General features: G+C 37.5%; 6 protein-coding genes across 9 annotated transcripts; 5 read left to right on the top strand and 1 right to left on the bottom strand.

Annotated features, from left to right (window-relative positions):
• The first annotated feature begins 15,773 nt into the window (after positions 1-15,773).
• Positions 15,774-17,018, top strand: LOC112794693 (protein MAIN-LIKE 1-like). The gene is made up of 3 exons (XM_025836674.1): positions 15,774-16,477; positions 16,622-16,682; positions 16,776-17,018. The coding sequence occupies exons 1-3, from the start codon at positions 15,774-15,776 to the stop codon at positions 17,016-17,018; spliced, it is 1,008 nt and encodes a 335-aa protein (XP_025692459.1).
• A 1,425-nt stretch (positions 17,019-18,443) lies between these two features.
• On the bottom strand, positions 18,444-19,214 carry LOC114927554 (uncharacterized). The gene has a single exon (XM_029297574.1). It carries the CDS (start codon positions 19,212-19,214, stop codon positions 18,444-18,446), a length of 771 nt encoding a protein of 256 aa, XP_029153407.1.
• Positions 19,215-27,598: 8,384 nt separating this feature from the next.
• LOC112796398 (phospholipase D zeta 1) lies at positions 27,599-39,717 on the top strand. 2 transcript variants are annotated; one of them, XM_025838830.3, is made up of 20 exons: positions 27,599-28,572; positions 29,295-29,396; positions 29,526-29,641; positions 29,746-29,887; positions 30,892-31,062; positions 32,026-32,199; positions 32,864-33,106; positions 33,240-33,356; positions 33,786-33,925; positions 34,053-34,202; positions 34,803-34,959; positions 35,047-35,565; positions 36,009-36,119; positions 37,082-37,228; positions 37,310-37,507; positions 37,592-37,693; positions 38,352-38,483; positions 38,689-38,754; positions 38,993-39,054; positions 39,145-39,717. In XM_025838830.3, exons 1-20 carry the CDS (start codon positions 28,318-28,320, stop codon positions 39,392-39,394), a joined length of 3,354 nt encoding a protein of 1,117 aa, XP_025694615.1. In that variant the 5' UTR covers positions 27,599-28,317; the 3' UTR covers positions 39,395-39,717. The 2 variants fall into 2 exon arrangements, with proteins under 2 accessions (XP_025694615.1, XP_025694616.1); XM_025838831.3 differs by having other exon boundaries at positions 28,550-28,572; positions 29,551-29,641.
• A 1,996-nt stretch (positions 39,718-41,713) lies between these two features.
• Positions 41,714-44,772, top strand: LOC112796396 (probable protein phosphatase 2C 34). Of its 3 annotated transcripts, none has more exons than XM_072235178.1 (6): positions 41,714-41,839; positions 42,312-42,580; positions 43,059-43,370; positions 43,798-43,915; positions 43,995-44,218; positions 44,448-44,772. In XM_072235178.1, exons 1-6 carry the CDS (start codon positions 41,830-41,832, stop codon positions 44,652-44,654), a joined length of 1,140 nt encoding a protein of 379 aa, XP_072091279.1. In that variant the 5' UTR covers positions 41,714-41,829; the 3' UTR covers positions 44,655-44,772. The 3 variants fall into 3 exon arrangements, with proteins under 3 accessions (XP_072091279.1, XP_029153935.1, XP_072091280.1); XM_029298102.2 differs by having other exon boundaries at positions 41,736-41,929; XM_072235179.1 differs by lacking the exon at positions 41,714-41,839 and adding an exon at positions 41,859-42,061.
• Positions 44,773-44,936: 164 nt separating this feature from the next.
• LOC112796397 (uncharacterized) lies at positions 44,937-47,579 on the top strand. The gene is made up of 8 exons (XM_025838829.3): positions 44,937-45,431; positions 45,500-45,630; positions 45,831-45,908; positions 46,030-46,074; positions 46,182-46,226; positions 46,312-46,363; positions 46,552-46,648; positions 47,189-47,579. The coding sequence occupies exons 1-8, from the start codon at positions 45,125-45,127 to the stop codon at positions 47,352-47,354; spliced, it is 921 nt and encodes a 306-aa protein (XP_025694614.1). The 5' UTR covers positions 44,937-45,124; the 3' UTR covers positions 47,355-47,579.
• An 11,169-nt stretch (positions 47,580-58,748) lies between these two features.
• Positions 58,749-59,813, top strand: LOC140184058 (uncharacterized). Its single transcript, XM_072234341.1, has one exon. It carries the CDS (start codon positions 58,749-58,751, stop codon positions 59,811-59,813), a length of 1,065 nt encoding a protein of 354 aa, XP_072090442.1.
• Positions 59,814-71,657: the final 11,844 nt, after the last annotated feature.

The following is a 71,657-nucleotide window of genomic DNA, read 5'->3' as shown; positions in this document are numbered from 1 at the left end:
TTCAGCCTGATCTGGTGGAACTAAAGGAAATAAAAGAAATTCTGAAAATTCCTCAGGAAGAAGATAAGCCTCCTAAACCCGAGCTCAAGCAACTACCACCATCCCTGAAATATGCATTTCTGGGAGAAGGTAACACTTTTCCAGTGATCATAAGCTCTGTTTTAAATCCACAGGAAGAGGAAGCACTAATTCAAGTGCTAAGGACACACAAGGCAGCTCTTGGGTGGTCCATAAGTGATCTTAAGGGCATTAGCCCAGCAAGATGCATGCACAAGATCCTATTGGAGGATGATGCTAAGCCAGTGGTCCAACCACAAAGGCGGCTAAATCCAGCCATGAAGGAGGTGGTGCAGAAAGAGGTTACTAAGTTACTAGAGGCTGGGATTATTTATCCTATTTCTGATAGCCCCTAGGTGAGCCATGTCCACGTTGTCCCCAAGAAGGGAGGCATGACAGTGGTTCATAATGAAAAGAATGAACTAGTTCCTACAAGAACAGTTACAGGGTGGCGTATGTGTATTGACTACAGAAGGCTCAATACAGCCACCAGAAAGAATCATTTTCCTTTACCATTCATAGACCAGATGCTAGAGAGACTAGCAGGTCATGAATATTATTGCTTTTTAGATGGCTATTCAGGTTACAACTAAATTGTAGTAGATCCTCAAGACCAAGAGAAAACAGTATTTACATGTCCTTCTGGAGTATTTGCCTACAGAAGGATGCCTTTTGGTCTGTGCAATGCACCTACAACCTTTCAGAGGTGCATGCTCTTTATCTTCTCAGATATGGTAGAGAAATTTCTGGAAGTCTTCATGGATGACTTTTCAGTATTTGGAGATTCATTCAGCTCCTGCCTTAACCATCTAGCACTTGTTCTGAAAAGATGCCAAGAGACCAACCTAGTTTTAAACTGGGAAAAATGTCACTTTATGGTGACTGAAGGGATTGTCCTTGGGCATAAAATTTCAAACAAGGGAATAGAGGTGGATCAAGCTAAAGTTGAAGTAATTAAAAAATTACCACCACCTGCCAATGTTAAGGCAATCAGAAGCTTTCTGGGGCATGCAGGATTCTACAGAAGGTTTATAAAGGATTTTTCAAAAATTGCCAAACCTCTGAGAAGCTGCTGACACACCATTTATCTTTGATAAGGAGTGTCTGCAGGCGTTTGAGACTCTGAAAGCTAAGTTGGTCACAGCACCAGTCATCTCTGCACCAGACTGGACATTACCATTCGAACTAATGTGTGATGCCAGTGACCATACCATAGGTGCAGTGTTGGGACAGAGGCATAACAAGCTTTTGCACATCATTTATTATGCTAGCCGTGTTTTAAATGATGCACAGAAGAATTACACAACCACAAAAAAAGAGTTACTTGCAGCGGTTTATGCCATTGACAAGTTTAGATCCTATCTAGTATGATCAAAAGTGATTATGTACACTGACCATGCTGCTCTTAAATATCTACTCACAAAGCAGGATTCAAAACCCAGGCTCATAAGATGGGTGTTGCTTCTGCAAGAGTTTGATATAGAAATAAGAGACAGAAAAGGGACAGAGAATCAAGTAGCTGATCACCTGTCCCGGATAGAACCAGTAGCAGGAGCGCCCCACCCTCCTACTGAGATCTCTGAAACCTTTCCGGATGAGCAACTATTCGCCATTCAGGAAGTACCTTGGTTTGCAGATAGGAAAGGGAAGAAGCATGAAAGGCTTCTCTCAATACAGAGCCAAATAAAACCCCCACATTCAAACTCTAAGTTTGGTGTTGGGAGGCCACAACCAAACTCTAAGTTTGGTGTTAAGAGGCCATCATCATGCTCTGAGTATCCGTGAGGCTTCAAGAGAGCCTACTGTCAAGCTACTGACATTAAAAAAGCGCTTCTTGGGAGGCAACCCAATGTTATATTTATCTATTTTCCATTGTTATTTTATGTTTTCTGTAGGTTGATGATCATGTGTAGTCACAAAATCAATTGAAAAAGCAAAAACAGAATGAAAAATAGAAAGAAAAACAACACACCCTGGAGGAAAAACCTGCTGGCGTTTAAACGCCAGTAAGGGTAGCAAATGGGCGTTTAACGCCCAGTCTGGCACCATTCTGGGAGTTTAACGCCAGAAAGTGGCACCAGACTGGCGTTTAATGCCAGGAATGGGCAAGAAGCTGGCGTTAAACGCCAGAAATGGGCAGCAGCCTGGCGTTTAACGCCAGGATTGGTAGAAAAGGGCGTTTTGCACGCCACTTGGTGCAGGGATGAGCTATCCTTGACACCTCAGGATCTGTGGACCCCACAGGATCCCCACTTACCCCACCACTCTCTCTCTTTTTCACCCACTCACTAATCACCTCAATACCTCTCCACCCCTATATAAATCCATATTCCCCCCTTCATCTCCTCTATTTCCTCTTCTTCTACTCCCTTCTTTCTTCTTTTGCTCGAGGATGAGCAAACTTTCTAAGTTTGGTGTGGTAAAAGCGTTGCTTTTTGTTTTTCCATAACCATTTATGGTATCTAAGGCCGAAGAAACCTCTAGGAAGAGGAAAGGGAAGGTAGTTGCTTCCAACTCCGAGTCATGAGAGATGGAGAGATTCATCTCAAAAGCCCATCACTAAGAAAGAGGATGGAGCAAACAAAAGAGCCCACTCATGGACCTCAACAAAAGCAACCATTATCCTCCATGAAATCAGAGAGGAGCAACAAGGGTAAGGAAGAGACATTGAGGAGCTCAAGCACTCCATAGGATCTTCAAGAAGGAGAACTAGCCGTCATCACTAAGGTGGACCCGCTCCTTAATTTCCTTGTTCTTATTATTCTATTTTTCAATTTCTATGCTTGATGTTCTATCTATGTTTATGTCTTCACTACATGATCATTAGTATCTTAGTGTCTATGCCTTAAAGCTATGAATGTCCTATGAATCCATCACCTTTCTTAAATGAAAAATGCTTTAATCACAAAAGAACAAGAAGTACAGGATTTTGAATTCATCTCTGAAACTAGTTGAATTAGTTTGATGTGGTGACAATACTTTTTGTTTTCTGAATGAATGCTTGAACAGTGCATATGTCTTTTGAATTTGTTGATTAAAGAATGTTAAACTTGTTGGCTCTTGAAAGAATGATGGTAAAGGAGAAATGTTATTGAGGATCTGAAAAATCATCAGATTGATTCTTGAAGTAAGAAAAAGCAGTATATGCGAAAAAGGAAATTAAAAAAAAAGAGAGAGAAAGAGCGCAAGCAGAAAAAGCCAATAGCCCTTTAAACAAAAAGGCAAGGGTAAAAATAAAAAGTGATCCAAGGAAAAAAGAGTGTGCTTAAGAACCCTGGACACCTCTAATTGGGGACTCTAGCAAAGCTGAGTCACAATCTGAAAAGGTTTACCCAGTTATGTGTCTGTGGCATGTATGTATCTAGTGGTAATATTGGAAGACAGAATGCTTTGGGCCACAGCCAAGACTCATAAAGTAACTGTGTTTAAGAATCATCATACTTAACTAGGAGAATCAATAACACTATCTGAATTCTGAGTTCCTATAGATGCCAATCATTCTAAACTTCAAAGGATAAAGTGAGATGCCAAAACTGTTCAGAGGCAAAAAGCTACTAGTCCCGCTCATCTAATTGGAGCTAAGTTTCATTGAAATTTTGGAGTCTATAGTATATTCTCTTCTTTTTATCCTATTTAATTTTCAGTTGCTTGGGGACAAGCAACAATTTAAGTTTGGTGTTGGGATGAGCGGATAATTTATACGCTTTTTGGCACTGTTTTTAGTATGTTTTTAGTACATTTTAGTTAGTTTTTAGTATGTTTTTATTAGTTTTTATTTAAAATTTACTTTTCTGGGCTTTACTATGAGTTTGTGTGTTTTTCTGTGATTTCAGATAATTTTTGGCTAAAATTGAGGGACCTGAGCAAAAATCTGATTCAGAGGCTGAAAAAGGACTGCAGATGCTGTTGGATTCTGACCTCTCTGCACTCGAAGTGGATTTTCGGGATCTACAAAGGTCCAATTAGCGCGCTCTCAACTGCGTTGGAAAGTAGACATCCTGGGCTTCCAGCAATGTATAATAGTCCATACTTTACCCGAGATTTGATGGCCCAAACTGGCGTTGCAAATTAGCTTCAGAATTCCCGGCGTTTAACGCCGGAACTGGCACAAAAATTGGAGTTAAACGCCCAAACTGGCACAAAAGCTGGCGTTTAACTCCAGAAAAAGTCTCTACACATGAAAGCTTCAATGCTTAGCCCAAGCACACACCAAGTGGACCCCGGAAGTGGATTTTTACGTCATTTACTCATTTCTGTATATCCTAGGTTACTAGTTCACTATAAATAGGATATTTTGACATTGTATCTTTACCTCATGACACATTACACGTTTCTTATTGTATCTTCTACGGCATGAGTCTCTAAACCCCATGGTTGGGGGTGAGGAGCTCTGCTGTGTCTTGATGGATTAATGCAATTACCACTGTTTTTCATTCAATCACGCTTGCTTCTATTCTAAGATATCACTTGTTCCTCAACTTGATGAATGTGATGATCCGTGACACTCATCATCATTCTCACCTATGAACGTGTGCCTGACAACCACCTCCGTTCTACTTTAGATTGAGTGAATATCTCTTGGATTCCTTAATCAGAATCTTTGTGGTATAAGCTAGAATTGATGGCGGCATTCAAGAGAATCCGGAAGGTCTAAACCTTGTCTGTGGTATTCTGAGTAGGATTCAAGGATTGAATGACTGTGATGAGCTTCAAACTCCTGAGGGCTGGGCGTTAGTGACAGACGCAAAAGAATCACTGGATTCTATTCCAACATGATTGAGAACCGACAGATGATTAGCCGTGCTGTGACAGAGCGCGTTGAACATTTTCACTGAGAGGATGGGAGGTAGCCATTGACAACGGTGAAACCCTACATACAGCTTGCCATGGAAGGAGCCTTGCGTGCATGAAGAAGAAGACAGTGGGAAAGCAGAGATTCAGAAGATAGAGCATCTCCAAAACCTCAACCTGTTCTCCATCACTGCAAAATAAGTATTTATTTCATGTTCTTTTACTTTTCACAATTAAACCTGAGAATTATTGATATCCTGACTAAGAGTTACAAGATAACCATAACTTGCTTCAAGCCAACAATTTTCGTGGGATCGACCCTTACTCACGTAAGGTATTACTTGGACGACCCAGTGCACTTGATGGTTAGTTGTGCGGAATTGCAAAAGTGTGATTTCAATTTCGTGCACCACTATGCCCCGACCAAATGGACTACATCTTAAGCGAAGTCCATGAGGGGTGTTGTGGTCACCATATCGGAGGAAGGTCATTGGCAAGGAAGATTATCCGAGCAAGATATTACTAGCCCACAATGATGTCAAACTCCTAAGAGTTCGTTAAGAAATGCAAAAAATGCCAAGAAAACACTAACTTCCAACAAAACTCCACCTGAAGAACTCAACCTGATGATGGCGCCCCGACCTTTCACCCAGTGGGGAGTCGACCGCTTGGGACCATTCCCACCTGGGTCAGGACAAGTAAAATACTTGATAGTAGCCATAGATTACTACACCAAATGGGAAGAAGCAGAATCACTAGCCAGCATATCTTCAGCAAATTGCCAGAAATTTATGTGGAGGCAAGTAGTCACAAGATTTGGAATCCCAGAATCCGTCATATCGGATAATGGGACACAATTCACCGATAAGAAATTCAAGGAATTCCTTTCAAGATTATGAATAAAGCAAAAGTTCTCCTCGGTCGAACACTGATGCACCACTATTTCGTGGTACATCTTGTGCTCTTAATTGAGTGGATTTTATCCAATATTCTCACACTTATTCATAGAAATCGCATGTTTTACATTTTCTTCCTGATTTTGTGCTATGATTGGAAACATGTTTCTTTAGTCTTAATTTAGCTAATTTTAATCCTTTCTTATTACCATTCGATGCCTTGATATGTGTGTTAAGTGTTTTCAGAGATTACATGGCAAGAATGGCTTAGAAGATGGAAAGGAAGCATGCAAAAGTGGAAGGAATACAAGAAACTGAAGGAACTGCAAAGCTGTCAGCCCTGACCTCTTCACACTCAATCGACCATAACTTGAGCTACAGATGTCCAAATGAGACGGTTTTAGTTGCGTTGGAAAGATAACATCTGGGGCTTTGCAACGATATATACTTTTCCATAGCTTCCTTGTTGTTAGGCGATGCGCATGCGTGAAGCACGCGTACGTGTGGATTGTTCCGCAGACAAGTGACGCGTATGCGTGGGTGACGCGTACGCGTAACAGAGCCACGTGCTGGACGTATCAAAAATCACTGGGGGCGATTTTTTGGGTTGTTTTTGATCCCATTTTGGCCCAGAAAACATAGATTAGAGGCTGCAGAGTGGGGGAATCATTCAGATTAACAACTCATTATTCACAATTTTAGGTTTTAGTTGTAGTTTCTAGAGAGAGAGACTCTCTCCTCTCTCTAGGTTTTAGGATTTAGGATTTCTCTTAGTTTTAGGTTTATTTCTTCCCAATTCCAGGTTCAATGTTCCTTTAATTTAGTGTTCTTCTACTTTTATTCTATTACTTCAGTTTATTTTCTTCTTTTATTTAATTATTAATGCAAAGAGTATTTTTCTATTTAATTTCTTTATTTGCTTGATTATCTCAATTTAGTTCCTTTTATCATATAAATGGCACCCAAGTAAATGGAGTAGGCTTTTACTTGACTTTGGAGTTAGATTAATATTTGGAGACCCTTGAGTTGGAAGACTCAAGAGTTAAATAATAATTGAAAATTGTTGGCCAACTCTCTAGTTGTTAACGCTAATCCTTCCCAAGGGAGAGGATTAGGACTTGTGAATAGAAGTAGGCTCTCAACTTGACTTTCCTTCATTTGTTGAGGGACAACTAAGTAGAAACAACAACCTATTATTATTAATCTTGGAAAATCCAACAAGGATAGAACTTCCGAACAATCTTCTCCTAGTCAAGGCTTTTTAATTTAATTACATAAAATCTGTTGTTAATTTTTATTGCTTTAATTTATAATCATTTATGTGCTCATTGCCCAAACTCCAAATTTCCCAGAAAACTCATAACCAATAACAAGAACACTTTCCTGCAATTCCTTGAGAGACGACCTGAGGTTTGAATACTTCGGTTATTATTTTTAAGGTTTGTTACTTGTGACAACTAATTTTTTGTATGAAAGGATTCTTGTTGATTTAGAAGCTATACTTGCAACGAGAGTTTGTGAAATTCTAGACCACACAAGAGTCTGTTCATCAAACACCCTCAAAGCAATGGGCAGGTGGAAGCAGCAAACAAAGTCATCTTAAAGGGGCTAAAGAAACGACTTGAAGACAAGAAGGGTTCATGGGCAGACGAGCTGGCCTCAGTCTTATGGTCCTACAGAACCTCCCCCCAATCATCTACCGGCGAGATATCCTTCCGACTCACACACAGGGTCGACGCAGTCATCCCAGTCGAGATAGGGGAACCGAGCCCAAGATTACTCCTTGGGGTAGGAAACGAGGCAGTCGAGAAAGACTTGATTGACGAAACAAGACAAATGGCACACTTGACAGAAACAGCAATCAAACAAAGGATAACCCTAAGATACAACGGTAAAGTGCTGAAGAGAAGCCTCGGGGAAGGCGATCTGGTCTTACGACGTAACGACATAGGACCACCAACCCCAGGAGAAGGCAAGTTGGCTGTAAATTGGGAAGCACCTTACAGGGTAAAAGAAGTCATCGGCAAAGGCGCTTACAAGCTAGAAGAATTGGATGGAAGCGAGGTGCCGAGGACATGAAACATGGCAAACCTAAAAAGGTTCTACTCGTATGGGGAAGCGACCTGACGGCCTGACAACACGGCCACATCCAATTTAGTTCCTTTAATTCTATTCCTTTATTTATGTATCAAATTGCCCCTTTTGTTTTAAAGTTTCACACATGCATATATATAATAAACTTTGTTCTTTGCAAGATTTACGACAAAATGACATAATGGCACAAATGACGAACGGTCGACCTAATGGAAACTCAGGACTGATCACCCTGAGAACCAAAGGGACCTAAAAGCTTAAAATAATCAGCAAGTAACAAAAAGTGGTAAATACAATAAAAGCGGTAGACCAAAAAGGCCACGACGGCCTAAATAAACGAAAGCAATAAAATAAGCAAAGCCACAACGGCCCGAGCAAGCGAACAATCACTAATGAAAACAACTTGATTGAAATGAAAGCTAAAGTGTTCATTACAGACGAAGGCACCTAAACAGGCCCAAAAACTAAAGGCAAAAATTACAAAGTAAAAGGCAGGAAAAACAAAAGACAAAGAGAGACGTCCACTTCAGGGCTTTAGGATATCATTAATCTTTACACCCTCAATAGTCTTGAGAGCTCCAACTTGGGAAAGATCGAGATCGGGAGCCAGCACAGCCACTTGGAGCTTGATCCCTTCTTCGATCAGCTTCACGGCCTCCTGGGCCCCCTTTGCAAGTTCCTTATTCTTCTTCTTCAAGGCAACCATCTCCTGACGAGTGGCCTCTGCCAAGCTTTCCACCAACTTCAGCTTTTCCTTCAACTCCTCAACCTTCTTTTTAGCTGCAGCAGTCTCACCACGAGAAGCGTTTAAGTCCTTCATCAAGGCGACGTCCAACTCCACCAACCTATTGGCCTCTTCGGCATATTTCTTAGCCTTCTTCTCCAGCTCAGATAACTTTGTCTTTAAAAACTCCTCCCGAGACCTTGAGTCTGTCAGGTCTTTTTAGGAGTTCCGAAGCTTCACTTCCATAGCATGATAATTTCCCAAGACAGGCTCCACCTTCTTGGCAATAGTTGTTGCTCGAAGAAGGCTGTGATAGATCCACCTCTCCTGCCTAGAAAGATCGGCATCACGGAAAAACTCGTCGATGCCAGGGAGTAACTGGGATTCAATAAAACCCCCAGCATCGAAGTTTTTCTCCATAACCGAAAGCGTCTTCCTGGAATCACGTTTCTTTTTCTTAGGGTTACTGACGACCTTCAAGTCATCACCAAACCCCAGATCCTCCTCATCAAAGGAAACTTCTGCCTCCACACTCGGGTTCCCCGAGATGTTCTCAGGAGGGACCTCAACCCTCTCCGGCTGACCTTGGTCGGCCTCATCAACCCGACTGCTACCTTCCCCGACATCCCCCTGGTCCTGACTCGCCGAAGAAGTCGTCGAGGAATCGTCACCACCTTCGTCATCCCCTTGGATGAGGCTCATCAAGTCAGCCAGGGTTTTCTTCCCACCAACCACGGAAACTACGAGCAAAAAGACAAAGGTATAAGTAAAAGAAGAGCAAAGTGCTAAAAATACAAAAAATGAAAGACTCACCAACATACGATCGACCGGCCTCCCGGTCTCCCATAACCATACGAGGGTTAATATTTCTCTCACCAAAAATTACCAACAAGATGTCAGCGATGTTACGATCTTCCGAACTCAACCAATCGTAAGAAATTTTTATCAAATAATCGGATCCCGCCCCGAAACTCCAGAAAGTCGGGATCCACCTCTCCCCCTTGGCAGTAAGCCAGAAGGGTTGATGACCTTCAATAGGCCTAACCTTGAAAAAAGTAGACTTGAAGCCATGGTAGGAATCCTCAAAAAGGCCAAAAATCCTACGACCTTGTTGGGCCCTAAAGGACATATATCCCTTTTTCGCCTTCCCCTGGCGAGAAGGGTTCGTGAAAAGAGAGAGGTAGAGGAAAATATTTATAGAAGTCGAAAGCTCCAGATATTTACAAACCATCTCGAAGCATCAGATGACAGCCCAGCTGTTTGGGTGCAATTGTGATGGAGAAACATCACAACGATTCAACAAACCCATAACGAAAGGGGAGAAGGGCAAACGAACTCCTAAAATCGTGAACATGGGTTCATAAACCCACAACCAGTCGGCAACTCGTGGAGCTGCCAAGTTCTTCTGACAGACACGCTCCTGAGCTGTAGTAACATAAGCTTGGTAAAATGCCTCCTCGGGACCACCCCCACATAAGAGCCCTGCCTGGCACAAATCCTGAAGGCCCTCCTTAGTGACATTGGAAGGGGTGTCCCTCACGTTGGAAGAAACCCAAGCATAATGATCAACGAAGTTGGCTAGCGGTCGCTGAGCCTGATTTGGAAAAATGAGGCGCTCAGCCATACCTACAGCGGGGGCACCACTCAGTCAGAACGGGGGGTCGGGAACCCTTAAAGCAATAAAAACAAAACAAAAAACTCCTTAAATCACCCCCTACGCTAACCCAACACCATCCCAGAACCTAAAACAAAACCCCATGAAAACCCAGCGGCACCCCCTCTAAAAGAAAAAGCAATAAAAACAAGCAGGAAACCCAGGCATGCATAAAATGCACAAAGAAGAACAACACAAACCAGAAAAAGGAAGAAAAAAAGGAAAACGTAACAACGTACCAGGGAAACGCAGAGTCTGGGAAAGATGAAGGAGAAATCCAAAAGAGCAAAGCAGTAGCGAGAGCAGGAATGAAAATGGAAGTAGTAGCAGTTCGAGAAAATTGGGGAATAAGAAAAGGAAAGTGAAGAAATGAGGAGTTTGCAAAAAATAAAAAGGAACGAAGAATGTAACCGTTGAAGAAGCGCCAAAAGACAAGGGCAAATCTGTCATTTCTTGCAAATTTTAAATCATGAAAAGATTGGGCATTTAAAGCCCCGTGCAGAAGCCAAGGAGGCGGCGTCAAAGACGAGGTAACCACGTGTGAGAAACACGAAACGCCATCAACTAACTCCCGAGAAGAGGAACACATCCCGCCTCGGCGAGTAAGACAAACGTGCCTAGCCACGAGTTCCAAACCACAAGGCCAGCGCGTTGGGGCACTGTTACGGACCATCACAAGTCCAGCCCATCTAGCCGACGGGTCGGGACACCATCCCTGACCCAGGCCCCAAACTATTCCCCACAAGGGAAATCCAACGGGTCGGTTACTGGTACCCGACTCGGGTGACGTTCGACTTTCGCCATCGACACAACCCAGCGCACCATGTCTAGCAAACCGATCGGGTCGGCCTCCTCAGGGCAATGCCCAAAGCACCGACCCGATGTTCGAAACGACTTGATTCTTCCACGTGCACAGGGGCAGCTCACAAGCACCCCAGCCAACAGGCTAGGTCATCTTTGGGCCCGCTCAGCACAGTATATAAGAGGAGAGGTCAACATTCCTCCCAAGGTATACATCATCTTACCTAATTGGGTTTGTTGCCAACTCGTACGGATACTGACTTGATCGTCGGAGTGTCCTTGCAGGGGGCCACCCGCCGTCACACCTCTTCCGGCGTCTCCAACTCACACCTTGGTCTTTCCTCCACGTCGGCTCAGGGTCTCACCCACTCACCTTCTCATCACCACCCGACCTGTCGAGTACCCGAGATCGTCAGGTACCAAATAGTCTCTAAATTTGTCATTAAATAGAAATTAGCAACTAATTTAACAACCAACAAAATAAAAAGTTAGGCTTAAGAGAACTTTTGGAAAAACTTGATTGCTAAATCAATTGTTAATGTTACGATCAGCAACCGATTAACAACTAACATAAAACTAGACTTAAAATTTTCATCAATAAATCGGTCGCTACCTAGCATTAGTGACTAATTTGAGACCAAGAAAAAAAATAAGGTTATGAAATAGCAGTCGCTATTTTTGCTATTAGTAGGGGTGGCAATTAACATATTAAAGCGAGCTACCCGCCTCGTTCCATCTCCTACCATGTCTAAGTCTACTCCAAAATAGCTTGTCCTACTAAATAGTCTTGACCAGTAGTATTTTTAGATTGTCTCGCATAAGAACAGACTGACAAATTGATAGACCAATCCACCTATTCTTTTTTTAAAAAAATACAAAACATAGAAGTTCAGCAATTTTTTTTAAATTCAAAACTAACAAAAGGAAAAAGAATTCAACAAAAACTAAATCAGTAGTAGATAATAAATCAACAAAAAATTAATAACAAATCACTAAATCAACAATAAATTCAACAAAACAGATAAGAAATCAAAACCAATATTTTAAAGAAAAGTTTTTACAGCAAATCTCTAAATCAGATCATTTGAATAATTTCTTATAGTGAATCTAACAGTAAATTAGATAATTTTTGCAATAAATCAATCACTATTTCAACAATTTGTTCTTGTAGTGAAACTAATTTTCTTTCCTAAAATGATATTCATTACATGCTCTCTAGCCACTAAATTATATCTTTTACTTATTTTGTCATATAAATATTCTCCACATACAGTTGTTTATACAAATAAGTCCACACAAATCTCTTTAATCTAATTCACTTCACGCGACATTATCTAACAAACTTTTCAATCAAGTGAGAATATATAACTGTCTTTTTTGAACGGATTTCATTTTATTTTTCGAATTTTCTCAACGTTTTCGATCTACGTTCTCTTCCATCACTACATTCACTGTGTTTTTCTTCTTTCGTTCTCTGCATTCTCTTTCTTCGCTTTTGAATTTTCTTCGTTCTTTACTTTTTTGAAATCAAGCTCTGAAAATTAATTTTGAACAGTTATCTCGTTGTTGAAGATAATGAATGATTCAAGTTCAGATTGTCAATTAAACTAAAGCGAAGTGAATTATTGTTTTGAATCCAATCAAATGGTTGAGGTATGCTTCGATTCTAGTTAATATTTTCGATTGTAGTTTATGATTCTGTAGGTGAATAATGCTATTTTTATTTGTGAAAATTACTGTTCATCATTGATGGTTTGAATTGAATGTAATGTAGAAGTTCCGATGAATCTGTTCTATTCTTGTTTCGGTGTATATCGTAATTCTTTTGGTGTATTGTGAAAATTTTTTGGTGTATTTATAAGTTCAGACTTTTCAATTGAACGAGAATGAATTATATTATTGTTTGAATCGAATCAAGTAGTAAGGTGTGGTTTTAATCTAGTTAATCTAGTTAATGTAGTTTGAATCTTTTCTTTTTTGTTTTACCTTCTCCAGTTTCTTCTTGTTTTACTCTCTTAATAAGAATAAAAACAAAAAAATCAAACAAAGAAGAAGAAGAAACACAAAATGCTACAAAATTACTTGGAAGAAGATAAACTTACATTCATTCAACTAAAAGAAAAAAAGAAATAAGAAAAAAAGAAGAAGAAAAAAATGATAGCTGCTTCATCCTCCTCATCTTCTGCTGCTGCTTCTTCCTCTTCAACTGATAAGTTCTGCATAATTCAAAACTCTTCTTCTTCCTCCTCCTCATCATCTTCTGCTACTACTTCTTCATTTTCTTTTTCATCATCATCATCTCATTTTTTTCTTATTCATCTTTTTCTTTCTATTTTACTTTTTCAAGTTTCTTCTTGTTTTACTCTCTTAACAAGAATATAAACAAAAAAAAATCAAACAAAGAAGAAGAAGAAACACATAATGTTGCCAAATTACTTAGAAGAGGACTACATTCATTCAACTAAAAGAAAGAAATAAATAAAGAAAAAAAGAAGAAAAATATAGTAAAAAAATATTTTTGTGTATTTGTAGTAAATTTCGGTGTAAAATTAAGATATTTATGTATATTGTTAAGAATTTTTGGTGTATTTGTACTGATAAGAAAAAGAACAACATCAATAAAAAGAACGACGAAGAGGATGAAATATGCGAAGAAAAATAAGAAAGAACGCGAAAAAAATTAAAGGCGGAGAAACGCAAAGAAAAAAGAGAAGAAGAAGGAGGAGGGGGAAGAGGAACGCGAGATACAAACATTGAAGGAGGAACACGTGATTTGATGCGCGTGTTATGTAAGTGAATTTTTTTAAGTTAGGGTTACCTTGTATGAATTTGTTTGTTAAAAAGACTTGTATGTATTACAAGACTATTTGTTATATATATATATATATATATATATGCTTACATAATTTTACTATTTTAATTTAATGTAGGAAGAATGAACAAAAGTACACCTGAAATTTCACACGGTGGACACGATTACACTTCAATCATTTAATGAATCACGCGTGCACACCATTTATACACTCCGACGGACACAGTATTTTTCATGTTTATTTTGTTTAGGAAGAAGGGACAAAAATATACCTAAAAGTTCAGACGCTGGACACAATTACACTTCAATTATTTAATGCCGCCACACGCCGATGATCGGAAGGGTAAATGTGTCTGACAGAGTATATAAATGGTGTGCATACGTGACTCATTAAATGATTAAAATGTAATCGTATCCGAACTTTCTGGTGTACTTTTCTCCCTTATTCCTTTAATCAATTATATCAATATATAAAATATTCCAATAACAAGCACATCAATGCCTATTGGAATGATAGTGTCACATAATTAAAATTGTCTAAGAAAATAAATACCTTAAAAATCAGGGTAAAAAACCCAAATGAGCCAAGCACAGGTCAATATAACCCAAATCAGCCAAATCAAACTTCCATACCTGAATCCACCAGGACCAATTTTAATATAATTCGAATCAATAAGATTCAAATTAATATAACATGTAATTCGAATTGAATCAATTCGAACTACTCTCAGAAACAAGTATAAGCTAATTCGAATAAATTCAAATCGAATTAAGCATGCAATCCAGCCTAGTAATTCGAAACAAATAATTTCGAATTATAAAAGTGTAATTCGAGTGATATTAATTCGAATTAGATGGAGAAGAACACAAGAGAGAGGTTCGAATCTAGTTGATTCGAATTAGGTGAAATTCGTTTTGCATAGTAATTCGAATCAAGTTTATTCGAATTACAAGGGATTCGAATATATAAGGAGTTCGAACCAAGTTCATTCGAATCACTTTGTCATTCTCCAACCCCACCAAATCCCAGAGAAAATGACCAACATTCGGGCCGAGTAAGACCAGAGCAGCATTTTTAGTTGATGGGGGACGATCCAGGGAGGCTTTATCGTTTGGATGGAGTTGCTCATATCGTCGGTGTGATCAACGACGAGGTTAGTGGTTTATGATGTTGCTCTGTTGATTGTGTTTTTTGTTAATGGTTGATGAAAGCGGTTTATGATAATGGTATTTGTTAATGGTTTTTTATAATGGTTTATGTTACTGTTAGTGGTTTAGGATAGTGGTTTAGGATAGTGGTGTAGGCTAGTGGTTTTTGTTAATGGTTTTTTATAGCGGTTTATTTTAGTGTTAGCGGTTTAAGCAAGTGGTTTAGGCCAGTGGTTTTTGTTAGGGGATTTTGAAATGGTTTTTTGTAAGCGGTTTTTGTGAATGGTTTTGGATAGTGGTTTTAGTGATGGTTAGCGGTTAAGGGTTTAGGTTTAGGATGGTGGTTTAGGCTAGTGGACCATGTTAATGGTTTTTTATAGCGGTTTATTTTAGTGTTAGCGGTTTTAGCAAGTAATTTTAGTGAATGGGTTTGGATAGTGGTTTTAGTCAATGGTTTTGGATAGTGGTTTTAGTGAAATTGTTTTTTGTAAGCAGTTTTTGAGAATGGTTTTGGATAGTGGTTTTAGTCATGGGTTTAGGTTTACGGTAGTTGTTTATGTTAGAGGTTTTAAGTGATTGTTGTTTTTGATAATGGTTTTTGGACGTGGTTTGAGTTAGCGGTTTGTGTATAAAATGTTGGTCGCTTGTTTCATATATGTTATGTTGAACGATTTATTTACTGCATCCTTATGAAATATATTGTAAATGTTACTGGTTTGTGCATCTGTTCTAATTATGCGGTTTATTTACTGGCCTGCCTCATCGTTGCATATCCAGCGTTAGGCGGCAGCAGGGATGCGTCTTGATAAGAGGTACGTTCCGTACTTACAGATGGCCGGATTGTACCATCTTGCGAGACTGAACGACAGATGGTTCCGACTAGACGAGCCCCTAGTCAGCGCATTCGTCGAGAGGTGGCGGCCTGAGACGCACACCTTCCACATGCCGTTCGGGGAGTGCACCATCACGCTTCAGGACGTTGCATACCAGCTGGGGTTGCCAGTGGACGGACATTACGTCAGTGGTTGCCTGACGGACTTCCACCTGTACATTGAGGGTGGGAGGCCAGCTTGGCAGTGGTTCCATGAGTTGCTCGGTGTTTTACCTCCCGAGAACCAGGTTCAGAAATTCGCAGTCAACTGCACCTGGTTCCAGGAGACATTTGGAGAGTGTCCCGACGGGGCTGATGAGGAGACAGTTAGGCGCTTTGTCCGTGCTTATATCATGATGTTATTGGACACGCAGCTGTTTGCCGACAAGTCCGGCAATCGTATACACATCAGATGGCTATCCTATGTTGCTCGGCTTGAGGAGATGGGTGGCTACAGTTGGGGGTCGGCGGCACTAGCATGGTTGTACCGGTGCATGTGCCGAGTCGCCAACAGACATGTCGTGAAGTTAGCTGGGCCTTTACAGTTACTGCAATCTTGGATCTTCTGGAGGTTTCCTTCATTTAGGCCTACTGGGTATGATGAGATTAGCTGGCCCCTTTCCTCGAGGTACCGTTATTGTTTTCTGCTATGTATTATTATTGTATTTATTTTTGATTATGGAAGCAATTTCATGCATTGTAGAGTGAGTGATGAATGAAGTAGAATGTTTAACCTCTTTTGCAAATGGTCTGGTTACAATCCTGGGATTAGCAACAAGGGACCTCGGGTACAGATGGCTCGCCTGAAAATCGACTTATTACAGCCTCAGGATGTAAGTACGCTGAAACCTTACTTAGCTCCAGTCGTTGTTTCAGTTTATATTGTCTAACAGAAGTGTTAAATTGTTATTGATTGCTTTTTTCAGTTCATATGGATGCCGTATAGCGCACTGGATGTCATCCAGGTTGTCCATCCGGAGGTCTTGGAGCCGCGTCATACGATGTTATGGCGGTGTGTGACGTCGTTGATTTATTTTGTGGTGGTCGAGTGGCATCAGGTTGATAGAGTTTTACCGCAGTTTGGTGGCGTTCAGCCCCCTCCCCCCCCCCCCCCCGCGTCCCGCCCTGAACATCGACTTCTTGATGTCGAAGGACGGGAGAGGAGGTGACCGTTGGTTCCCGGCGCACTTAGCTGACTGGCATGTTCACTGGCAGGAGCGTGCGGACCATATTTTACAGTTCGACATCGTGTCCGACCCCGGTCCTTCTCGTGATTTCTTGACATGGTGGCATTAGCACGGAAAGAGGTTCCTGTCGCCGGAGATGTTATTGGGGGATCCGAGAGGTATTCCTATTCCGGATGAGGTGACGCAGAGGGGTGCAGGCCGAGTTCCAGATATGGCCCGAGTCGAAGATGTTCCTGACAGACGTCGTACTGAGAGGAGAGTACGAGTCGGGACACGTCGTAGCCAGCGTGAGTGGAATTGGGTTGATCACGCTATGGATGACGTCGAAGATGCAGTTAGAGGTGGCGGGAGACGACGTGGTCGTGGAGGCAGGAGGAGGGGTGCTGCTGCTAGAGAGGGTTCCCATCAGGCTGGGGGGGATGTACCTGGAGGAGGTGCTGCAGTGGGGGTTGATAGGCCCCATCAGGGGGGGCATGATGGTGAGTGGTACGGATCTGGCATGGGAGATCCGACGAGTCACACTGAGGCTGCGCTTGGGGGTGGACCACTTGGAGATTATTTCGTCGGTGTTCCCGGTGACGATCAGACCCTTCAGGAGAGTACTCCATGGGTGAGTCCAGGCTCCATGTTTCCAGACTTCCTTGCTAGTGATGGCATTGTCGCCAAGTTTGGTGGACCGCATTTCCTTGAGGATATCCAGACCATTATGCAGGAGGATGAGGCTGCACAAGGACGGGTTCACACGACAGCGACACAGGCACCTCTAGATGTAGATTTGAACGAGCCTGCCATGGTACCTCATGCGCATACTTTTGCCATGGGTGGGACGCCAGCATCGGCCTATACTCTGGGGTCACATTCAGTTGCCGGCCCGTCATCATCCAGACCCGTGCATGTTCCGCCCAGGACCCCGACAGACGCAGTTCCGGATGACAGCAACGACTCGATTGAGGATGAGGAGCCACTTATACGTAGGGGTTACAGGACACGGGTGCCACGCCGATGTGGCACGGGGTCGCACCTATTTAGATGATTTATGGATTGTGGTGTATGTCGTGTTATTATGTTTATGTTATGTACCTTCTTTGTTGGTTATCAGTGTTATGTAATGTACTTTGATGTTATGTCATGTACTTTGATGTTATGTTATGTTATGTACTTTGATGTTATGTTATGTACTTTGGTGTTATGTTACATATTATCAGTCATCCCACCAGATAGTGTAGTTTGTTATAGTCACTAAATTACAAAATTAGAAAGACATTCAACATACATATGTGGTACGAATTACAAGTTTCAACACTTATAGAATACAACTTAATTCAACGTAGAACAATCGTCTCTAATTGAAATAAAATACATCTGCTGATATAGTAAGAAATAAAAACAGACAAACCATATCTCCTATTAATTCCCAGCATTCCCGCTGGGTCCTGCGGCTTGTGGACAACTACGATGGGTGTGTCCTGGCTGCCTGCAGAGGCCACATCTCTTTGGCCGGTTCGGATCTGCATCATCCATGTTGGTGCGAATGCGTGTGGACCTTGGACGACCCTCCCTCGCACGCCTCATGTTCGGATCCGGTATAACGGTAGGCCTGGCATATGGTGGCCAGAAACCCTCCGGAATGGGAGGTGTAAATCCCATCTGATAGACACCAAAAACGAAACTAAGGCGATAGACCTGGTGGACGTAAGGCTGCCATGTAAGACGTGAATATGCACAGTAGGCCAGGGCGTGAGGACACGGGAAATGAAGTGCTTGGAAGTATCCACAATCACAAGTCTTGGACCCTAATGAGACCCTGTACGTACCAAGTGAGAATGAACCTGTCGGAGTCGTCTCAGCCACAGTGTACTCCGAGTTATCCCTGTCATAAACAGTCACCATGAAGCACCTGGCTGTCTTCAGGTTGGCCTCGATACACTTTACTAGGTATTGACTGAATTGTTGTCCAGTACCCATCTGAGCCTCGGCCTCCCTACCCTTATGGACGAATAGCTCAGCCAGCCTTCCGTATGTGGCCTTAACCAGCGAGCAAACAGGGAGGTTCCTTACCCCCTTCAGGATTGAATTGACACACTCTGATATATTGGTCGTCATGTGCCCGAATCTCCGGCCCTCATCACAGTACTGTGTCCACAATGAGTAATCAATTCGGTTCGCCCAGTCACACATTGCCGGATTCTCAGAGCGCAGGATGTTGAATCAGTAGTCAAACTCCACCTCGGTCTTCACATATGCAGCGTTGACAAGAAGCCTCCGGGCATCTTTACCCTTGAAGATGAGGGCGAAATTCGCTGCAACGTGTCGAATGCAGAATGCCCGGTATGCAGACGGAGGTAGCCATCCCCCATCAGGTGCTTCAAGTGCTGCCTTGATGCCGTTATGCCTATCTGAAATAACTAACAGACTTGGTTGAGGTGTCACGTGCTGACGGAGGTGGGAGAGAAAGAAGGACCATGACTCAGCATTCTCACCCTCAACTAGTGCGAATGCCACAGGAAGTATGTTGGAATTCCCATCCTGTGCAATCGCCACGAGCAACGTTCCCCCATACTTGCCATATAGATGGGTACCGTCAATACTCACCAACGGCTTGCAATGACGAAATGCTTCGATACAAGGGGGAAAGTCCAGAACATCCTATGAAAATAAGCCTGAGACTCATCCACCTGTCCACCAACTCGAACCGGGCAGGTCTTGAGGACTGCTACAGTGCCAGGCATAGTCAACTGAACTCCTAAGACCCACCAAGGGAGCTCGTTGTACGACTCATCCCAGTCTCCGTAGATGATTGCTACTGCCTTCTGCTTGGCCATCCACACCCTCCGGTATGTAGGCCTGAAGCCAAAGTGTGCCGCCGTTGCATTTAGAAGCACCTTGATGTTGACGGATGCGTCAGCCCTAACCATTGGCATGATGAATGTCGCTATCACGTGGTAGTCCAAGCTCCTATGGTCGCTGGAGATGGAGGTGGCGAGACAGGTATGTGGCCCGTTGTACCGCTTCACTTCCCAGATGCCCTTGCGCTGTCGGAGGCTCAGCCTAATCAACCATGTGCACCCATTCCCAAACTCAGAACACTTTTTCACGTACCGGCGATAGTCAGACTCAACCACCTTGTACTGTACCCCTCGGCGGATGCTATACGTCTTGACACTCAACAGCGCCTCATCTTTATCCTGGAATTGTTGACCAACCTGGAACTCTGTTATACCGGCAGACCCGTCGGTATCTCTAGCGCCAAATCCAGCTAGCTGCCCAAGATGTCCGTCCTGCCTCATGGCATCCAGATCCAAAGATGAAAAATGGGGTGGGTACTGATTTGTGCCAGAACTAGAACCACCAGTAGGCCTTATCGGATCACTCGCTCCAACATCATCGCCACTTTCATCAGCGATAATATCTGGCTCGACTTCATCATCATCTGGATCATCACACGATCCCTCGCCAACACCAGCTGGAGGAGGACACTGTACTTCAGTCGGATGATGTTCATCATATCCAACCTCGTCTCCAACATTGCCGGCGAGATCAACAGCAAACGATGGGGAGGCGGCATGCTGGACCGCTGCCTCATACACTGGAACGGAGGAAGAAGCAACCGCAGGTCTCGAGCTCGAACCGGCCGCCGTTGCTATAGTGTTGGCGTTCCGGTTCGACCCACCAGAGCTAGATACCACGTTGACGAACTTAGCCAACAGCTCCGGTGTCCTCACCTCCGGAAACTGCCTACGAGAAAGAAACATGACCTGCAAGTCCTCATCACTCCCGATCGTGAAACAATCATACTTCACCGTATCGTGGAGCACCGTGATTGGAATGCGATAGAAAAATTTCTTAACTCTCTTCACTCCTTCCAGACCAAGTTTGCCAAGCACAGAGCTCATGAGACCATCGTAACTGGTCGCGGGGCTCATGATAATACATAGAGGATCCTTATCCGTGAACTTCACCCCAGACCGAGTTTTTCTCTTAATCGATCCTCTGTGGTGTACTAGCACTAGAAAACTATCCTCACTAGCCATCTCACCTCTTTGTTCACAGCAACATGAGTTCACAACATATATATAGAAAAAAGATCCTTACTAATTCGAATCAATTAGATTTGAATTACCAGGTGGGAGTAATTCGAGTCTATATGATTCGAAATATGTACTTCTTCACCTAAGCCTACTAATTCGAATTAATATGCTTCGATTTATGGTTTGGTAGTTCGAATCATCTTGATTCGAATTACTCGTGATTTTTCATCTTAATTCGTGACAAATCAATTCGAATTACATGTGAGTGTGCATGCATGATTCGGGACAAGTTAATTCGAACTACGTCCTTACATTGTCATATAGTAATTCGAATTCTATCAATTCGAATTATGTGTTAGGCTAATTCGAATCTTATTGATTCGAATTATATAAATATTTGATCTGGTGGATTGTCGTAGCAAAGTTTCATTTGGCGGATTTGCGTAAAATTGAGTTAGCTTTGGCTCATTTGCGTTTTTTGCCCTAAAAATCATACATGATACACATTATGTTGGATTTTTTATTTTAATAAAATTAAATAAATATAATAATTACTAAAATAAATAATTTAAAAATTTATTACCGAAATAAATACTTTTTTTAGTGTAAATGAGATACGTGTATTTATAAACTTAAAAATATATTTTTGAAAATAATAAAAAATATTAATAATACCAATTATTCAAATTTTTAGCATGCAATTAGTATTTAAAAAGATTGATAAAAGAGATTAAAATAGGTATATTTGATCAATTAGTACTTAAAAAGAGTACACAAAAATTTTAGATTAAATTAAAGATCCAATTGGATTGATTTAAATTTGAAAAATAAAAAATTCATACGTGTTCAAGTTCTATGATGAGAATAAATATGGTAGTTGTACCCACTCCTAAAAATTGAAAGATGAGAAGCATGAAGTTAATGCATGATAAACAAAATAGAGAAAAAATGAGAAGAGAATTGAAACAATTATCTCTTACTTTTTCTTTTCTTTATTTCTTTTTTTATTTTCTTTCACTGTTTTATTTATCTCCCTAACACACAATTAAAATGGTTATCTCTCCATTCTTTCTCTATTTTATTTATAAATATGTTAACATGCTTAGTTTAGATGTACAGTCTGTTACCTAGATTATTTCTTTATCAATAATAGGTTTACCATTGTAATTATTTTTTAGTGTGAGTACATAAAAAAAAGTTGTTACCTAGATTATTTCTTTATCAATAATAGGTTTACCATTGTAATTATTTTTTTATGTACTCACACTAAAAAATAATTACAATGGTAAACCTATTATTGATAAAGAAATAATCTAGGTAACACAGTCATTTTTTCTATTATTTAAAATGAGCTGTTTATCTTTTTTATTATTTAAAATCGTCCATCTTTTCTATTATTTGAAACCTTCCATCTTTAAGAGTTTGGTCTAAATTAAATTATTAATAATTTTTATTATTTTCAAAAATTTTATTTAATTATTTATAAATACATATATCTCGTATATGTTATCTCGTTTACACCGTGAACGGGATACATTTAAAATTATCTCGTTTACAGTGTAAACGAGATAAGAGAAGAGTATTTATTTTGATAAAAAAAATTTAAATTATTTATTTTAATAATTATTATAATTAGTTTGTTTATTAAAATAAAAAATTTCATTATATTTGTATGTTTTTTTTATATAAAAGTTTAAAATTTTAAAATAAGTATGTAGTTTTATGATAACATAATTAATCTCATATATAAAATACGTTATTGCTTAGCTTAATTAATTCATGAAGATTAAAACCGTTGTATATATTATATATAATACTTGGAATTATTATACAAGGAATACGTCAACGACGTAAAGAAAATAATGTACCAACCAAAAAATAATTTATATTTAAATTTATAGATATTTTATATAAAAAACATATAATTTATATTTTTATTTATTAGAATTTTATTTATATAAATTAATATAATTTATTTTTATATTTTTTAAAATTTATACATATAAATTAATAAAATTTATTTATTAAATATAATTTAATATTTATACTAATTAAATAATAATAAAAGATATTAAAAATTACTAAACCCAAACATTTCTCATATATGTTATCCGTTCTCCCATTATCGAAATTTTCAATTAATACAACTCGTTTTGTCACTAATCCTAATAAGAATACATTGAGAATTCATCACAAAAAGACAAGGTGAAGTAATAATAACAAAATAAATATACACAGAAATCTAGAATTATCAGTATATTTGTAATTAAATCTAAGGAAGCATTTTCAACTGTACTTTTTTTTTTCTTTTTCATTCGCTCAACCGCTCTTAATTGAATTTATGATATTTTGCATCTTTTCCTATTTATTTTATTTTTAATATTTATTTTATTTTTTAGTATATTTTATATTATTAATTAATTTTAATTTTTAATTTATTTTTTTAAATTTATTATTCATATTATTTATCATCGTCATTATTTCTTTATACTTTTTAATGAGCAATGCTAGAGGGCCAGCAACATTTGTAATTGGTAGCCATCAACTAACCATCAATGATAATTTGATGGTGTGAGATTAGTGTAAAATTTCATTCAATGACTCACTTTTCTTTGCTGATTACATGCTGACCAAAATACAATAAAATTGCTGCCCCTAAACTTTTTCTTCTTTTAATATATATCTACGGGTGAAACGATAATATTTCATTCATTCACAATTACTATGACTTATGTACGTCGTCCAAAAAACTTAAAAGCGAAGGGATTGAGGTTCATGGAACTTGGCTGATATTCGGTTAATCTAGATTCTAGTCTAGTCAGACTTAGTTGGAATTTAGGGGACTCGTGGAAAACGATATGTCTACTTGCCAACTAGGCATATCATACTAATGGCGATAATAATGCATATATATTAATTATATGGTTATTGATATTATCTCTTATTTTTTTATATATTTTAAATAGTAAAAAAATTAATACATATTTCAATTTTTTTATAAAAAAAATGCTTATTTAGAATTCAATTAGGGAATCCATTTTTTTAATTAATATTAACTAATTTTTTAAATTTTAAATTTTAAACTCTAAATTTTAAATCTTAAATTTTATAGCCTAAATTCTAACTCTAAATTTTAAATTCTCTAAAAATAAAAGTTAAAAAATTTTTTACGATAAAAAAATTAGCCAATGTTGATTAATTAAAACTTGGTTTCCATATTTCTCATTTACTAATTAAAGTATTTAGAAAGAAAAATTACTAATTAATTATTTGTCATATTTTTTTATATATATTCATTAAAAAAAGAACAAATCAACAAGTATGGAATATTTAATCTAGTATAGCAAGACAGCACTGATTTTTTTTTTTTTTTTTTTTGGGAAGGGGGGAGGGATAACAAAAGAATAGGGTAAAGATCAGAATTGTTCACTCCTTTATCGGAATGATAGATATTAGCTGGGAAACCATGCATAATGCTACATTATCCTAACTATTTTTTTCTTAGCTTCTTTCATGCTTATTGTATTGTTGACCTTGATCCCATGCATAATTGTTTCTTCTTGAAACGTTCATCGGCTCATCTTAGATGAGAAGGAAGAGTGAGTCTCAATAATATTTATTTTCAAGAGTATAGATGCATGTTTTATTATATCTAGTTCATTATATACTCATCTCTTTATCCATACATTACCATTATATAAAGTGTAAATAAACAAATAATATCGAAATAGAAATTTTATGATACCGAGTCACACAGACTTTTCATTTCTCAATATACCTCAAAATATATGTTTATTATAAAGTATAAACACATTAGGGCATACGCTCATAAATACTTGTATCAAATAACAAAATAAATATTAAATAATCAATATATACAATACTTAACTTCTATTTATTTTTATAAATCATATATTTTAATTTTTCTTTATAATAACGGTTTATTTTTCTACGTACGTAGAACATATATATTTAGCAGCAAAATATATATAAGATGTACATACATGTAGCAACACCCATAGAGCTTTGACAAAGAAAAGAAAAAGGAAAATAAAAAAATATAGCTAGTTTTTTTTATCTGTCCAATTATAGATGCAACAGAATTAACTACTCTAGTGGATATTAACTCTTAGAATCCCCTCAAACTCAGATAATGAAACATATCCATGGTAGAATGCCTCACATAATCTCACTTCAAATCTGTAATCATCAAGGTTGCGAGAACCGGACCGGTCAATGAACCGGTGAAGTTACTGGTTCAATGATTTAATGGTTCGACCGGAGTTTAACCGATGTTCAACCGGTTTAATTAAATATTAAATAAAATTATTAAAAAACCTAAAAATAATTTTAAATATATTAATTTAATAAAAAATCGTTAAAAAACCGTTAAAAAATCGGCCGGTTTGACCGGTTTACCGGTTAACCGGCCAGTTCGACCGGTTTTTTACCGGTTTTTTACTGGCCGGTTTTTGAGCTTATCCAGACCGGTTAATTGACCGGTTCCCGGTTTTTCCGGTTGAACCGGCCGGTCCGGTCCGGTTTTCAGAACCATGGTAATCATTTTTTTTTTCTTGGACTGAAAATCCATAACCTTCTTATTTGTCAAGGTCGTAACTTGAAGTTTTTATGGGCGTATTGGTTTCCCAAGGTATCAGGTTATGTATTGGTTTCCCTAATTATCATGTTTTGTAGCCAAATCAGCCAGCAAAATACATTGCATGTAGGTTTTTGGACTATAAAACAATTACCCTATTTTCCCAAACATTGGGGGAAGTTGTTTTGTGTGGATCAGGAAGAAATTGGTTTGGCCCAATAGTGGTGGGATTAGGATTGTTGCGTGATTAATTATTTCAGACCAGAAATGATGTACTCAATTCTTCATGATCATTGTTGGGCTTTAGCCCCTTATTAAGCAGAGTCTTCAATAAAATCACTGTTGGGCTTTAGTCCCTTATTGAGGAGAGTCTTCAATAAAACAAAATTGCAAATAATTCTTAAATTATTGTTCGAATTCCCTTTTGTACCTACATAAATTCAGTAATTAATAACAAATTTTTAAATAGAATTTCGATTTACAATAAATTAATTTTTAATTTATTGAATTAAAAAATACCGTGGGAATAAAAAGCAAAATTACAAAAAGATTGTATCCCACCAATGACCAAGAAAAGAAAACGAATTGTATCCCATTATCCCACCTGAGTTATTCATAGGAACTCGAAGTTAAGTTCCAAAGTGTTGTGGCCGAGACATGTGTAAAAATGGCAAATGTATTGGGCTATTTGCCTCTTAAATTGCCACACCCAGTTTTATACCCAGCTATAGCTAGGTTGAAGTTGGAAAGAGTCATTTAGGGTGTGCGTGAGTGAGTGAAAATGTGTATGATAAAAAAAAAATAATAAAGTAGTCTTTAAAATTGTTGTATTTATTTAAATAGTTTCTTAAATTTTAATTGTATCAATTATATCTTTAAAATTAACAAAAGTATATTCTATTAATCTCTAACAACGTAATGAGTCATTTGATAAAAAAATTAAAAAAATTTAAAGAATTAACATGATACACTTTTGCTAATCTTAATTGGTATAATTGGGATAACAACTAATTTATGAAAGCACTTAGGAAGTTAAACCCATAGAAATGTGTATAGTCTAAGACCAAAATAAAAAAAAAAAGTTAGGATTATAAAAAATTTTTTAAAATATTTTTCGTGGTTGAGGCAAATCCATTTAATTGTAATACTAATAATACACATATACACTATATACACTACTATTCACGTAAAATGTAACTAGTATAGAGATCTCAATATCATAAGATGTGTGATGTGTGATGTGTCATGTATTAATCACATCACAATAAAGGAGAATTCAGGTTACTCAGTTTTTTATTTTGTTTTACGATGAAATTAAAATAAAAGTGCATGTGAAAAATCAGCCGAAAGCCTATGCTGTTGTTTCGTTTATGTTACTTCAATTATTGGTTATTGGATTAAAATAGATGATCCCAGGCAGTGGTTGCTGACTTGTATTGTAATGGCAAATAATGGCATGTGACGAGTGGCTTATTTATTAGTTTGTTAAAAGAAAAGTCGTTGCTTCTGTGTATAATGTTCCGCCATTCAGTCCATCGAATGCACAAAGCAAACAAAATCACGCAACCTAGAATTAAATTTTATGATTTAGGTTATAAGAAATTCTTATACGCTCTTAAAAGACACCAACTCTTTCTTATTTTTTCACTTCTATTGAACGTATTCTCATTTTATTATGAAAATGAATTAACTGATGATTCATCAACTCGTTAGAAGCTTGTGAATTTGTGATCTAGGTAACTTCATTTTTTTTCTAATTAAAAGATTAAATCACCCATCAGCTTACAAGTTAATACACATACTTTATCAAAATTAGTTTTGGGGGTCAAATCCATTTTAGCCGTTGTCAAAGAGAATGTAAGACAATCTACCAACTACCACAGAGTGTACGCAACGAACCCTTCAAATTTGTGAAACGCTAAAACAATTCAACTTCTAGAATTAAGACTACCAAATTGGCTGCTAGATACGAAATCAAAATCCTTTTTCATTTTCAGGATTTTTTAAAAAATTTTGTAAAAAATATGGAAATAGAAAACATAATTTTATTATTTATGCAGTTTTTTTTTACAAAATTTAAAAAACAGAAAATAATAAAAATAAAAATACAAATTAAATACAAATTTTTTATATTAAAATTAAAAAAAATATTTTTAAAAAAATTAACAATAGCACCATTTCATTTTATTTTTATCTAAAACAAATGAGCTGCTATCATCTTAAAATTATTTTCACCAATTTATAATGTATTTGGCATCTACAAACTGCTAATATTGTAGATTATGATCTCATCTGATTAGCATAGTTAGCGGGTAAATGATCTGGAGTGAAACAATGCTTCAAAAATATAATTTAACTTATAATTAAATTAATAAATTTAATTATTAGTATGGCAAGAAGAATTCTGAAAAGCGTAGTAGAGCCAGTGAAGAAATGAAGTTTTGTGCACTTTTTTGTGACGCTGTTCACAGTTTCAGCCTGCCATAAACTCCCATTCTCACGAAAGCCGAGGCTTCCACTCTTTCTCTCTTTCGATTAGCTTCGGATCCGAAGCAACCAACGACGCCGTTTCGGCTTCTCTTCTTCGTCTTCTTCACAATTCCTATTCCGATCCCTCATCGCTTCTCTCTAATTCGCCGCCGATTATATTTTTCCGATGGCGACTGAGCAGTTAATGTCCGACGGCGGCGCCCACCGTTACTTCCCTATGAAACCGGAGCAGCCGCCGTCTCCTCCGGCGGCGGCGGAAGAGATGTCGTCTGTTCCGTCTTTCCGACATGGAGGCGCCGGCGAGGCTACTCGGATTTTCGACGAACTTCCCAAGGCCACCATCGTCTCCGTCTCTCGCCCTGACGCCAGCGACATAAGCCCTATGCAGCTCTCTTACACCATTCGGTTTCAGTACAAACAGGTACATAGCAATCTCTCTCTCTTCGTGATTCTGCTTATGTTGTTAAATTGCACGCTGAAAATTCGGTTATAGCAAGAGCTGAAGATGATTGTGTGAACTGAAAGCAAGGGACAGGATACGGAATTAATTCGAGTATTTCAATCTAATTGCATTTCTATGCTGGTTATCATATGTGCTTATGAATTAGGAAACTGAACAGAGGTTTTAAATTTAGCAATGGTTTGACTCTTTTGACTTCAGAGTTGACAATGCTTTGCTGCAATTTGTATATTTTGCATTGTTTTGGAATTCATTTGTTTTCTCCAAATAACTGTTACTGTTAGTTATATCTCTGGCCTTTCAGTTTTTGTTTTAGCTGAAAATAGTTTTACACCTTTGGTTTGATGATTGTGTTTTAAAGTTTGTTCGCAGTTGCCAGTACTGCCTTGTCTTTCAGTATAATGTTTGGGGGCCATAGTGTGGGAACCATAGGGAGCCATAACTTGTTTCTTTTTTTTATTAGCTATTTTTAATGCATTTGTTTCTTTATTTTGTATTCCTTAATTATTGCTGAAATAAATGGATAAATAAGGAAATAAGGTAACTTTTGTGTTATTATTTCCCTAGCATTACTCTTTCTTTCATTGTAAAAAGAATCGTGGTGTTTCTGCGTATTATTATTTATTTTATTCGATCTTCCTTCCTAAAGGAGTATACTTATTTAGATCTCATTTTTGTTCCAGTTCAAGTGGGAGCTAGTGAAGAAAGCTTCTCAAGTATTTTATTTGCATTTTGCGTTAAAGAAGCGTGCCTTTTTTGAGGAAATTCATGAGAAGCAAGAACAGGTATTGGATCAGCAATGTTTTCTTAAGATGGATTTTTTTTATTGCTTATAAATAAATGCATTTGCAGAATTTTTTTTTTATGTATGCTATTTGTTTTGATGTAATGTTCACTGAAAAATTATATTAAAGGTTAAAGAATGGCTTCAAAATCTAGGAATAGGAGAGCACACTACTATGGTGCATGATGACGATGAAGCTGATGATGAAACATTTGCTTCACATGCTGATGAATATGCAAAAAACAGGTGAACCCCCACCCCACTGGCATGCAACTTTTGTTGGCGCACTTTTACAATATCAATATGCTAATTTGTCGTCGTAATTTCCTGTAATATGAAATTTGGTCCAGAGATGTTCCATCTAGTGCTGCTCTACCAATTATACGACCAGCCTTAGGTAGGCAGCAGTCTGTGTCAGACAGGGCAAAGAGTGCAATGCAAGGATATCTGAATCACTTTTTGGGAAATATCAGTATTGTTAACTCTCCAGAGGTATGCTTTGCGCATGAGCCTTTAACCACTGATGTTAATCATGTCATAATCTTGTTACACTGTTATCGATTCATTGTTGAGGTTTTAGTGTATATGGCATCTATGGTCGGATGAAAGATATAAATAAATTCCTACAATTGGATTTATTAAAGGAGGGACTATGTGTTGATTTGTTAATTTAAGTATTTAACATATGAAATGAAGTCAGTTAACATCATCCTTGGGTTGATTGTGTCAGTCATAACAACTTACAATGGGGCCTTTATGGTGAAACAAATATAAGTAGAATAATAGATATAGGAGCTATGCAAATTGTTTAAAAAGATAAAATCCAGGAGTTACAAGTGTAAGTATAGTACTGGATACGGGGCCTATATCCTTAAAACATAATAGTCAATATTTAGTCATGCTCTTCTTGCATGCTCCTGTTTCAGTGCTCTGAAATTGGTTGACATCTAACATTCCTAAAGTAGGAAAAAAAAATAAAATAAAAAGGAAAATTAGAACTCTGTTTCTTTGCTACTCTACCACTGTGGAGTCTGTTGATTTTGGATAGTGCACTAGTTTCATTAACAGGTAGCCAGATGCATGATGATGATACTGTTTTTGGTTGACGATCAGATGCACTTGGCCTAAATTGTGGAACCTGTTCCCATGACCTTAGCTTTTCAGCAAAAAATTTGCAGTTTTTTATTGATAAACAGAGATCATATATTTGGCAATTAGGGTTGCTTATGGTGGTTTCCTAATCCCTAGAGTCCATGATTGTGGGAACCTAGTGCATTTGGGTTTTCCATTTCCTCTGCAGGAGTATTGATTATGACGTAGGAACTTATAGGACATATTTTAGTTTCATTTGAATTTTGAAGTCCATGACTATTTTCTTTCTTTCTTTCTTTTTTTAAATAATTATTGGTGCATTCCTCTGCTTTTGATGTCTTGTTGTATTTGCGTGCTAGTTTATGATCACTTGAAAATTGTTAAGAAGCAACTTTGTGTCATAGGTCTGCAAGTTTTTAGAGGTATCGAAGCTATCTTTTTTGCCTGAATATGGACCTAAGCTGAAAGAAGATTATGTAATGGTGAAACATCTGCCCAAAATTCCAAAGGATGATGATTCCAGAAAGTGTTGTACATCTAGCTGTTTTAGTTGTTGTAATGACAACTGGCAAAAGGTGACATTTCTTATTTTGAATTAGGTCAACGTGATTTACTTGTCTTGGTTTCTCTTGATAATATGTAAAATCTAAATGTTTTGCGTGCAACATTTCATCACTTCAAAGGAAGTCAGATTTGAATATACACATAACATATATAACCTATATAGCAGGAGAAGTCAATAATACAGTAGCTGTGATAACTTGCTATGTATATCAAGAATATAAATCTTTAGGTATATTCTGTCCCATTTAAAACTGAATGAGAACTTCTAACTTAACATTATACTTTTTCCCCCAATATATTAGAAGTTTCTCATAAATAAGGGGTGAGCCTCGGCCCAATAACAGAGTCAATACTTTGAGACCTGATGGTCATTGTGTTTCAAATCCTAGAATCTACTTTTTGTTGTAGAGGTAAGGTTGTGTCTATCTACCTTCCTCAGACCTTGGAGCCTCATGCATTGCGCTAACGTTTTCTTTATTATTATTATTATTATTATTATTATTATTATTATTATTATTATTATTATTTTCAGTTTCATTTTGAATTTGGGGCCAATTGGAGATGCAACATTGGTTATTTTGGAAAGTAAAAGCTTAGTTCGATAGGGGAAGTCCACTTTCTTAAGGAGTATAGATTATAGATGGTCGAATCATATTTCCTTATTGTTTGGTTTCTGAGAGAAAAATGTTTTGAGCAGGGAACCCTACCCATTTCTTAGCCAAGACATACCTCAACCCTCAGATGGGGCTGGCAGTATTCCTTACTATATGCTCCCAGCCTCCCATGTCAATCCCGGATCTCGCATCCGAACATCCTCAATGTTGGGATCCTGGGATATGGGATGGCTGGGCTATTCATTGCTTACTCATCTTTGGTTCAAAGCATTATTATTATTATTATTATTATTATTATTATTATTATTATTATTATTAATAATTTGACTTTTGCAATTATCAATTTCTTGTTTTCTACAGGTATGGGCTGTATTGAAACCTGGATTCTTGGCATTGCTGGCAGATCCTTTTGATAAGCAGCCCTTAGACATTATTGTCTTTGATGTGCTGCCTCCATCGGATGGGAATGGGGATGGTCGTCTGTCACTGGCTAGTGAAATAAAGGAACGAAATCCTTTACGCCATTCATTCAAGGTGAGAAGTTCTCCTTTATATCTCTTTTTCCATCAAATTTGTCATCCTCAGATGACAATATTTGCTCATATGACATGGATCTGGCCATAGAAAATGCTACAAATTTTTCAGTGTTTAGATGCGAAAGAGTTATCCAAGGACCAAATTTGTGGAGTAATCTAGCAGGCCATTTATCCAATAAAATTTCATGGATCAAATAGAGTCTATCCTAATATTTTTACTAGTTATTAACTGACTTTCTATGTTGCACCAATATGGATGAGTATTGGATATAGTATGATACAATATGCAAATATGACAATTTTATAGATAAAATTTGGATATGGTTATATATATAATCACAGTTTACATCACAAATAATTATGTATAAAAAATAAAAAATGATAATATAATTAGAGAAAAATAATTGATATGAACAAATTTATCTTCAATATTTCAAAGAATATAACTTCTAACATTTGATATTCAAAAAAGGAAAACTTTAGAGATATATAAAAAATATGAATGCAAAAGAATAGTACAAGTATTGATATGAGATATAGTATTGATACTGATATGTTAACAATTTTGATGTATCTGCACATCAAAGCTGACTTGTTCATGTTATCAGATATCTGGTTGTACAGAGTTACATAGTTTTTGAACACTCGGCTTAATATTGTAGGTGACTTGCGGGATCCGGAGCATTAGAATTAGAGGGAAAAGTAGCAGTAAAGTTAAAGATTGGGTAGCAGCAATTAATGATGCTGGACTTAGGCCTCCTGAAGGCTGGTGTTATCCTCACCGCTATGGGTCATTTGCTCCTCCAAGAGGCTTAATTGAAGATGGTAGTCAAGCCCAATGGTTCGTGGATGGGCAAGCAGCATTTGATGCAATTGCTTCTTCAATTGAGGATGCAAGATCAGAGGTTTGAAAAATGATTCATCATCAGCATTTCATGATATATCTTTTCTCTTTTTCTTTTTCCTATTTTTTTTTTTATCAACATGGAAAAATGATTATCCTCAAATTTCTGTTCAATGATTGAAAAATTCCCAAAGATATTCATCTGTGGATGGTGGGTATGCCCAGAACTGTATCTCAGGCGACCTTTTGACATTCATGCTTCATCAAGACTTGATAATTTGTTGGAAGCAAAGGCTAAGCAAGGGGTTCAGGTAACCTTTAACGGGAACTATTTTCAGTTTCCACAATGCCTTGGCAGATTTACTTAAGAAACCATAGTTCTTAATAACCTTTTTTTATTGAGTTCTTCAAATTGTAAGAGATATTTGGACACATTGCAAGGATTTTTGCATGTTGTTGGGTCTTAGATTTCATTGGCATTCATTTTGATGAAGTGTGTCGATTGGCATGAATGCTTTTATTTGTTACTTGTTAACACAGATTTTAGATTTATATTCTTCTTTACAAAGAGTTAGCTCTTGCTTTTGAAAATCAACAATGTCTATCAATTAATTGTATTAGTTAGTTTATTGTGATTATTCTCAATTGTATTGCATGACACCTAAGATTAAACGTTTTTTAATTGCTTAGGTTTCATAGTAGTGTGAGGATTGCTTGAATGCTTTTATTTGTTAATGCAGATCTACATTCTTCTGTACAAAGAGGTGGCTCTTGCTTTGAAAATCAACAGTGTCTATAGCAAGAGAAAGCTTCTTAGCATTCATGAGAACGTGAGGGTACTACGCTATCCTGATCACTTTTCTTCTGGTGTTTATCTATGGTATGCATCTTCCCAAATACGGCTTTCTTCCTTGTGTTTTATGATTTTTGTTTTCTTCCAAGCAAGTATCAAACCATAAAGCATACTAAGGATTTTATGTTTCCTATGTTCCCATGATTATATTCAGGTCTCACCATGAAAAACTGGTCATTGTCGATAACCATATTTGCTTCATTGGAGGATTGGATTTGTGCTTTGGCCGTTATGACTCATCTGAGCATAAAGTGGGGGATTGCCCTCCTCTAATCTGGCCTGGAAAGGACTTTTATAACCCTAGGTGAGTTTTGTCAATAGAAAATAAAAATTACAAAGGAGCTCTGTAAAAGTCTATTTGACCATGCTATGTAATTGTTAGAAGCTTCATGTTAGTTAAAGCAGAATTACAGAAAATAATTCTGATTTTTGAAGATTGAAATGGTTTCCTGGAGACTGAAGGTTATATTTTTATATTACATTAGAAATTAGAGTAACAATCTGCTGTTAAAGAAGAACTTGGTGACTGATGCTTCTCTTAAGGAGCAAAAGCAGATACCAAAATTGATTTTTTATGACTATAATTATTATGGATTATGGAACTATTATGAAATATAGAACTTAAGATTTTGGATTATTAGTTATGATGCTCAATACATGGTTTCTCTTGATTTTCTCGTCTGGGATGCGACGAGATCCGGGATTGACTACTATGATTCAAACTCATTTGGTTGCTTTATATACGTCACTCCTCTCTATTATAATAGCATAAGAATACAACATAACTAAATTAGTATGTTTCACCATTGATGTGTTAATATATTATTATAACTTTTTATTCATATTTTATGGGCTATCATTTTTTTGTGGGATTGAATTCACAGATTTATTTCAATTTTTCCAGGGAATCTGAACCTAATTCATGGGAAGATACAATGAAAGATGAATTGGATCGTAGAAATTATCCTCGTATGCCTTGGCATGATGTTCATTGCGCCCTTTGGGGACCACCTTGTCGTGATATTGCTCGGCACTTTGTTCAAAGATGGAATTATGCAAAGGTTAGGCTCATCTGAAATCAATTAATTCATCTTGGTCTTACATCTATTATCCTAATTGGAAATCTTGTTTCTTTTTCCCCATATCAGAGGAATAAAGCTCCGTATGAGGAAGCAATACCTTTACTTATGCCTCAGCATCATATGGTTATTCCACATTACTTGGGAAGAAGCACTGAGATGGAGATTGAAAACAATAATGCTGAGAATCATAGAGTCATCAAGAGAGAAGATTCATTTTCTTCATTATCCCAAGAACAAGATGTTCCTCTACTTTTGACTCGTGATGAGTCTGAAGGAGACCCCAAAATGAACGGGTTAAACTCATTCATACATCACGTTGATAAGCCAATAAAGGTCGGTGGTGGTCTTCCTTTCTCTTTTCGGAGGGTGAAAATTGAAGCTGTTGGTCAAGACACCCCAATGAAGGGCTTTGTAGATGATCTTGGATATATGCATTATGATGAGAAAAAGTCTCTGGATAGAGTGCCTCATGTTGAGCAACAAAGTACTGGTCCAGAATGGTGGGAAACACAAGAGCGTGGTGATCAGGGAGATTTTGCAGATGAATCAGGGCAAGTTGGCCCTCGTGTTTCCTGCCGTTGTCAGGTACATTGTACTCGTATTGCTGTCAGAAAGCTACTTAAATATAATAGTGTCGATAACTATCACATTTTGTTTCACCTGTTATGTAAGTCTTTGTGATTAGATTACTATAGGATATGTGTCATTTGATCTATGTAGTCTATCTCATGGAAAAAGCTTGGGGTGGCAGTTGTTGTTGTATATTTTTCAGATGATAATTGACCAAAAGTGTCATTAAAATTTGGAAAATGCTTCATCATGAAAGTTGTTGACTTTGATCCTTTGTTTTCCCCGAAGGACCAAAGCCTCCTGGTAGGTGGGTAATATTTCATATCTTACTGGATGCTCAGCTCTCATGTAGATGAACATATGATCTTTTGCATTCACTTTTTTGCTCCTCTCACTTATTATATTGTTTTATTGACACTAGTAGTTTTTTATGCCAATAAAATTGCTTTTATTGATAGGTTATTAGGAGCGTCAGTCAATGGTCTGCTGGAACAAGCCAAACGGAAGAGAGCATACACAATGCCTATTGCTCTCTTATTGAAAAAGCAGAACACTTCATCTACATTGAGGTATCAAATGCGCTTCTTCTTTTTACCATATCTCCATAGACTGTAATACTCGTTTTTGTTGATGGTTATCAAGATGATGATACAAAAGTAGTCTTGCTTTATCTATTATTGAATTTTTTTTATAAGCTTTGATTATATTGACAATAAGAAAAGAAATGGTTAATAATTACTTGGGTTCCCATACAATTGTTTCATACAGTAACTGAAGTGCAGTTGTTTTAAACATTTGAATTACTATCCTGTTTCTATGTAATATCTAATGTCTCAGGCTCTGGCTCCAATAGCTTTCCACGCTCTTACTCATGCTTAACTTACACGTGGTTTATACCATGTTTGTTACATAGTACAGTTTCAGAAATAGAAGCTTTTTGCACTTCATTGTGTAGGCCAAAATAGAAGCCTTATGCACATGCAAACACATAAATGATGGTTCCTTATTTATACTATTTGGAAAAGAATTTAATTTTGATGCACTGTTTGTTTAAAGAAGTTTTACACATGCATTGAATTATATATCATCATGTCAGCAAAATAACTATTTTTTCACCAAGTTCCGCTTGTATGGTTATCCAAAAAGATGAATGCAATTTGTGTAAAATATATTTTCACCTTCATTGTATCAAAATTAAACTCAAAAAAGGAAAAATGAATTCTGATGCTTGGTTTATATTTCACTTTTCCTTGAAAAACTCAGTTTGAAATTTTTTGTTAAACAGAAACTTTTGCCCCTTTTTTAATCTAAAAATATGTCGGGGAACAGATAAAAAATATTGGGACTTTCTCTTTAGACTTATATTGCAGGTACCCCTTCATGTTTGAAATATCATATAGTTGAACACCTTTGTTAATAACAATACTAATACTCATCAAACTTGTCAATTTAAGCAATATTATGTCTTCCCTCCCCCTCTTTCTTCAACTTTGATGAACAGCTTTGATAATTCTTGGGGAATTTTTTCCAGAATCAATTTTTTATCTCAGGTCTTTCTGGAGATGAAATGATTCGGAACCGTGTTTTGGAAGCTTTGTATCGACGGATTATGCTAGCATACAATGAAAATAAATCCTTTCGGGTTATCATTGTCATACCTCTCCTACCTGGCTTCCAGGTTATAATCATTTTTTTTTTCTATTTCAGCAATGAGAGAATTGTTTCTTTATTATGACTGTTGGACTTCTGTGTTATATAGGGGGGTCTTGATGATAGTGGTGCAGCATCTGTGAGAGCAATAATGCACTGGCAGTATCGAACCATTTGTAGAGGGCAGAATTCTATATTACATAATCTTTATGAACTTCTTGGTTCAAAAATACATGACTACATCTCTTTTTTTGGCTTGAGGTCTTATGGTAGACTTTTTGACGGTGGTCCTGTAGCAACCAGCCAGGTTGGTATTCTTTTGTTTCTATTGTCTTGTACACTAAAGTTGTTCCAGTCAGCAGTCAGCTTAATGATATGAGCATTTTGGCAGGTGTATGTTCACAGTAAAATCATGATTGTTGATGATCGCATAAGTTTGATTGGATCTGCTAATATTAATGATAGGAGCCTGCTTGGATCTAGAGATTCTGAGGTAAATTTTCATGTTTTTTTCGCTTGGGTATTCTATATGATTTTGTGTTGAGGTTAAAATTTACTCCCTGCCTTTCTTTATCCAAAGAAAAGGTTTACTACCACACTCTCACACTTCCTCTCTACCTTAGTCCGTCAACGAAAATCATCTAAAGAAACAAAAGATTTGAATGGATGGAGTAGTAATATATTGCATTTAAATGCCACTCAAATAGTTTAACTACAAAATTTGATGCTTTATAGGGTCGTGTTTAGGTAACAGTCACTTAGGTTACAAAATTTGAAGGGATGAAGTAGTCGTATATTCCATTTGAAAGCAAATCAAATAGGTTAATTACAACAATTTGATCCTACGGTCAATTTGTGTTTAGGTACCATTTATTTAGGACACAAAAACCCAATGAGCTCTAGTAGAGCAACTCTTTAGGAGTGCCCATGCTTCAGAGGTGGGAGGACTGCAAAAATTTCACTTCCCAGTTTGAGTACATAATTAACTTAGTCTTCTTCATATCTAATTGTTGAAAAGATGATTTCGCTTTTGTTGTTGTTCTTATTACCCTGCATACTTTCTATCACCATTGAACATTTTAAGTTATCTATTGATATGCACAACTGTTGCATCACTGGATTTTCCTTTAATTGTTACACGTGGGTTTCAGATTGGAGTAGTTATAGAAGACAGAGAGCTCATTGGTTCTTATATGGATGGAAAGCCTTGGAAAGCAGGAAAGTTCTCCTTGACTCTCCGTTTGTCATTATGGTCTGAGCACTTGGGTCTACCAGCAGGAGAGGTTAGTGTCTTAACATTCTGTGACTACATAAGAGTATGTTTTGGTTGGGGATAAAGATGTCGTGCAAGTTATTATGAATGACATTTACAAATGAAATTTATCCATGTAAACTGCACCACATTTTTACCCCAGACCAAACATGCTCATGTCGTGGTGTCATGGTGTGCCTGATTGTTGAATATCATTTTAATATCATTGTTTACAGGTCAATCAAATAATGGACCCGATTATTGAATCATCTTACAAAGATATTTGGATGGCAGCAGCAAAGGTAAGAAGGAAATATAAAATTTTTATATAAATAGCAGTACTTTGGAATGGTATATATTATTAATTTATTATAAAGATTACTTTTGGATGGATATTTCTTTGTGTAAAATTTATTCATTTAAACATATTTTGTTGTTTTGAGAATATCATTTAGTCTTCCAATGATGTTTTTGATTAATTGGATTAGAAATGATATTTCAATAAGAATACTGATAATTGTTCTTGGATACATTTTACAGACAAATACTGCAATTTACCAGGATGTCTTTTCTTGTGTACCTAATGATCTAATCCACACCAGGTATATTCAGTGATGGTTTTCATCTTTGGGTGAATCTTCTCCTATGTGTTTTGTCCTAACATGAATTTGACACCTTTTTTGTTTGTGCAGACTTGCTTTCAGACAGAGTGTAGCCTTTTGGAAAGAAAGAATTGGTCACACAACCATTGATTTAGGAATAGCGCCGCAAAAATTAGAATCCTATCATGATGGAGATATCAAGAGCACTGATCCATTGGAGAGATTAGCATCAGTGAGGGGTCATCTTGTTTCTTTTCCTTTGGAGTTCATGTGCCAAGAAAGTCTAAGACCTGGTTTCAGTGAAAGCGAATATTACGCCGCTGCTCAAGTTTTCCACTGAGTAACACGTGTTCATATATTAAAACATCGTTGAGTACAGTTTTTTTTTTCATTCGATTTTTATTTTTTTCTCCCCGCAGGATTTGCACTATATTATTTGCAGAATGCCTTTTTTTATTCCAATTCTGCAATGGAAGGGGGAAGATCCAACGATATATTGTAAAGAATGTAAATTGTAACTTCGTTGTAAAGAAATATTATTCAGTTTTATTTTTACAGGAAAGAATATCAGAAAGAAAGAAAAAAACACCTTACTTCAAAATGTATACACAATGTCTCTGGTGTTAATAAAGAACTCTAAAGAAAATCCGTTCTGCGTTTCAATGATTCTCTTATTAGGCTGGCCTCTCCAGTTTTTGATATGATTCTTCCACAATCTTGCTCCTATAATAATGTAAATGTAATATGCGATGCTAAAGCATCGATTATTTTTATTTTACTTATATTGATCATAGTTTATTGTTATCAACAATGGATTCAAATTGTTAATGGTATTCTTGTTAAAACATCCTACTCAAAGCATTTTTGCTTTCTTAATAATACACATCCATTGATAAGTTGGCTCTATTGCTTTAATTCATTCCTGCCCACACATTATCATTTATCAATCCCGTCAAGGTTGGAGCCATTTTTGTCCAAATCTTTTTTGAACTATTCTGAGTAGGAATCTTAACTCTTCCAGAATACACGTGTGACCTGAAGATAAAGGTTCAGTCATTATTATTTATTACACAATAATGATCACATAGCAATCATGCGTGTCAGCCTTCCCCATAAAGCAACCCAAGCCATGAATTCGTTCTTAGTTTGTTAACCTATTCCATTCCATTCTAAGTAATAAAAATATATGATATCATGTGGCCACTTGTTTGACCTTGACATCCTAGGGCCTTCTTTTTTGTTACCCATGGTATTTTACAACTTGATAGGTCAAAAACTAATCCGTCACGGATCGGAGTTTTATTTAAGGTCTACTGCTGGCCAATGGGAGTTACTACATGCACAAGGCGGGTTTCAAAACACAATATTTACTTAAGTGGACGAGTGAGCTGACCATTCGACCAATCCAAGTTGGTTACCTAGGGCCTTCTAAAACCATCTTGCCATGAGATAGCATTGTGTTTGGTACATATCATAAGGGATGTGTTTCATAGAAATATTACGTGGTGTTGTCATCTGATTGAGTCTCCATATTAGAATATTTCATTCTACTTGAAATTGTACTTAATCAAAGATTGAAGATCACTTAATTTAAAGCTAACCACTAAAATACAATCTGATTTCGTTCACAGAATTTTAATTTAGTCATTACTTTTCTGTCAAGTTGCGCGCTATAGCAAAATATATTTGTTAAATACCGACCTCGTACAAAACGGATTTGTAGAAACTATATATATTTATTTCAAGGAGCTGTAATTGTTTATTCTAATGCAACTTTTTATTTATATTATGTTTAAATCACAAGAGTTGGAACTCAAATCACTACGAATATAATAAACCAGAATTACAGGAATTTATCAATGAGGTGACATTACCATTTATCAGTTGACATGTGCATTCTTCTAAATCGCGGTTCTTCTACGCATCAAAACACTATGAATTGCGAATTAAATCATCTTAGATATCATCAACAGAAATGGTGATAATCTGTCATTTGGACAAAGTATGAAGCGGCAATCACGAAAAGTGTTAAAAAGAGGTAGAATAAACAAACAAATTCACAAGAAAATAAATACTAGTAAAGAGATGAGGTGGTGGAAGGGCAGTGTCCGATTGAAAAGAACAAAAACTTGTATTTTGAGTTATGCTAATAATGGACTTAAGTATTTTGTATAAGTATTATATATCGAAGTAATATATAGAAAATATTTATTCTGACATACCATAAATTTGATAAAATATCATATTGTTATCTATTCTTCTATCCGAAATATGATATACAATATAACTATGAAACAAACATGTCTACCACTCGACTAAGTAACGTTGGTTTATACAAATTAAGTTGCGGCAATATTTTTTTTGGTCTCCCACAGTATCCCCCAACCCGACAGGCCAAGAACTAATCCGCCACGGTATTGAGTTCCATTTAAGGGTTTGCCGCTGGCCAATGGGTTGCTGCATGCATAAGGCGGGATTTGAATCCCCGACACTTGCTTAAGAGGACTAGTGAGCTAACCACTAGACCAACCCAACTTAGTTAGTTGCGGCAATATTTAATTACTACTTTGGACCCTTAAAGTTGTTAACCTTATGTTAACCATGACGTTTGATCATCTTTAGTTTGCCCAAAAAGCCCATGTGTTGTGTACTTTATGATGGCCAAAGCAAATTAAATGGTTGCTATGGTAATAAGACGAGCCTTACATTCACATTGTAAGTTACAAGAAATAAAGTCACGTCCGTACACCTACTTGTGCTTGCAATTTGGCTTTAATGGGGTGTTGTAAGTAACACATAACTTCACAGAACCATCTCTTAGTTCCTCAAGTTCTGGCATGTGCTAGGAATTGCTTGTGGCCAATTCCAATCTCAGGCATATATATAATATAACATACCCTTTTTGTTTACTACTTTTGAATGATCAAATTTCATGTCAATTCTTTTTTCATCTTAATTATTACTTCGGGTTGAGTTAGGAAGCTATAGCAAATATCATATTCTCAAGGTTCTTTTCTTTTCTAAATGATATGTAACATGCTTATTTTCCTTTATTACACTTGTCATGTCACATATTTATCATGTTCATCTCTTGAATAACAAGTAAACAATTTATATACTCGCTCATCATTCTTATCTTTGTGTAGTAGATGGTTGTTTTTTGAAGCTTCAACTAACTTCTTTTCAATCTTTGCATTTCTAGCTACAACAAGATATATAGAAACATTAATAAGGATCAAATATTTTTGTTTTGGCAGTGTGTTGCAACTTTGATTGGAATGTAGCAGCAGCCATGGTTCTTTTTCCATCTCTTCTCAATGGATTTGCAAGAAAGAAAAGTTGTCCAAACGATGATGACAATGATGAAAGGAAAGCCGTGAAAGCACTCGCGAAGGAAGCAAGGAAGAATGGCTTGTTATTGAGTTCATCAGGAACTGTTAAGTCTTCCAAGGCCAACAACTTTGCCTCAGTTTTCACAAAGAAGGGCCAGAAAGGAGTCAATCAAGATCGCCTCATTGTTTGGGAGGTATGAAAACATTCTTAAAGTTGAAATTTTGCCTTTACAAGCATAAATTGGACATAAACTTTTAAGAGGGTGTTTGTGACTTTTGATTTTGGAGGTGAAGTAGGGAAAGGAACGCTTTTTATGTGTAAATTGTAGTCTTGTGACTCTTTGTTCATAACAAGAAAAATAGGATTAGGATTAGGATTAGGATCACATAGCCTTTGTGTAAGGATCGAGATATGAGGTTGTTGCGATTCTCCTTGCTATAGACCGACAATTCCCCAAGAAAATATTTCTGTAAAGACTTCAACGCTCAAGTTAAGAAGTGCTCGAGGTATTAGGATCAGGAGTTATGTGGTGATCAATTCTGTCTTGGATCTCATAGTCCATGTCCTTAAGAGTTAACACAATTCCAACTTGCAAACGCACCCTAAAGAATTTGATTAGCATGGAACATGACATAATGTTTCTAAATTTAATAATTTGTTCCTGTTGCTAGGAATTTGGTTGGCAAGAAGACATGATATTGTGTGGAGTTTTTGATGGACATGGCCCTTGGGGACACTATGTGTCCAAAAGTGTCATGAAACTTGTCCCTGCCTCTTTGCTATGCAATTTGAAGGAAAATCTTGCTGCAACATCTCTTGACCTGAATTACAAGATGGAAGCAGATAGGAGGAACCACCATGAATTTGACATATGGAAGCAGGCATGCATAAAGACTTGTGCTGCTGTTGATCATCATCTAAAGCAGAATACTGGGATTGATTCCTTTCAAAGTGGTACTACAGCTTTGACAGTTATCAAACAGGTTTACCTATCTTCAATTTACTTTCATTTTTTTCATATTTATAAAACTAAAATGATCAATTTTACCTTATAGATAGGTTAATTTCTGTTTTCTACTAAAAATACATTGATTGGTTACATAGTCTAAAATGTGTACACCATGCCCTAAAAACTTTGTACTCTGTATATCATCTCTACATTTTATTTCTTTTATAAGTTATTACTTTTTACATTTTCCAAAACATTTTAATGGTATAAAATTCTTGTGGAGAAAGAATTTGAGTTCCATTGGAACATATAAAAATTCTCCTTTACCTATACACATCATAACAGACCCATCTATATTGATAGTTTAATATTAATGAACATTTGAAAATATATAAATCTTGACAACATAATATATCTATGTCATGTCAATGTGCCTGAAGTTTGTGTGACTAATGTTTCAGGGTGAAGATCTGATTATATCAAACTTAGGAGATTCAAGGGCAGTATTGGCAACAACTTTAGATGGTGGCACACTAAGTGCCCTTCAGCTTACAACTGACATGAAGCCAAATTTACCTAGTATGCTACATTCTACACTATCATACATAATAACATAATAACAAGTGCTTATTATTATTTGGTTGTTTGGTAAATTCAGAGGAGGCAGAGAGGATAATGGAATCAAGAGGGAGGGTGTTTTGTCTAGAAGATGAGCCAGGAGTGTATAGGGTGTGGATGCCAAATGGTAAAACACCAGGACTTGCAATATCAAGAGCATTGGGTGATTATTGTGTCAAGGATTTTGGACTAATCTCTGTGCCTGAAGTCACTCAAAGGAAGCTAAACTCTAGAGATCAATTTCTCATCTTGGCTAGTGATGGGGTATGCATGCTTGCTTTAATAATTATGCACCTTATTCTATGTCTCTCATCAATCATACAATGCCTTTCTTTTTTAATATATGTCAATATTTTAGTTATTATATTTACATAAAAACATTTTTACATGGAAAAATACTTGATACTACATATACATGTACACATGTCATATCAACTCCCGGAATTTATACGAAGTGTGTAAGCTGATTAATTGTTTCTGCATAAAATTAAAGGTATGGGATGTAATTTCGAACCAAGAAGCAGTGAAAATCGTTGGTTCAAGTGAAGAGAAAGGAAAAGCTGCCGAGAGATTGGTGAAATGCGCTAAGCATGAATGGAAGAGGAAGCGAAGAGGCATTGCCATTGATGACATCTCAGCTATCTGCCTCTTCTTTCAGCCCCATAATAACTTTCTCACATCACCATCATATAATGTATAGCCATGTTAGCACACACTTTTAATAATGTCTCAATTTTGAACTGTGTTCTTCTATGTATCATGCTGTCATAGTGTAATATGAAGCTATTTGTCTCCAATAAAATCACAAGCTTCTCTTATGTTTTTGCCCGAATATATTTTTAGGCCAATTTCATAGTTGCCTAATTTACTTTTGGTGGTAAGTTTTAATTTTTTAAAAATAATTTATTTTTATATCTTTTAAATTAAATATTAATTTTTAACTTTTTTTAATAAATAGGTATCACTTTTTAGCTACCATACCATTCACGTTATTTTTATAATACTTTTCCTGACCAATACAAATCATCTGATACTGAATTGACCAAAAACACCCTAATAATATCGCGAAATGACCAATCCATCCACGAGGTATGTGGCATTGCTGCTATAGGCTTTTGACTTTTGTGTTCACTGTGAAATCGTGAACTACAAGCAGCTTTCTCTGCTGCTATGAACGCCACCACCCTGCCACTACCACTCCCACTCCCTCCGCTACTCACCTCACGCGCGTTTAACCAACGCGCAACCCTCTCCTTCTCCCTCTCACACTTCTCAACTCTTCTTTCTCTTCCAAACTGCAAACCATTTCTCGGCCAACTCCCTCCTTCCGCCGCCATGTCCACCGCCGCCCTCCGTTCACACTCTCCGGCAAGCCAACAACATCCTCTCACCGAACTCAACGACGAGTCGGACTTCGAGTCTCTCGTCTCTCCAGACGGTTACATATCGATCTGCGGATTCGGTTCTCTCCTCTCTGGTACGTCCAATCATCATAACCGTTTGTTGCCTTAACCGTTTTCGTAACCGCTGTATTATGAAATGTAGAGAGAAGCGCAAGAAGCACTTTCCCTGATCTGCTCAACTTCCGAGTGGCGAGGCTGAACGGATTCCGTCGCGTGTTCGCTCACGTTGCTCCGGTTTTCTTCGAGCGCGGAATCGCCAAACCAGAAACCATGGTTACTTCTCATCCCTTCTTAACTCGCCTCTTTGTTTTTCCTGAAAATTTAGAACGAAGGAAAAATGTTTGGTTTCTTTTTATACTCAAAATGAAAATGCATTATTACTATGTTTCCATTTGAACGTACATGAAAATTGGTTGCTGCGGTTTGCGTTTGGACTGAATTTGTATTTTCTGTGTTGATGAAAACTTTATTAGGAGATTTCGAGCTTGAGTGTGGAGCCATGTGAAGGAGAAACACTTATTGTGACTGTTTTTGAGATCAGAAAATCCGAGGTATGGTGCTGTGTTAAATTTTTTGTTCTTTAATCATTGAATGCTTTGTTTTCGTTTTGTTTTGTGTTTGTGCTGTTAACTGAGCAAATGGAGCTAACATTTTATAGGGATGAATTGCCAGATTCCGGATTTTATCAAGAGGGAGGTTGAGTTTCGGTTTCTCGCTGTAAGATTCTGAGCATTGTTGCTATTGATGTCTTGATTGTTCTTGACAATTGGTACTATTTTTCTGTGTAATGTGTCTTGTGATGTTCCTATACTTTGCGTCTTTAGGTTCTTCCAGAAATACTTGATGGCAAACCTTTTGATTTTCCAGCGGTATGTGGCTAAGCATAGAAATGACATTTTGTTGGTTATTTACATTTCAAAGATGATTGTATGATATGCATCGAATTTTTCTCAGGTCCTTTGTACCCGTTACAGCGACGAGGAGTTTCTTAACATTAGATGTAAAGGTGATTCCCTAATTCTCAATAACATTTTCCTTATTGAGGAATTTTGAAACTCTGGAAGGCTGGGTTTTGCTGCTGTTCGATGAATTTGTATGTTAAATCAATTTTTATAGCATACATGAAATGATCTTCTGTATGCTTTCTTTGGTTTCTTTTTCTTCAGTTGTGTATGCTTACGCTGATTCTCGCAGGAAGTAAGGAAGTATACTTTCAGCAATATGGACGATGGAATATCGATAAAATTTGGAGAGATGATGTCTTCCCTTGCCGTGTTTATCTTAGGCACTGGTATGCACTTCTTGGTCCAACTTTATTATTTATAACTCTTTGAAATTAAAGAGGAGATAATGTAAAATCAGCAGCACATGTCTGGGTTTCTGGTGCTATTGTCTTCTGGTCAAATCATCCTTGTTGAGAGAAGCACTGATGTATCCAATTCAAATTTATTTTTAGGTGAAAATTCCATGAAATGGATTGCTTCATAACAGAAACTTCAAATTCTCTTTCTAATTTGTAGTTTCCTTTTGATTTTGAGTGACCGTTTGATGCATCCCTCTTAAATAGTCGTATACCTTTTCAACTTGTTTTCGAGCTAGGAAAGCATTGCTTCTAGAATCTAGAAAATGAAATTACTACAATTGTTTGGTTACTCTCCCAAGACAATGAGATAAGAACATTAGGACAAAAATGCATTTGTAGACACATCTCTACCATTCCATTTGTCTTTGTCCATTCAGTCCCATAACACTATCAAAACTCTGTTCATTTAAACCCATTCTACTACTACATTCCCCATATTCAAACGGTAATTATGAAATGTTTCTGCAGTGTACTGGCAGCAAAGAATCTTGGTGATACTGCATACGACAACTTTTTAGATCACACTTATCTTGCTGACCGTAAAACAACCATTCGTGAGTATTTGGCAACAACAGGATCTGGCATTATGGAAGAGGAGCCCCCAGAACCCCTCAAGTACCGCTATGGTGGTTGATAATATCCATTTTTACTGCTTAGATATCTCAACCTTAAGGGATGGAAGAAAGATGGACCAAACAATATGATACTTCTATAGAAAAGCATCACATTATTCAATAAGTCCAATTTTCTTAAGCTTGGAATAGAAAAGCTGAAAGCACTGTATTATAAATGATAATTCACCGCAGCATGTATGGGAAAATTAACATCATTTGGAGAAATCTATGTTTCCTGTGTACTACCGTCTCTCTTCCCTTTTTTATTTAGGACTTTTCACTTAATTTAACATACTATTTTATTTATGTAAATTTTGTTTGTTTGTTTGAGTGTGACGACATAAATTGCAACAACCCAATTAGATTATTAAAAGAGTATATATTCATTTTGGTCTTCAAATAATTTCAAACCAGATACTTTAGTCCCCAATTAAAATTAATTATTCGATTGGTCCTGACAATTAATTCTGTTAGTCACTTAGGTCCTTTACTCCGTCAACTCTAACGAAGGACAAAATAGTGCCTAATAACTCTAACAGGGGATAAAATAGTCCCTGATCTCCTCTGTTAAAAAACGACACTATTCTCTCTCAATTTCTATCATATCTCGCATAACACTAACAGTCTAATACTGTAACTTTGACCTACACAATGCACACTCTACAACTTCAATGTTCACAAGAAAAAAAATCCTCAACTTGTTCTCAACCAATTCATACTCAGGAAACTAATGACTGTCTCTCAACCACTTGTCGTCTTCGATGGATCCCATGAATCTAGACAGCAAGTCTGATTTGTCAAGACTCATCATCATCGTTGCCATCTCCCTCCACCTCTACCCTATCATCTCCATGACTACATTGTCCACCACTTTGATCGCTTCCTTCAGCTTCTTCTCCGAACCAATGTTAGTAATCGCTTCAGTTTCCATATGAGAGGCAATGGCGACATTACTCGTTGTACTGATAGCTTGGATGCGAGGTCGAAGCTGTCTGCCAACTTGGACTCTGGGAAAGAAGGAATAAAGCACTTCGTGTCTATTTCAAATGAGAATTTGCATATGATGTCGAAGGATAATCTTCTCGTGATGTCTTAATGTCCAACAATCTATATTGCTTGCCGAAGAGTGGAGAAAAGCGTGCCCTTAGGGTAGTTGTGGAACTTGGTCTTGAGGATGTCGTGGATGTTGTCGGGCTTGGAGGTGATGTTATCGAGGACGTGGAAGTGGATGCTTCTGGTGGGTGAAGTGCAGAGGAGGTGGATGTACCAGTCACAGAGATTTAGGAAGTGTGTGGTCCATGACATGTTGAGGTAGATGTGACACGTGTGGCAATTACACCATCACTTAATCTTAGAGTTAAAGAGGAGGAAGAAAAAGATGAAAAAGAAGACTGTGAAGGTGAAGAAGGAGAGTATGAATGTTAGGGTTATGCGAGATATGATAAAAATTGAAGAAGAGCAGTGTTGTTTTCGAATAAAAGGGTTAAGGATCATTTTGTCCCTTATTAGAGTTGTCAGGGATCATTTTGTCCCCTGTTAGAGCTGTCAGGGACCATTTTGTCTTCCCTTAGAGTTAACGAAGCCAATGACCTAAGTGACTCACGGAATTAATTGTTAGGGACCAATTGAGTAATTAATTTTAGTTGGGAACTAAAATGTTTGGTCCAAAATTCTGAGGACCAAAATAGATATATACTCTTATTAAAATTTCCCAAATCTATAGCCTCTGGGCTTTAAGGGAGCAACACATGTTATAAATTGCAACCGCTAAGCATAAATTCAAGATGCCATTGCCACCCAAGTCTAGAAGGAAAAAAGCTGATTCAGCAATAGAGTTGCACTATGCTAGGAGTATGAGGATTTGAAGAAAGAATTTTTTCCAGCCCCATAGATGATGAATACTGCATTATGTTCTAAAAATCTGATTTAGTGAAAAAACAGAAAAAGCTCAAAACTTCTCCGAAAGAATTCTTTTTTCTTCCTTTTTTTCCTTTTGGTTATTTTGTATTTATAGTGATGGATTTTTAGCTTTGATAAATATTAGGTACGAGACAAATGATGCAGTAAAATATAGAGATGAAAAAAATTAAGAAAATTTGTATGAAATAATTTTTTTTGAGAATTACAATTTTTTTCTATAACAAGAAGATTATAATAACAATTTCTCCTACAAAAAGAGAATATATCTCTCTCTAAATATAGGAAAAAATCTCCAAAAAAAATTCTCTATGTAACTCAATGTTACTATTATTCTTGTTGGATGAAGTGATTGAAATGAATTAAGGAAAAACTCAATTTATAGGTGAGTCTCTTCAATATGAACCATCTGTTAATTAGAGTTATATAATTCTTCTCTTTTTCAACTATTAAAATTCTATGATTATAAACTAAGATTGTTTATTACCTTTTCATTTTATTTATTTATTATTTATTTATTTATTTTCTAAAATTAGCTTTACTAATTTTCACAATCTTTCACTTAAAGCTAATTTTGGTATTAAAAGTCTCAGGACTTCATGTTGCTCATATACTCAATAGGCCATAGAAGGATCTGCATCATTCAAACTTATCAATGTTGATTGGCTTTATCATGACATTTGCTGGGTTATCTTTAGTATGAATCTTTTGCATATCTACATTTTCTTCTTCTATTGCTTCTCAAACAAAGTGATATTATACTCCAATGTGTTTTGTTCTTGAATAAAAGGCAGAATTTCTTGCAATATGTAAGGCATTCTAACTGTCACAATATACGAGAATCTTCTGGTGTTTGTGCTCGGAGTCCTCCATCAACCTGTGGATCCAAATAGCTTTCTTACATGCTTGTGTAGCTGCCATATATTCAATTTCTATAATTGATAAGCTACAACAGTTTGTAATTTAGCTAGCCAGCTCACAGCTCCTCTTGCAAGTATGAACACATATCCTATAGTAGATTTTCGATTATCAAGATCACTTGCAAAGTCTGAATCGACATATCCACTGACAACGAATTTCAATCCTCCAAAACATAATGCAACATTCGAGGTCCCTTTTATGTATCTCAAGATCCTCTTAACAACATTCAAATGCTCCTTATCCGAATTTGCCATAAATCGACTTATCACCACAACTGCTTGAGCAATATCTAGCTTTGTATAGATTTTTCACCGCTGATGCATACGGTACTCGAGATATTTTCATCCTCTCTACTTCACTACTAGGGCACATACTTGAGGATAATTTAACATTTATAGGAAATGGGGTTGAAATTGGCTTACGTTCTTGCATGTTGAAGCGTTGCAAGATCTTCCTCAAATAATTCTTTTGCGATAGCTAAATCTTCCTATCCTTTTTGTTTCTATGGATTTGCATCCCTAAAATCTTGTTTACTGGTCTCAAGTCTTTCATATCAAACTTCCTAGTCAATTGTGCCTTCAATTCTTGGATTTGATCTTTGCTGAGGTCTACCACTAACATGTCATCCATATACAATAGCAGAATGATGATTTCATTATCACCAGACATCTTGTAATAGGTACAATGATCTAAACTAAGTCTGTTGTATCCAAGGCTAATAATGAAAGAATCAAATCTCTTGTACCAATATCTTGGTGGCTGCTTTAGACTGTACAGAGATTTAGTTAACCTGCAAACAAAGTTTTCTTTTTCTTATTCTTCAAAATCTTCTAGTTGGAGCATATATATCTCTTTTTCAAGTTCTCCATAAAAAATTTTCTTTACATCTAATTGCTCTATATGTAAATCAAATGTAGCACACATAGCTAAAACTATTCTGATAGTAGTTAGTCTCACCACTGGAGAAAATATTTCATTGAAGTCAACACCTTCTTTCTGAGCGTATTCTTTGACAACCAATCTTGCACGATATCATTCTACCTGATCATTACTATCTCGTTTGATCTTGTAAACCCATTCGTTACCAATAACCTTTTGACCTGCTGGAAGTGTAACAAGTCTCTAGGTATGATTCCTATGTAATGCCTCAATTTCTTCTTGCATTGTTGTCATCCATGCAGAAGCATCTGAATTGCACATAGCCTCCATAAAAATTGTTAGCTTTCCATCTCCTGTCAGAAGATAATATGCATCATGACTTGTCAAAACATAATTTGAGTGCTATGATGGTGTTTTTCTTTATCGAGTGGATCGACGAACTTCTATGTCATTGCCATCTGCTTCTTGTATTTTGTACTCTGGTTTTACTTCAGAAAAAAATACCTTCTCTGTATTTCCCATCTATTTGAACAGTAGTTATTTTTTTAATAATGCTATCATTTTCTTGTTCTCTTCATAATTCTATTTTCTGCAAATAGTACATCTCTGCTGACAATTACCTTGCAAGCAGTGGGATCCCACAGGGGAAATCCCTTAACTCCGTCAGTATAACCCAAGAATATACATTTTCTAGACTTTGTGTTCAACTTTGTTCTTTCTTGAAAATTGTACATCACATACACATGACAGCCAAATATATGTAAAGAAGAATAATTAAGTGGCTTACCTTGCCACATCTCCATTGGTATCTTCAATTCAATTGTAGTTGATGGTAACCGATTTATCACATAATAGGCAGTTTTAACAGCTTCTGCCTAAAAAGACTTGGCTAAATCTCTCGTGCTCTTTTTAGGAGAGTTCTATTCATTCGTTCTGTTACACTATTTTACTGAAGCATATATGCAACTGTGAATTGCCATTGAATACCTTCCTGCTTGCAAAATGTAACACCCTACCATACAGAGTCTTATGCTTAAGTCATAATTCAGAGATGGTAAGGTATTACGACCTCTAAAATAAAATTTAGTACGTATAGTAGTATGAATGATTGATTATAACTAGGAGCCTTTGTAGAAAAAGGGGTAAACAAAAACCGCAACCTTAAAGCGCAACACTCCGATCGATAACGTAACGAACAAGGATAACCAACGCGAGATTATATATATACAAAGGAGTGTCAAAAACAGGAATATCAAGACTCAAGATCCGGCTGCGAAGATAACCGGTCCGAGCATAACAATATATACATATGATAAAAATAAGGAAAACCCCAAGGAAACCCAAAGGGACACCACTACATAAAACCTATTCTCCAAAATCTCCCATAAGAGGAGTCATCACAGTTTGTATTATTTAATGGAGATAAAAGTATCTAAGCAAAACATATAAACCAAAACATAGCCCCGAGAACAAAGGATCTTCGCAAATCTAGAAGTCTCCAGTATGCCTCAGCGAGAAACCTCACGTCCTGCATCTGAAAACCACAAAATCCGCATGGGTGAGAACCAGAGGTCCCCAGCATGGTAACAGCTTCCACATATATAATACATAATAATGGAGGAAAGCCAAAGGCAATCCTAGAACTTCCTCCAGATAATATCAACGCTTATAAACAAGCTAAACCATAAAGGGCATCTGACTAAAGATTCTTCACTCTAACTAATACTTCCCTTTCCAATTCCTTCAAACCTCCCAACCACCAGTAGGAGTATAATGTAGCAAACCCAGTTATATCAAACAAAGAATATACAAATAGGAACAGTTAAGGCATTTAGACAATTAGCAAGTATTATGCAGTCAAATAGGCAATCTCAAACAATTCATATAGTATGCATATGATGAATGCCTGTCCCTAGTGGCTGATGATATCATCTTGTCGGTTATAGAGCCAACCCGACAAGTCCTGGTCGCTAACCATTGGACTGTCCCTCTGTCATGCATCCCCAACTCGAGTTATACTCGTCATAAACTTGATCATAATCATGATCTATATCCATCACCCTCACTGGTGAATATATACGGGGGCGAGCTCATCCGGGTCTTTCACAGTGCCCGGCCACACTTACGACATAGGGTCAACAGAGTATCAAGTCTCAACCTGGAGCACGTGGTGGCTAGCCACTTCTACTACCCAGGGAAACTCGTATCTCAGATAGTGGAAGTGCAAATCACAATTATCAATAATTCAGCATAAACATGCATGAATTCTCATCCATGGATCAACATCCATATCAGCCATTCCGGCTCACGGTTAAATCCATAACCAGCCAAAATTCATAGCATACACAGCTATTCCGGCTCACGGTTCAATCCAGAACCAGCCAATATTCATAGCATACACAGCTATTCCGGCTCACGGTTCAATCCAGAACCAGCCAATTCATAAACAATTACAGCCCTTCGGCCAATGGCATAACAAGCACTTCCACCACCATCCTCCACATCTCACATAATCATCAATGATCCTCATTGATTATTCATTTTCCCTTGCTTCACTCGCAAGTTACCACATCCACTAGCTCCTTCTCTCATAGCTAGGCTTATCATAATGGTTTAAGATATAAGTGGTGAGATCGGAGGCTTAGAGTATGAAATTTGGCTTTTAAAACTCAAAAATCAACTTTGGGATGAAAACAGGTCCGCGCGTACGCGCACTCCACGCGCACGCGTGGATGACCTCAAAAACTTCATCGACGCGCAAGCGTCATGCACGCTAACGCGTGGATTAAAAATTTGCCAATCGACGCGTACGCGTCAACCACGCGTACGCGTGGGTATTCTCGTGCCCCAGGCACAACACTGGCACAGTTCTGGCATGACTCTCTGGAAAATGGCTGGGCATTGGGTGCAGCACCATTGGCGCGCCCGCGCACATCACGCTCACGCGTGGATGGCATTTTCGGGAAGAACGGCGCGCACGCGCCAAGTGCGCCCACGCGCAAGGGGTCATTCTGCTAAAAATTTTCTAAGTTAAAAGCTGCAGAATTCACCAATTTAAACCCCAATCTTCCAACAGACATAACTTTCTCATTTTAAATCGTTTTTCACCCGTTCTTCGAACGGCATGGACATCCCGGATCCAATTTCATTTCTAAATAGATTTGGCACAAAACAGAGATCCGTAGTCCAAGTTATGTCCCACCAAAGTATGCCCAAAAACCATATTTTTCATAAAAACCACAAAGTGCCATTTGCAAACAAGCCATTTCCAACTCTTTTCAAAATCAATCAAAACATGCCATTCTCATCCCTTTCATTTGAAATCAATCAAAATACATCAATTTCAACATCAAGCCTCCTCAACTCACACATTGACACTTCACCACAAATTACAAAATCACTATCTCATCATTTTAACCCACTTCACCCAAGTGGCTCAAACTCAAATATATTGACATATCACATACTCTTACTCATGCCAATTCTCAACAACACCAATTCCAATAAATCATTATTGTACACAATCAACATCATACTCACCATCAACATGGTTCAACCCACAATTCAACCATAACCAATCATCAAGCATATATCACAACATGCATATTTCTCATACATCATACCACCAAGGCATCAATAACCATCATCACATATATGACCACATCATATATCTCAATCATTAATCAACATCAACCATTCAATGCCTATCTTAGGGCCTCTAGCCTAAGTATTTCCTACCACATTACATATTAGATACGGGAAACCGAAACCATACCTTAGCCGATTTTCCCAAGCTCAACCGGAGCACTTCCAAATCACTTATCCACAAGCCCTCAAGGCCTCAACACCTCCAAGAACAGATTTTTCACCACCAAACCCTTTCCAAGCTTTTCAAAATCACCAATCAAGCTCCAATATCCACACATACACAACCTAAGCCACAATCATCATACCCATACACAACATCTCAAAATCCAAACATCATAAAACAACAAAATACACTAGGGTTGAGAATCTTACCACACCCAAGGTCCAAGGAAACAAGATTAACCTTCTCCTCCAAGAGAGTTGGGTCCTATAATATCAAAGAACCCAAAATCTCAACATTTTTGCTCATAAAACTCGAAAACAAGGCTGGAATTTCGAAGAGCAAAACGTGGCTTACCTCAAGATTAATTGTATGGGTTTTGTAGAGCTCTCCGCGGTGAACGCGTGGCCGCAAACGGAGCAGCAATCGGAGCTCTAGATCAAAAGTTATGGTGGTTTGAAGATCAACCAAGGGAGAGAACTTGAGAGAGTGTTCTTCCTCCCTTTCTCTCTAATTTCAGCTTGTGTGTGTAACAAATGAGGAGAGAGAGTGCTGAAAACTAGGGTTTTGGTTAAGTTATGTTGGGCCAAGGGCCCACTTTAGGTCCAATTGGCCCGGTTTGGCCCGTTCGGTCCAATCTTGGTCCGAATTCTATAAAATTGGTACCGAAATTCTCGTCTCAATCTCCTCTATCATATTTAGCCACAAAAATCACATTTTGGGCTTTGTAGAATAAATTCTCATTTATGGGTTAATTAGCCGTTAATTAACCGGGTTTTACACAAAATGTTAGAAAGTCACCATCGACATATTCTCTTCCATTATCTGTCCTTAAAAAATTAATCTTCTTTCCAGATTTAAGTTCCATCTTTATTTTGAACTCTTTAAACATCGCAAACACATCTGACTTTTTCTTAATCGGGTACACCTATAGCCTCCTAGAGTAATCATCAATAAATGATATAAGATATTTTGCTCCTCCTAGGAACATCCCGGTGATTCCCATATATAAGAATAAATCAACTCCAATATGGGCTTACTCCGAGCAGTTGATCTACCAAACGTCAATCTATGTTGCTTGCTTGTAATGCAGTACTTACAAAACGATAAGTTTATCGATTTAAGTCCAGGAATGAGATTATCTCTACAAGAATCTCCAAGCCTCGTTCTAACATGTGTCCCAGTTTGCGATGTCATGTCATCATCATTTCTTCTTGGCTTGCTGAAGCAACTGATGCCTCTGCCTCTTACAAAGTATCTCCCATAAGCATGTATAAATTTGCTGCAATCTTTTCTACTTTTATTACCACAAGGGCACATTTAACAACTTTCAAGATCCCATCTTTAATATAGGTCTTGCAACCAAGTTCATCCAGTTGTCCAATCGACAACAAATTCTTTTCAAGCCTTTTACATGTCTTACCCTTTGAAGTAAATGAATAGAACCATCAAATATTTTTATTTTGGCAGTGCCTATTCCAAAAATTTCTAAAGCATGATCATTTTTCATAAATACAGATACTTCGAAAATAGGTTCATTTGTAAAAAATCAATCACGATGAGGAGTCATGTGCCAGGTTATTCCTGAATTAACAATCTAGACATCAGTGAGTTGTTTGCTACTTTTAAAACTAATTGTTGTTTCGCTATACAAGATTTCTCCATCATCAGAGGTACTCGCAACACATCTTTGAGAACTTAATCCTTTTACAATCTTCTCTATACTCTTCTTATTAATCATTCTTGAAGTGCCCTTTCTGATCTTGCCACAATTGTAGTATTTGAATTGCTTCTTTTCTTGTGACTTTGATCTGCATTGATTCCCACTAGAACCATGCTCTATTGATTTTCCTCTCCTTTCGTCATCATCGGCGCCTCTGCTTACTTTGAGCCCTCTAATCTATCTTCTTTATTCTTGTGCCTGGATTCTTCTTCAAGAATCACAACAGCCATATTATCAAAAGAAAGATAGTCTGTCAAAATATTATTGGTTAAGTTAATGATGACATGATCATTTGAATCAGGTAGATTTTGAAATAGAAGCTCTATACGTTCATTTTCTACTATGTTGTAATCCAACGATGAGAGTTGAAAAAATAGAGTATTTAGATTGTTGATGTGATCTATAGCCGACATAGATTCACTCATTCAAACAGTATAAAGTCTTCTCTCTAAGAATATCTTGTTATGAAATGACTAGACTTCATATAATTTGGTGAGAGCATCCCAAATTTCTTTGCTCTCCTTTTCTTTGTTATACTTGACAAGACCGAATCATCTGGTGCCAAGTGTAAGTTTGCAATGGCATTGGGTGTGTTTGGATTTGTGTTGGAGAAGAGAGAAGCGCGTTTGAGTTTCTTGAACGCTTCATCTTTATGTGTTGGCAACGTTTTTATCTTCTAAACGCAGAAGTGATTTCTATCTTCAACCCACATTTAGTAAAAGCTCAAATTCTAAATTTTTCGTTCACCTTTTCACGTTGGGTTGAAATATATGTTCTATGTACCAATTATGTCCTTTATTGTTTTTTTATAATATTTTTTTCTAATACTCTCTTATGCATTTTATTATTGTTGAGCCTAGTTTGATTTTGGGTTAAGTTATGATGACAAACATTGTTTTGGGTGGAAAACCCAATATTGTTTAATGTGAGTGTTAGTGATGCAGGCCCAAATGTCCAAGACCACATTGCTTCAGTCCAAGACCAGCTAGTGATTCAGCAATGTAAAAGAGCCAAAGCTCTTACTTGTGGCACAGTTCAGAAATCAAATGTTTATATGTTTTGCTAAAGGACAGCTGAAAAAAGAAAAAGAACAAGTATTGGTATAATAAAGCAAGAAGGACAGTTGGCACACTCCCACCACTCCAAGGACACAAGGACATTTCTACTAACCCAAGGTTACTAGCAAAACAAAACAGGGATTGTGGTTGAGCAAAACACAAACTTGCAACAACAGAGAAATGGAACAGAATGAAAAAGAAGAGCATGCCATGGAAGAAAGAAACACCAAGGACCACAGATGTAGTGGACGAGCTCCTCCAGCAGTAGGGGTAGTGGAGCATGATGAAGAAGGACAGCTTGCTAGCTGTGCCAGCTCCAACGGGCAGCAAGGACAAGCAAAAGGATGAAGCTACAATGAAGCCAAGTTGAAGATATATAACAAGCTTCACTCCACCATTTCAAAGTCAAGAAAGAGAGAACACACACACTCAGAGCATCATCTCTAACACAGAGCTGAAATCTCTTTCTTCTACTCAAGCTTAATTCTGATCTTTGTGTTATGGCTGTCTTGCGTTATTTTCTATTTTGAGAAAAGGCTAATCTTGTGAGGTTGAAAAGCCAATGAGTAAAAAGGCAAGAGTGATGCAAAAGAGCCACTGATTTCTAATGTAATTTTGGTTTTTGAACTAGGATTAGTTTCCCTTACCAAGTTGGGTTAGCACTTGGGGAAATTAAATCTGGTTGATTCCCCTTCCTAGTTGGGTCAGCACTAAGGGAAGCTAAGCTTTTGGTGATGAAAGCTTAAGGGGTATATACTAGTTGAATTAGGAAAAAATTCGATAGTATTGGTGTATGTAATCTGTGAACGATTAGTGAAAATTTCACCATGGTTTGTGGTGGAGACTGGATGTAGGATTCATGGCACAAAGAATCCGAACCAGGATACATGTTGGTCTTCATCTTCTCTTCCATGCTCTTTTATGTTCTGGGTATGAGATAATTTCAAATAATCTCCTGCAACTCGAAGCAACAGATTAACAGAGTCTGAAACTTTAAGTTTTAAGCCAACTTGATTCAACCCCCCTTCTCAAGTTCAACTAGAACCATCAATTGGTATCCAGAGTAAGGTCTCAAGGAGGCAAGCTTCACAACTTAGAGCAAAGATCCATGGCCAACAACATGAGTCCCAACATCGTGGCGTTCACTCTCACTAAAGGGCAGTCTAATAATAGACCTCCCTACTTCAATGGCAACAATTATTCTTACTGGAAAGAAAGAATGAGAATCTTCGTGCAGTCAATCGATTACAACATCTGGAAGATCATTCTCAACGGTCCAGACGTCTTCACTAAACAGAATGCTGATGGAGAAGTTGTGGCAAAGGAAGATAGTGAATGGACAGATGAAGAAAAGAAGAAGGTTGAACTCAATGCCAAAGCAATCAACATGATGCATTACACAATCAATTTCGAAGAGTTCAGAAAGGTGTCAAGGTGCAAAACGGCTAAAGAAATATGGGACAAGCTCAGACTCACTCATGAAGGCACTAAGCAAGTGAGGAAAACCAGAATTGACATGCTGGTGAAGGAATATGAAATGTTCAGTATGAAGGAGGATGAGAGCATCGATCAAATATTCGAAAGGTTCTCAATAATCATCAACAATCTGGACACAATGGGAAGGAACTACTTTGAAGAAACTCTAGTGACAAAGATCCTGAGAAGTCTTACTAAGAAAAGGGAAGTAAAAAGCACAACCATCTCTGAAAGGAATGATTTGATCAAAATCACCTATGATGAGCTAAGAGGTAAGTCGCTGGCCTATGAAACCACTCACATGTCTCAAGACAAAGATGACAAAAAGAAAAGTATAGCACTAAAATCAAGAATGACAGCCCAAGGAGAAGAATCTGATGACAGTTTCTCAGATAAAGAAATGGTGCTCTTTGCAAGAAAAATGAGAAGACTACTGAGATACAAAAGCAAAGGCAAAGGAAGCTCTTCATCCAAATATGTCAAGAATGATCAAGTCAAGTTCACATGCCATCAATGCAAGAAACCTGGTCACTTCAAGTCAGATTGCCTTCAACTTAAGAATGGCAAAAAATCTAAGAAAGACAAAAAGAAGGTGATGATGGCAACATGGGAGGACTTGGAGAACGACACCAGCTCAGAGAGCTCAGATCAAGAAGCTCAGCTATGTTTAATGGCAGACTGGTGGACGAAATTGTGATTTATACTTTCACACAAATCGAATAATCCCCGGTAATGGCTCCAAAAGCTTGGTGCACAATACTGCGGCTTTCACAACTCCGTTCAACTAACCAGCAAGTGTACTGGGTCGTCCAAGTAATAAACCTTACGTGAGTAAGGGTCGATCCCACAGAGATTGTTGGTATGAAGCAAGCTTTGGTCACCTTGTAGATCTCAGTTAGGCAGATTAAATTGGTTTATGGGTTTTTGAAAATAAAGATAAGAAAATAGAAATAATAAAAGGGATAGAATACTTATGCAGACTCATTGGTGGGAATTTCAGATAAGCGAATGGAGGTACTGCATGGTTCAAGGACGCCTGCTCTCCCACTGCTTCAACTCAATCCTTCTTACTCCTTTCCATGGCAAGCTGTGTATAGGGGTTCACCATCAGCGGTGGCTACTTTCAATCCTCTCGGGAAAATGATCCTATGCGGCTGTCACTCGCACGGCTAATCGTCTGGAGGCATCACCCATGGTTGATGGTTACATCCCATCCTCGCAGTGAAAACTATGCTCACGCACTCTGTCACAGTACGGCTAATCACTGGTTGGTTCCTGCGCCTACTGGAATAGAATCCCTTGATTCTTTTGCGTCTGTCACTAACGCCCAGCACTTGCAAGTTTGAAGCACGTCACAGTCATTCATTACCGGAATCCTACTCGGAATACCACAGACAAGGTGAGACTTTCCGGATTCCCAGGATCCTACTCGGAATACCACAGACAAGGTGAGACTTTCCGGATCCTCATAAATGCCGCCATCTATCTAGCTTATACCACGAAGATTCTGTTGGGGAATCTAAGAGATACACATTCAAGCTCTGTTGCATGTAGAACGGAAGTGGTTGTCAATCACGTGCGTTCATGAGTGAGAATGATAATGAGGGTTACTTATCATCACATTCATCATGTTCTTGGGTACGAATGAATATCTTGGAATATGAATAAGAGAGATTTGAATAAAAGAAAATAGAATTGCATTAATACTTGAGGTACAGCAGAGCTCCACACCCTTAATCTATGGTGTGCAGAAACTCCACCGTTGAAAATACATAAGTAAAGGGTTCAGGCATGGCCGAATGGCCAGCCCCCAAAACGTGATCACCGGATTCAAAAATACAATCCAGGATGATAATATGATAGATAAATGTTCTATTTATAATGAACTAGCTCCTAGGGTTTACATGAGTAAGTAATTGATGCATAAATCCACTTCCGGGGCCCACTTGGTGTATGTTTGGGCTGAGCTTGATCAATACACGAGCTGAGGCTTCTCTTGGAGTTGAACTCCGAGTTATGACGTGTTTTGGGCGTTCAACTCCGGATCATGACGTTTTTCTGGCGTTTAACTCCAGACAGCAGCATGAACTTGGCGTTCAACGCCAAGTTACGTCGTCATTCTTCGAATAAAGTATGGACTATTATATATTGCTGGAAAGCCCTGGATGTCTACTCTCCAACGCCGTTGAGAGCGCGCCAATTGGAGTTCTATAGCTCCAGAAAATCCATTTCGAGTGCAGGGAGGTCAGATTCCAACAGCATCAGCAGTCCTTTTGTCAGCCTTCTTCAGAGTTTTGCTCAAGTCCCTCAATTTCAGCCAGAATTTACCTGAAATCACAGAAAAACACACAAACTCATAGTAAAATCCAGAAATGTGAATTTAACATAAAACTAGTGAAAACATCCCTAAAAGTAGCTTAAACTTACTAAAAACTATATAAAAACAATGCCAAAAAGCGTATAAATTATCCGCTCATCACAGACCATGATGATAAAAATGAGGTAGATCTTTCTGACTTGTCTATTGATGAACTGCACTATATTATCAAAGACATTTTTGTAAATTCCAAGAAACTCTTGGATAAATATGCAAAATGCAAGAAAGAAAATGAGGCTTTGAGGACTGAAAATGATCTTCTTTTAAAAAAGGTTAAGGCTAACGAAACTGTTAATGAAAAGTTTTTAAAAGAAGAAAATTATGCTTTGCGAGCTGAATTAGAGAAATTCAAACTCAAGCATGAAGTTACTGCTTCCACTGATTTGATTTCTGAAAACAAAAAGCTAAATGAACAAATAAAAAGTTTGAATGAAGACTTAGCAAAGTTTGTTCAAGGTTCTCAAAATCTGAACAAACTGCTTGCTTGTCAAAGGGTTGGGTCTGAAAAATTTGGACTTGGTTTCATAGAGGAAAATAAATTAGCTTTCAAACCAAACTTTCAAAAATCTGAATCCTCCTCTTCCAAGTTTTTCAAACCAAAAGGATTCAGCAAATCCCAGAAATCAGTGGGCAAGAATTAGTGCTACAAGTGCAACAGAAATGGTCATGATCCTCCTCAATGTTTCATCTTTCTTAGGTCTTTTGGTAATGATAGTAAATTATATAAAGTTGTTCATGATTTTAATGCTCTTGGGCAACCAAGAAGATTTCACATCAAAGGATCCAAATGGATTTGGATACCTAAGGTTAGTTGAAGAACATGCAGGTTTGCCTTACATCCAAGAAGAAAATGGGCATGTGGTATCTTGATAGTGGATGTTCAAGGCATATGACTGGAAGGGATACTTTCTTCATTAAACTCAACAAGTATGATGGAGGATTTATCACTTTTGGAGATAATGGTAAAGGTAAAATAATTATCATTGGTAAGGTTGGCAAAGATTTTTCAACTTGCATAGATAGTGTCTTTTTAGTTGATGGGTTAAAGCATAATCTATTGAGCATAAGTCAGTTGTGTGACCTTGGATATGCAGTAACCTTTAGAAATCTGATTGTAGAGTCATAAATGAGAAAACAGGGGCTGTTTTATTTGTTGCCAAAAGAAGTGACAATGTTTATGGTATCACTCTAGATGATCTAAAAGTTCAAAATGTAACATGTTTCTCTTCAATGGAATCTGAAAAATGGATGTGGCATAAGAGGTTAGGACATGCTAGCATGTTCCAAATCTCTAAGCTTGTAAAGAGAGACTTAGTTAGAGGTATTCCTAATATAAAATTTGATAATGACATTATTTGTGATGCTTGTCAAATGGGTAAACAAATTAAAACCTCTTTCAAACCCAAGGAAGATGTCTCTATTAAGAAACCATTGGAGTTATTGCATCTTGATCTGTTTGGACCAACTAGGACTCAAAGTCTTGGAGGAAAGAGTTATGGCATGGTAATTGTGGATGACTATACTAGATTTGACTGGGTGTTCTTTCTTGCTCATAAACATGAGGCCATTTTTGTTTTTGAGAAATTCAGCAAAAAGATTCAAAATGAAAAAGGTTTAAAAATTATTTCAATTAGAAGTGATCATGGTAAAGAATTTGAAAATCAATTCTTTGAATCTTTTTGTGATGAACAAGGCATATCACATAACTTCTCTTGTCCAAGAACACCTCAAAAAATGGTGTTGTGAAAAGAAGAAATAGAAGTTTACAAAAAATGGCTAGAGCTATGTTATGTGAATATGAAATTCCCAAGTTCTTATGGGCTGAAGCTGTGAATACAGCTTGCTATGTTTTAAATAGAACCATTATTAGGAAGTTTTTAAAGAAAACCCCATATGAACTTTGGAAAAGGCATTCTTCTAATCTTAGTTATTTTCATGTGTTTGGCTACAAGTGTTTCATTCTGAATATCAAAGAAAATTTAGGAAAATTTGATCCTAAAACACATGAAGGCATTTTTCTGGGTTATTCCACAAATAGCAAAACCTATAGAGTCTATAACAAGAACTCCAAAACTGTTGAGGAAATCATGCATGTCACATTCTGTGAGTCTAACAATGTTCCCAGTGTTTGCATTGATGATAGTCCAGGTTTTGATGCTGAATTACCAAAGAACACTGAACCAACTCCACAAAATCTAAGTTCTCATGAAGCTGCACCTGTTAGTAGCAAAAATTCCAATTCTGCAGGAGACAATTTGGAATTATCTCCTGTCGCAGCTGATAACACTGATGCAGAGGTTATTGTTGATCAAGAAGAACCTGAATCTTCAACTCAAATCAGAAGGCCCAAGGAATGGAAATTTCTAAAAAATTATCCTGAGAAATTCATAATTGGTGATCCCTCCAAAAGTATTTCAATAAGGTCTTCTTTGAAAAGAGCTGAATCCAACAACTTAGCTCTTTTATCAAAGATTGAACCTCAAAACATCCAAAAAGCTCTTGCTGATCCATCTTGGGTGTTAGCCATGAAGGAAGAATTACAACAATTTGAGAAGAACAGATCTGGTCATTGGTGCCTTATCCAAATGGAAAGAAAGTCACTGGCACTAAATGGATTTTCAGAAACAAGCTAGGTGAAGATGGATCCATAGTTCGAAACAAAGCTAGATTGGTTGCTCAAGGATATGATCAAGAGGAATGGATTGATTTCGATGAATCCTTTGCACCTGTAGCTCGAATGGAAGCCATCAAATTGCTCCTTGCATACGCTGCTCATTGTGGCTTCAAGCTATTCCAAATGGACGTAAAGTGTGCTTTCCTCAATGGCATAATAGATAGAGAGGTTTATGTGGCTCAACCTCCCAGGTTTGAAAACAAAACATTTCCTAACCATGTTTTCAAACTAGCTAAAGCCTTATATGGTTTAAGACAAGCTCCTAGAGCTTGGTATGAGAGGCTTAGCTCATTTTTATCGAAAAACAACTTTCAAAGAGGAGCCCCTGACACCACTCTATTTTGTTAGGAACTATCATGATCATTTTATTCTTGTGCAAGTTTATGTTGATGATAGTATATTTGGTTCGGCTAATGAGGATTTGTGTGCAGATTTTGCTAAGCTTATGACTAATGAATTTGATATGAGCATGATGGGAGAGCTCAATTTCTTTCTAGGCCTGCAAATCAAGCAAACTGCAGAAGGCATTTTCATCCATCAAGAAAAATATGCAAAAGAACTTGTCAAGAAATTTGGGCTGAACTGTGCTAAGCCAATGGGAACTCCCATACATCCTAATATCAAGCTTGATAAGGATGAACATGGTAGAGATGTTGATGAGACACGCTATAGAGGGATGATTGGATTCTTAATGTATCTAACCTCCTCAAGGCCTGATATCATCCAAAGTGTTGGAGTTTGCTCAAGGTTTCAATCAAAGCCTAAGGAGTCCCATCTCTCTGCTGTCAAGAGGATCATCTGATATGTACTTGGTACCACTGATTATGGGTTATGGTTTTCTAAGACTGATTCTTTTCAATTAGTGGGTTTCTGTGATGCAGATTTTGCTGGGAACAGGATTGATAGAAGAAGCACAAGCGGCATGTGCTGCTTTCTTGGAAAATCTCTCATTGTTTGGTCTAGCAAGAAGCAAGCTACAGTGGCACTTTCAACAGCCGAAGCTGGGTATATTGTAGCCTCCTCTTGTTGTTCTCAATTATTATGGCTGAAAACTCAACCAGCTGATTATAAACTGAATGTCTCTAATATTCTATTATTTTGTGACAACATGAGTGCTATTAATATTTCCAAAAACCCTATTTTGCACTAAAGAACAAAGCACATTGAAGTTCGATTTCATTCTATATGAGAACATGTGCAAAATGGAAATTTGGATATTCAGTTTGTTAACTCTGAAGGTCAGTGATGAGCGGATAATTTATACGCTTTTTGGCATTGTTTTTAGTATGTTTTTAGTATATTTTAGTTAGTTTTTATTATATTTTTATTAGTTTTTAGTTAAAATTCACTTTTCTGGGCTTTACTATGAGTTTATGTGTTTTTCTGTGATTTCAGGTGTTTTCTGGCTGAAATTGAGGGACCTGAGCAAAAATCTTATTCAGAGGCTGAAAAGGACTGCAGATGCTGTTAGATTCTGACCTCCCTGCACTCGAAGTAGATTTTCTGGAGCTACAGAAGCCCAATTGGCGCGGTCTCAATTGCGTTAGAAAGTAGACATCCTGGGCTTTCCAGCAATATATAATAGTCCATACTTTACCCGAGATTTGATGGCCCAAACCGGCGTTGCAAATCAGCTTCAGAATTTCCAGCGTTTAACGCCGGAACTGGCACAAAAATTGGAGTTAAACGCCCAAACTAGCATAAAAGCTGGCGTTTAACTCCAAAAAAGTCTCTACACATGAAAGCTTCAATGCTCAGCCCAAGCACACACCGAGTGGACCTCGGAAGTGGATTTTTACGTCATTTACTCATTTCTGTATACCCTAGGTTACTAGTTCACTATTTAATAGGACCTTTTGATATTGTATAGCTACCTCATGACACATTACACGTTTCTCATTGTATTGTCCATGGCATGAGTCTCTAAACCCCATGGTTGGGGGTGAGGAGCTCTGCTGTGTCTTGATGGATTAATGCAATTACTACTGTTTTTCATTCAATCACGCTTGCTTCTATTCTAAGATATCACTTGTTCCTCAACTTGATGAATGTGATGATCCGTGACACTCATCATCATTCTCACTTATGAACGTGTGCCTGACAACCACCTCCGTTCTACCTTAGATTGAGTGAATATCTCTTGGATTCCTTAATCAGAATCTTCGTGGTATAAGCTAGAATTGATGGCGGCATTCAAGAGAATCCGGAAGGTCTAAACCTTGTCTGTGGTATTCTGAGTAGGATTCAAGGATTGAATGACTGTGACGAGCTTCAAACTCCTGAGAGCTGGGCGTTAGTGACAGACGCAAAAGAATCACTAGATTCTATTCCAACCCGATTGAGAACCGACAGATGATTAGCCGTGCTGTGACAGAGCGCGTTGAACATTTTCACTGAGAGGATGGGAGGTAGCCATTGACAATGGTGAAACCCTACATACAGCTTGCCATGGAAGGAGCCTTGCGTGCTTGAAGAAGAAGACAGTAGGAAAGTAGAGATTCAGAAGATAGAGTATCTCCAAAACCTCAGCCTGTTCTCCATTACTGCAAAACAAGTATTTATTTCATGTTCTTTTACTCATCACAATTAAACCTGATAATTATTGATATCCTGACTAAGGGTTACAAGATAACCATAGCTTGCTTCAAGCCGACAGTCTCCGTGGGATCGACCCTTACTCACGTAAGGTATTACTTGGACCACCTAGTGCACTTGCTGGTTAGTTGTGCGGAATTGCAAAAGTGTGATTGCAATTTTGTGCACCAAGTTTTTGGCGCCGTTTCCAGGGATTGTTCGAGTTTGGACAACTGACGGTTTATCTTGTTGCTTATATTAGGATTGTTTTATTTTTGTTGGTTTAGAGTCTTTTATTTGAGTCTAGTTTCATATTTTAAGTTTGGTGTCAATTGCATGCTTTTGTTTTCTTTTAATTTTTCGAATTTGCATGTTCTTAGTCCTTTCTTGATCTTTAAAAATTCTAAGTTTGGTGTCTTCTTTGTGTTTTCCTTTAGATTTTCGAAAATTTGTGTTTGATTTTCTAAAAATTTTAAGTTTGGTGTCATTTTGTTATTTTTCTCTTTCCTCATTTCAAAAATCAAATCTTTTTCAAAAAATAATTTTCAATCATATATTTTTAATTGCTAATTCCAAAATCTTTTTAATTAATTATTGATTGATTTAGTTTTCAATTTGCTTTGATTTTATTTTCTTTTAGTTTTCGAAATTTTATTTTATTTTCCATTTGTTTTATTTTATTATTTTCGGTCATTTTTTTTTAAAAAAAATAATCTACTTGCAATCCATATCATCTCCCTTTCTCCATCATGGACCTAAATGGAAGTGAGCAGTCTAGAAGGACTTTGGGGTCATATGCTAACCCCATTACAGCTGCATATGGGAGTAGCATCTGTATACCTCCCATTAAAGCAAGCAGCTTTGAGCTAAATCCTCAACTCATTATCATGGTGCAGCAAAATTGCCAGTATTCCGATCTTTCACAGGAAGAACCTACTGAGTTTCTGGCACAGTTCTTACAAATTGCTGACACAGTACGTGATAAAGAGGTGGATCAGGATGTCTACAGATTATTACTGTTTCCATTTGCTATAAAAGATCAAGCTAAGAGGTGGTTGAATAACCAACCCACAGCAAGCATAAAAACATGGAGACAGTTATTAGACAAATTCCTGAATCAATTTTACCCTCCAAAAAGGATGACACAGCTAAGGCTGGACATCCAAGGCTTTAAACAAGAGGATAATGAATCCCTTTATAATGCCTGGGAGAGGTATAGAGGTATGCTAAGAAAATGCCCCTCTGAAATGTTTTCAGAGTGGGTACAGTTAGACATCTTCTACTATGAGCTTACAGAAAAAGCTCAGATGTCTCTAGACCACTCAGCTGGTGGATCTATACATATGAGAAAGACGATTGAAGAGGCTCAAGAACTCATAGATACTGTTGCTAGAAATCAACATTTGTACTCTAGCAGTGAGTTCTCTACAAAAGAAGAAGCTATGGCAATAGCTACTGATCATAAGCCTCAAGAACAGATTGTTGAGCTTAATCAGCAATTACTCCTGATGACAAAACAGTTGGTAGAATTTAAAGAGATGCTCCAAGAAACTAAAATTGCCAACAAGAACATAAAATCACAGTTGAATCAAACAAAATAGCAGTTATCTAAACAGATAACAGAAGAATGCCAAGCAGTTCAACTGAGGAGTGGGAAGACATTGAATAACACTGCTCAAAGTAGCAAAAAGCCAAGAAAGGAACAATTGACAGAGGATAACCAAACCACTGCCCAAAATCCCTCTGAGGACAGTAAGAGCCCAGAGAGGAATACTCCTGGCGTTCAAACGCCAGAAAGGGGGAAAAAGTTGGCGTTAAACGCCCATTCCTTGCCCAGTTCTGGCGTTCAAACGCCAGAAAAGGGGGAAAAGTTGGTGTTAAACTCCCATTTTTCACCCAATCCTGGCGTTCAAACGCCCATGAGGAATCAGACACCTGAGAGTGCTGATAGTAACCCTTCTAAAAAGGCTTCTCCAACCACCTCTGTAAGGAATAAACCTGCAGCAACTAAGGTTGAAGAATATAAAGCCAAGATGCCTTATCCTCAGAAACTCCGCCAAGCAGAACAGGATAAGCAATTTGCCCGCTTTGCAGACTATCTAAGGACTCTTGAAATAAAGATTCCGTTTGCAGAGGCACTTGAGCAAATACCTTCTTATGCTAAGTTCATGAAAGAGATCTTAAGTCATAAGAAGGATTGGAGAGAAACTGAAAAAGTGTTTCTCACTGAAGAATGCAGTGCAGTCATTCTAAAAAGCTTACCAGAAAAGCTTCAAGATCCAGGAAGCTTTATGATACCATGCACATTAGAAGGTGCTTGCACCAAGACAGCCCTGTGTGACCTTGGAGCAAGTATCAATCTAATACCTACATCCACTATCAAAAAGCTTGGGTTGACTGAAGAAGTCAAACCAACCCGGATATATCTCCAACTTGCTGATGGCTCCATTAAATATCCATCAGGCATAATTGAGGACATGATTGTCAAGGTTGGGCCATTCGCCTTTCCAACTGACTTTGTAGTGCTGGAAATGGAGGAGCACAAGAGTGCAACTCTCATCCTAGGAAGACCTTTCCTAGCAACTGGACGAACTCTTATTGATGTACAAAAAGGGGAAGTAACCCTGAGAGTCAATGAGGATGAGTTCAAGTTGAATGCTGTCAAAGTTATGCAGCATCCAGACACATCAAATGACTGCATGAGCGCTGACATTATTGACTCTTTGGTGGAAGAGATCAATATGACTGAAAGTCTAGAATCAGAGCTAGAGGACATCTTCAAGGATGTTCAGCCTGATCAGGAGGAACCAGAGGAAACAAAAGAATTTTTGAAAATTTCTCAGGAAGAGGATAAGCCTCCCAAACCTGAGCTCAAACCACTACCACCATCCCTGAAGTATACATTTCTGGGAGAAGGTGACACTTTTCCAGTGATCATAAGCTCTGCTTTAAATCCACAGGAAGAGGAAGCACTAATTCAAGTGCTAAGGACACACAAGACAGCTCTTGGATGGTCCATAAGTGATCTTAAGGGCATTAGCCCAGCAAGATGCATGCACAAGATCCTATTGGAGGATAATGCCAAACCAGTGGTTCAACCACAAAGGCGGCTAAATCCAGCCATGAAGGAGGTGGTGCAGAAAGAGGTCACTAAATTACTAGAGGCTGGGATTATTTATCCTATTTCTGATAGCCCCTGGGTGGCCCTGTCCAAGTTGTCCCCAAAAAGGGAGGCATCACAGTGGTTCATAATGAAAAGAATGAACTGGTTCCTACAAGAACAGTTACAGGGTGGCGTATGTGTATTGACTACAGAAGGCTCAATACAGCCACCAGAAAGGATCATTTTCCTTTACCATTCATAGACCAAATGCTAGAAAGACTAGCTGGTCATGATTATTACTGCTTTTTGAATGGCTATTCAGGTTACAACCAAATTGCAGTAGATCTTCAGGACCAAGAGAAAACAACATTCACTTGCCCTTCTGGCGTGTTTGCCTACAAAAGAATGCCTTTTGGTCTGTGTAATGCACCTGCGACTTTTCAGAGATGCATGCTATCCATCTTCTCTGATATGGTGGAGACGTTTCTGGAAGTCTTTATGGATGACTTCTCTGTATATGGAGACTCATTCAGCTCCTGTCTTAATCATCTAGCACTTGTCCTGAAAAGGTGCCAAGAGACTAACCTGGTCTTAAATTGGGAGAAATGTCACTTTATGGTGACTGAAGGAATTGTCCTTGGGCACAAAATTTCAAGCAAGGGAATAGAAGTGGATAAAGCAAAGGTAGAGGTAATTGAAAAATTACCACCACCTGCCAATGTTAAGGCAATCAGAAGCTTTCTGGGGCATGCAGGATTCTACAGAAGGTTTATAAAAGATTTTTCAAAAATTGCAAAACCTCTAAGCAACCTGCTAGCTGCTGACACACCATTTGTGTTTGACACACAATGTTTGCAGGCATTTGAGACCCTGAAAGCCAAACTGGTCACAGCACCAGTCATCTCTGCACCAGACTGGACATTGCCATTCGAACTAATGTGTGATGCCAGTGACCATGCCATTGGTGCAGTGTTGGGACAGAGGCATAACAAGCTTCTGCACGTCATTTATTATGCTAGCCGTGTTCTAAATGACGCACAAAAGAATTACACAACCATAGAAAAGGAGTTACTTGCAGTGGTCTATGCCATTGACAAGTTTAGATCATATTTAGTAGGGTCAAAAGTGATTGTGTATACTGACCATGCTGCTCTTAAATACATACTCACAAAGTAGAATTCAAAACCCAGGCTCATAAGGTGGGTGTTGCTTCTGCAAGAGTTTGATATACAAATAAGAGACAGAAAAGGAATAGAGAACCAAGTGGCAGATCATCTGTCCCGAATAGAACCAGTAGCTGGGGCGTCCCTCCCTTCTACTGAGATCTCTGAGATATTTCCAGATGAGCAACTTTTTGCCATTCAGGAAGCTCCATGGTTTGCAGATATTGCAAATTATAAAGCTGTGAGGTTCATACCCCACGAGTACAGCAGGGTTCAAAGAAAGAAATTAATTTCAGATGCCAAGTACTACCTATGGGATGAACCATATCTCTTTAAGAGATGTGCAGACGGAATGATCCGCAGATTTGTACCTAGAGAGGAAGCACAAAAGATCCTGTGGCATTGCCATGGATCACAGTATAGGGGAGATTTCGAAAGTGAGCGAACAGCCACTAAGGTCCTCCAATGTGGCTTCTACTGGCCTACTCTCTATAGAGATGCCCGAGAGTTTGTGCGTAACTGTGACAGTTGCCAAAGAGCTGGTAACTTGCCTCATGGGTACGCCATGCCTCAACAAGGGATCTTGGAGATTGAATTGTTTAATGTATGGGGTATTGACTTCATGGGTCCGTTCCCACCATCATACTCAA

The sequence above is a fragment of the Arachis hypogaea genome, chromosome 4, assembly GCF_003086295.3.
Source record: "Arachis hypogaea cultivar Tifrunner chromosome 4, arahy.Tifrunner.gnm2.J5K5, whole genome shotgun sequence".
In the NCBI taxonomy this organism is placed as follows: Eukaryota; Viridiplantae; Streptophyta; class Magnoliopsida; order Fabales; family Fabaceae; genus Arachis; species Arachis hypogaea.
The sequence above is the reverse complement of the archived record's forward strand: the minus strand, read 5'-3'. Positions and strand labels throughout refer to the sequence as shown.

Coding starts and splice junctions, on each gene's coding strand:
- LOC112796398 (XM_025838830.3), top strand. CDS start 28,318: ATGGCGACTGAGCAGTTAATGTCCGACGGCGGCGCCCACCGTTACTTC. Junction 35,566..36,008: donor GTGTTTCCTGCCGTTGTCAG/GTACATTGTACT, acceptor TTTTATTGATAG/GTTATTAGGAGCGTCAGTCA. Junction 39,055..39,144: donor AATGATCTAATCCACACCAG/GTATATTCAGTG, acceptor TTGTTTGTGCAG/ACTTGCTTTCAGACAGAGTG.
- LOC114927554 (XM_029297574.1), bottom strand. CDS start 19,214: ATGTGTGACTGGGCGAACCGAATTGATTACTCATTGTGGACACAGTAC.
- LOC112796396 (XM_072235178.1), top strand. Junction 42,581..43,058: donor ATCGCCTCATTGTTTGGGAG/GTATGAAAACAT, acceptor TCCTGTTGCTAG/GAATTTGGTTGGCAAGAAGA. Junction 44,219..44,447: donor TCATCTTGGCTAGTGATGGG/GTATGCATGCTT, acceptor ATAAAATTAAAG/GTATGGGATGTAATTTCGAA.
- LOC112794693 (XM_025836674.1), top strand. CDS start 15,774: ATGCGTCTTGATAAGAGGTACGTTCCGTACTTACAGATGGCCGGATTG. Junction 16,478..16,621: donor AGCTGGCCCCTTTCCTCGAG/GTACCGTTATTG, acceptor TCCTGGGATTAG/CAACAAGGGACCTCGGGTAC. Junction 16,683..16,775: donor ACTTATTACAGCCTCAGGAT/GTAAGTACGCTG, acceptor TGCTTTTTTCAG/TTCATATGGATGCCGTATAG.
- LOC112796397 (XM_025838829.3), top strand. CDS start 45,125: ATGAACGCCACCACCCTGCCACTACCACTCCCACTCCCTCCGCTACTC. Junction 45,909..46,029: donor TTGAGATCAGAAAATCCGAG/GTATGGTGCTGT, acceptor ATGAATTGCCAG/ATTCCGGATTTTATCAAGAG. Junction 46,364..46,551: donor TCTTAACATTAGATGTAAAG/GTGATTCCCTAA, acceptor TGATTCTCGCAG/GAAGTAAGGAAGTATACTTT.
- LOC140184058 (XM_072234341.1), top strand. CDS start 58,749: ATGGCCAACAACATGAGTCCCAACATCGTGGCGTTCACTCTCACTAAA.